The following is a 72089-nucleotide window of genomic DNA, read 5'->3' as shown; positions in this document are numbered from 1 at the left end:
TAGGCCATTCAGCCCAACAAGGCCACACCAATCCTCTAAAGAGCATTCACCCAAACCCTATCCCTGCAACTCTGCAGCTCCCATGGCAGACCCATCTAACCTGTATATCCCTGGACACTTAACATGGCCAATCGTCCTAGCCTGCACATCTTTTGACTGTGAGAGGAAAGCACCACCCAGAGGAAACCCAGGCAGACACAGGGAGAATGTGCAAACTCCATACAGGCAGTCGCCTGAGGCAGGTCCCTGGCTGTGTAAGGCAGCAGTGCTAACCACTGAGCCACTGTGCTGCTCTGGTGAAGGGTTGCTTTTCAGATTGGAGGCCTGTCACCAGCGGTGTTCCACAGGGATAAGTTTACTTACAGATTACTTACATAGTAACCAGCGGTGTTCCACAGGGATAAGTTCTTGGTCCTGTCTTGTTCGTCTTTACATTAATGATGAGGATGAACATACAAAAGACATGGTTAGTAGGTTTGCAGAAAACACTAAAATTGGTAGCATAGTAGTCAGTGAAGAAGGTTTTCTAAGATTACAAAGGGACTTTTATCAAATGGGCTGAAAAATAGCAGATGGAGTTTGTATAAATGCGAGGTATTCTATTTTGGCACAACAAACAAGGGTAGGGTCTATACAATTGATGGTAGGGCCTTGGGTAGCATGGTACCACAGAGGGACTCAAGGGTTCAGATACATAATTCTTTGAAGTTTGAATCACATATAGACAAGATGGTTAAAAAGGCATTAAGCATGCTTGCCTTCATTGCTCAGTCATTTGAGTATTGGAGTTGGGAAATCATATGGAGGTTGTACAGGACATTGGTGAAGCCTCTTCATGAGTACTGTGTCTAATTCTGGTTGCCCTGTTATAGGAAGAATATTATTAAACTGGAGAGGATTCAGAAAAGATTTAACAGGATGTTGCTGGGAATGGAAGGTTCTAGTTATAGAGTAAAGCTGGATAGGCTGGGACGTTCTTCACTAAGCACAAGCAACCTTATAGAAGATTATAAAAAAATGAGGGATGTACATAGAGTTAATGGTAGTTGCCTTTTCGGTAGGATGGAGAATTTCAAGACCAGAGAGTACATTTCTAAGGTGAGAGGAGAGAGATTAAAAAATTACACAGAGGGTGGATCGTGTGTGAAATGAACGTCCAGAGGAAGTGGTAGATATGAGTACAATTACAACATTTAAAAGGCTTTTGGATCAGTATAAGAATAGGAAATATTTGAAGGGGTGTTTGCCAGGAGCAGACAAGTGTGATGCGTTTAGTTTGTGATTATGTTCAGCATGGACTGGTTGGACCGAAGGGTCTGATTCTGCGCTGTATGACTCTCCAACACTATGACTCTTAACGTGAGCAAGTGCTCACTGGCATTATCTCTGAGCAGCTTTCGGTCTAAATTTGGGGTTACGTCCTCCTACTCTGAAGTCTCCCACTAGAGAAGATAGTTCCTCCCTTATTATAAAATCAAATCCTATTAATCAGAAATAACTCAGTAAGACTTAATCTTCTCACAGTAAAACCCTGCCGTTAATAACAGTTAAGTTCCTGCAAAAACTTTACAAGCAGCATTCATGTTTTAGAGTGGGAACCAAAAATGTCAGTTCAAACCATCCAAAAGCTTAATATGTACAGTACACAGCAGAAGATAAAGTAATGTTTTTAACAAATATGAAGATGCTTTTTCTGGAGAAACAGTGTAACAAAATAAGAAGTGTATAAAATTTGTCAAAGACGGCTCACTGCATTATAAACCATTTCACTAATGTGGGCCATGCACAATAGGACAGCTGATGCATGCACAGTGTACACTGTCCAGGCCTCGAAATGGTTCCGTGTCAATATTATAGCTTAGTTTTATTTAGGTGACCTTTAATTTTTTTCTACATCTCCAGCATGTTTTTTATTGCTGCTGGGAATAGCAGGTAAATGAATTTTGAACCTGCAATGGGTGAAATGGGTAAGGAATGCATTGCTCAGAGAAGCAAATTTACAAATACCAAGGACCTGAAAAGCAGCACTCTACTGTATTCAGGGAAATGCAAGTAAAATGAGTGAGATTTGTTCTCATAATCTAACACTTGTCTCCCCTGCTATTAGTATATTGAAACTGTACAGCACCCTCTCGAAGACCAATGTATCCTTCCTGAGTTGCTGTACTCCCAATGGGACCCATCCAGAGCGCTGCCATTTGGTTTATCCATGACCATTCCCAGCTTTCTGATCCTGCCTGTGCCAACTTAGTTGATACCATCAGCAAAGTTCAATAGATGGCTCTGGACTCATTTCCCCAAGTCAGGTACAAATGCAGGGAACCAGCGAGTCAAAACCACGAAAGGATGTCAATATCTGAGCTTGTTGATTGTCTGGCAGCCACTGCAGCTCACATTCCTAACAGACATGGATCCTGCCACAAGATAACATAACATGGTAAAATGTGGTGTATCCACATAAATATCTACACACTTGCATATTCTTACTACTGAGTGGAAAGTGCATTAGGCTCTCACCCAGTTCTTTGTTACCTGTATACTTGGCTATTCCAATGCTTTGCCAGTTGACTTCCCACCCACAGCTTCAATAAATGCTATCCATTTTTTAACCCATCCACCGCTCTATAGAACATAGAACCTAGAACAATACAGCACAGAACAGGCCCTTCGGCCCACGATGTTGTGCCAAACATTTGTCCTAGCTTAAGCACCCATCCATGTACCTATCCAATTGCCGCTTAAAGGTCACCAAAGATTCTGACTCTGCCACTCCCACAGGCAGCGCATTCCATGCCCCACCACTCTCTGGGTAAAGAACCTACCCCTGACATCCCCCCTATACCTTCCACTCTTCACCTTAAACTTATGTCCCCTTGTAACACTCTGTTGTACCCGGGGACAAAGTTTCTGACTGTCTACTCTATCTATTCCCCTGATCATCTTAAAAACCTCTATCAAGTCACCCCTCATCCTTCGCCTTTCCAATGAGAAAAGGCCTAGCACTCTCAACCTATCCTCGTATGACCTATTCTCCATTCCAGGCAACATCCTGGTAAATCTTCTCTGCACTCTCTCCAAAGCTTCCACATCTTTCCTAAAGTGAGGCGACCAGAACTGCACACAGTACTCCAAATGTGGCCTTACCAAGGTCCTGTACAGCTACAACATCACTTCACGACTCTTGAATTCAATCCCTCTGCTAATGAATGCTAATACACCATAGGCCTTCTTACAAGCTCTATCCACCTGAGTGGCAACTTTCAAAGATCTTGACCTGTTGATGGCTTGATTTAAATTTGCATCCTTGTTTGTCAACCCTTCCTTGTCCTCAGCTCTCCACATAACCTCCTCTGGCTCGATAACTCCCTGGCTCCCCTCTAAACGTATCCATACCATTCTCTTTAATCACTCCCTGTGGTAGTACATTCCACATTCTCACTGCTCTCCCAGTATAAAATTTCCTTCTACTTTCCTATTGAGTTCTTCATGACTATCTTGCATCATTGGCTTCTGGCTTTGCTCTTTCTTCTTGTTAAATGTTAACACTACCAAAACCTTTCATACTTTTAAAGACCTCCATTAGGCCATCTCTCTCAGGCTTCTCTTTCTGTAGTGAAGAGAACTAGGGTGGCACGGTGGCTCAGTGGTTAGCATTGCTGCCTCACAGCACCAAGGACCTGGGTTCAATTCCAGCCTCGGGTGACTGTCTTTATAGGGCGGCGCAGTGGCTCAGTGGTTAGCACTGCTGCCTCACAGGGTCCCAGGTTTGATTCCAGCCTTGGGTGACTATCTGTGTGGAGTTTTCACATTCGCCCTGTGTCTGTGTGGGTTTCCTCCCACAGTCCAAAGATATGCAGATCAGGTGAATTGGCCATGCTAAATTGCCCACAGTGTTAGGTGCAGTAGTCAGAGGGAAATGGGTCTGGGTGGGTTACTCTTCGGAGGGTTGGTGTGGAATTGTTTGGCCGAATGGCCTGTTTGCACACTGTAGGAATTCTAATGTAATCTAATCCCAAAGGGTGTAAAAAATGGAAAGGCAAAAGTCATTGCCATAGTCTCAGAGGATCACAGGGCTATTCTCTCACTAGAAATGGAGAGAGAGAGAGACAACTGGTAGCGGTTTAACCTGAGGGTCACCATAACTCAGGCAAGGGGCGAGGTTGAGAAGGAGAGTCCTTCATGGGCTCTTGTGTTGGTAGTGTCCCTACCTCTTATCTAGGTGGCCCGAGTTCAAGTCCATACCTGCCACAGACGTGCGTCACACCTTCCCTGAACAGGTTAATGAAAAGGGGCCTACCCTGTGGGATGTCCTGGAGTTGAGGTGACTGACCTCCAACAGGCACGACCATCTTCCTATGAGCCAGGTATGACTTCAACCACTGGAGAGTTTGCTCCTGATACCCGTTGATTCCAATTCTGCTAGGGCTCCTTGATGCTACACGTGCTTGAATGCAGCCTTGATGTCAAAGGCTGTCACTCTCACCTCCCCTCCCCTCTGGAATTCAGCTCATTTGTCCATGTTTGAACCAAGGCTGTAATGAGGTCAGGAGCTGAGTGGCCCTGGCAGAACCCAAACTGGGAGTCACTGAGCAGGTTATTGCTCAGCAGGTGCTGCCTAATAGCCCTACTGACGACACCTCCATCACTTTATTGATGTTCAAGTGTAAACTGATTGTGTGGTAATTGGCTGTGTTGAACTTGTCCTGCTTTTAATGTACGGGACATACCTGGAGTGAATCAAAGTTGCTGACGACTGGTATCTGTGATGCTGAGACCACTGGAAGAAGGCAAGATAGACCATCCCAGCACTTCTGGCTGAAGGGTGCTATAAATGCTTCAGCCTTATCTTTTACACTGATGTGGCGGGCTCTTCCATTGTTGAGGATGGGGATATTTGTGGAGTCTCCTCCTCCAGCGAGTTGTTTAATTGTCCCCCACCATAAATGTCCAGATGTGGCAGGACTGCAGAGTTTAGATCTGATCCATTGCTTATGGGATCACTTAGCTCTACTTATCACTTGCTGGTTATGGTGTTTGGCTTGTAAGTAGTCCTGTTTGGTGGCTTCACCAGGTTGACATCTCATCTTCAGGTATGCCTGGTGCTGCTCCCGGCAGATTCTCCTGCATTCTCCATTGAACCAGGGTTGATCCCCTGTCTTGATGGTAATGGTTGAGTGGGAGATATGCCAAGCCATGAAGTTGCAGATTGTGCTGGAGTACAATTCTGCTGCTGTTGATGGTCCTCAGCACCTCAAGGATGCCCAGTCTTGAGTTGCTATATGTATTCAGAGTCTAGCTGAAAATGTGTTGCTGGAAAAGCGCAGCAGGTCAGGCAGCATCCAGGATAAGGATGCCCGAAACGTCGATTCTCCTGTTCCCTGGATGCTGCCTGACCTGCTGCGCTTTTCCAGCAACACATTTTCAGCTCTGATCTCCAGCATCTGCAGACCTCACTTTCTCCTCAAAGTATTCAGAGTCTATCCCATTTTGCACGGTGATAGTGCCATACAACACAATGGAGGATATTCTCAACGTAAAGGCAAGACTTTATCTCCACAAGGACTGTGTAATGGTCACACTTATTGATACTGTCATGGACACTTGAATCTGGAACCAACAGATTGGTAAGAATGAAGTTAAATATGTTTTTTCCCTCTTGTTGGTTCCCTCAGCACCTACTACAGATCGAGTCTAACAGCAATGTCCTTTAGGACCTGACCAGCTCAATCAGTAGTGCTGCTGCTGAGCCACTCTTGGTGGTGGACATTGAAAACCCCCACCCAGAGTATATTTTGAGCCCTTGCCACACTCAATGCTTCCCCCAAGTGTTGTTCAAATTGGAGGAATACTGACTCATTTATTGAGTCTGACATCAGTGATGGGAAAGTTGTTGGAAGTGAATCTGAAAGTTAAGTTTTACATGTAATTGGAGAGACAAGGATTGATTAAAAATAGTCAGCACAGTTTTGAGCAAGGAAAATCATGTCTCACCACCTTGATTAGGGTTCTTAATGACATAACCAAAACGATTGATGAAGGCAGAATGGTAGACTTGGACTTTACTTGGACTTTAGTAAAGCCTTTGACAAGGTTCTACATGGTAGACTAATTAGTAAAGTTAGATCACATGGGATTCAGGGTGAGGTTTCCAATTGGATACAATATTGGCTTGAAGTTAGGAAGCAGTGGGTGATGGTGGAAGGTTAGTTTTCAAACTGGAAGCCTGTGATTAGCGATTGGGCCTGGGTCCACTTTTGTTTGTCATTTATATAAATGATTTGGAGGAGAATGTAAGAGGCAAGGTTAGTAAGTTTGTGGATGACACCAAATTTGGTGGCACCGTGGACAGTGAAGAAGGATATCTAAGCTTATAAAGAGATCTTGATCAATTGAGTCAATGGGCTGAGGAGTAGCAAATGGAGTTTAATTTGGATAAATTTTGAGGTAATATTTTTTGGTAAAACAATCAAGGGCAGGACTTATACAGTTAATGGTAGGGCTCTGGGGTGTGTGCTAGAACAAATAGACCTACGAGTTCAGATACTTAATTCTTTGAGGTTTGCATCACAGGTTCCTGAAGAAGGGCTTATGCCCGAAACGTCGATTCTCCTGTTCCCTGGATGCTGCCTGACCTGCTGCGCTTTTCCAGCAACACATTTTCAGCTCACAGGTAGACAGGGTGGTTAAGAAGGTAGTTAGCACACTTGCCTTCATTGCTCAGACCCTTGAGTATAGGAGTTGGGAAGTCATGTTGAGGTTATACAAGACGTTGGTAAGACTCCCCTTCTGGAGTACTGTGTTCAGTTCTGGTCGCTCAGTTATAGAAAGGATATTATTAAATTGGGGAGGGTTCAGAAAAAGATTTACCAGGATGTTGCTGGGACTGGAGGGTTTGAGTCACAAAAATAGACTGAGACTTTTTTCACGAGAGTGTAGGAGGTTGAGGGGTGACCTTACAGAGGTTTATAAAATCATGAGGTGTATAAGGTGAATAGCAAAGGTCTTTTCCCTATGGTCGGGGAGTTCAAAACTAAGGGGCATATTTTTAAGGTGAGAGGAGAAAGATTTTAAAAAGGACATGAGGAGCAACCTTTTTTACACGAGAGTGGATTGTTTGTGGAATGAACTGCCAGAGGGACTGGTCGATGCAGGCTCAGTTACAATGTTTAAAAGACATTTGGATAAGTACATGAATATGAAAGTTTTGGAGGGATATGGGCCAAGCGCAGAAAGTTGGGACTAGTTTCATTTGGTACCATGGTCGATGTGGACTGGTTGGACTGAAGGGTCTGTTTCCAAGCTATATGACTTCCATTAGCCGAGGGTGGATGATACCTGGTGATTAGCAGGAAGTTTCCTTGCCCAGGTTTAGCCTGAAGCCATGAGACTCCATGGGGTCTGGAGTCAATGTTGAGGACAACTCCCTCTCAACTTTAGAATAGAATCCCGAAAGTGTAGAAACAGCACATTTGACCCAATAAATCCGCACCTAGACCCTTTCCCCCACCTGATCCCTGTAACCCTGCATTTCCCATCGCTAATGCACCAATCTAGACACCCCTGAACACTATGCGTAATTTAGCATGGCCACACCACCTAGTTAGCACTTCTTTGGACTGTGTATATCACTGTTCTACCATGTTGAATCCCTACAGTGCAGAAAGAGGCTATTTGGCTCATTGAGTTTGCACCAACCCTTTGACAAACATCCCACCCAGACTTACACCCCCCCCTATCCCTGTAATCCTGCATTTCCCATGGTGACCCACTAGCTTTCACATCCCTACTGACTACATGGCTATTTAGCATTTCCAATCCACCTAACCTGCATATCCTTGGACAGTGGGAGAAATCAGAGCACCCAACAGAAACCCATGCAGGCAGAGGGAGAACATTTAAATTCCACACAGACAGTTGCCCGAGGGTGGGATTGAACTTGGGTCCTTGGCATTGTGAGGCAATAGTGCTAACCACTGAACCATTGTGCTACCCTCAGGTTGGGTCTCTTCTGCTGGTGGGAGAGGACATATCCAGGCATGGTGATGGTAGTGCCTGGGAAGTTGTCTGTAAGGTATGATCCTGTGAGTATGACAATGTTACTCTGTGAATCAGCTCTCCAGATTTTGGCACAAGTAAGGAGGACTTTGCATTCTAAACCTTACAATGATCACTGTCTCCCAAATATTCTCCCACTGGCACTGAACCTACCTGGCATCATTTCCTTGTTTGCAGATGATATGAAATCTGAAAGTTAAGACATTGACAAAAGGACATAGACAAGTTGGTGGGGTGGACAGATAGGTGGTAGATGAAGTTCAATGCATGAAAAGTGAGGTGATATATTTTGGTAGAAAGAACATGGACAGATAATGTAAAGTAGGGATGCAATACTCAGGGGAATAGGGGTCAGAAGGATCTGGGTATATATGTATAAAGATTACTAAAGGTGGCAGGAGAACCAGATACAGGATTTAATAAAGGATATGTGGTCCTTGGCTTTGCTAAAAGGGGAATAGAGTACAAGAACAAAGAGATGATGTTGAACTTGTACAAGACATTTGTTAGACTTCAGCCGGAGTATTGTGTACAGTTATAAGAAGTATGTGAATACATTGACGAGAGTGAAGAACAGACTTATGGGAGAAGGATTCTGGGGATGAGAAACTTCAGTTGTTCTCCCTGGAAAGAAAAAGGCTAAGAGGTGATTTGATACAAGTTTTCAAGATCATGAGGCATGTGAATCAAGTAGATAGAAATAAACTTTCCATTTGCTAAAGAATTGGGAACAAGATGGCGCAGCTTTAAAGTAATTTGCAAAGGTAGAAAATATAGAGTTACAGAGACATAGAGATATACAGCATGGAAACAGACCCTTCGGTCCAACTCATCCATGCCGACCAGGTATCCTAAATAAATCTAGTCCCATTTGTTAGAATTTGGCCTATATCCCTCTAAACACTTCCAATTCATATATCTATCCAGACACTTTTTGAATGCTGTAATTGTATCAGCCTTCATCATTTCTTCTGGAGCTCATTCCATACAGGCACCATCCTCTGCCTGAAAAAGTTGTCTGTTAGGTCCTTTTTAAATCTTTCCCTTCTTACCTTAAACCTCTGCACTCTAGTTTTGGACCCCCCACCTTGGGGAAAAGAGCTTAGCAATGCACCCTATCTATGCCACTCATGATTTTATAAACTTCTATAAGGCCACCCCTCAGCCTGTAACGCTCCAGGGAAAATAGCCCCGGCCTATCCAGTCTCTCCTTTTGGCCAAACCCTCAATTCTTGGCACTATCCTTGTAAATCTTTTCTGAACCCTTTCAAGTTTCACAACATCCTTCCTATAGCAGTGTGAAGTAAGAAAAATCTTTTTCACACAATAAGTCGGTCAGATCGGGAAGACACTGCCTGGAAATGTGAAGGGGGCAGGCTCAATCAAGGCATTGGAGTATTATTTGATTAGAAGCAATTTGTTGGGTTAAGGGAGGAGACTCTCAAGGGAGACTCTTAAGTCATAGTGCTTGTTGGATAGTGGGGCAGAAGCGATGGACCGAATAGCTTCTTCTGTACTGGAATAATTCTGCGACTCTAAGAATGTAAAACTGGAGTGGGTTTGATGCTGAATATGGAACTGGACTCTGACTGATACAGAATTTGGAACTGGAGTCAGATTGATGCAGAATGTGGAACTGGAATAGGTTTGAATGCATCATCCACCATCATAAACATTCACTCCCTCCACTACTGGTGTGTAGTGTGTACTATATACCCGATGCACTCGCCAAAACTCCTCCCACAGCATCTTCCAAGCCTATTCCATTTAAAAAGTCAAGGGCAGAAGATACATGAGAACACCGCCGCCTGCAGATTGCCCTTGAAACCACACATCTTCCCAATTTGCTACTTTATCACCGTTCCTCCAGTGATGCTGGGTCAAAGTCCTGGAGCTCTATTCTGAACCAACACTCGGGCTGCGTTTAACAAATGCGTTGCATCAGTTCATTAAGATGATTCATCGCCATCCTCTCGGGGGCAGTTAGGGATGGATGAAAAATGCTGGTCTGACCACTGAAGCCCATATCCCACAGCAGAATAAAACAAAACTTCCTGAACAGTGAGATATGCTCATGTATGATATGCCACTGATTGTAAACATTGCACTTCTGAATATTGGAACGTGTTGAGAAGCCTTTATCTTTTCAGGGTTGAGAATTTCGTTCGTTCCTGCAGCTTGAGACAGATGGAATTCACAATGTTGCCAGTCGTAGTGACTGCCCACTTTTTAACACTGCTGCCAAGTGTAGTCGAATTTGAAGAGGGCTGAGGTTTCCCTGAGGGAGTCTGAAGTATAGACCTCTGTCAGTCGATTCCCATTGTCACTAAAATTGTTAACAAGCTTCATTTATCCCGGTATATAACAACTGACAATTGACAATGTGTGGATGTTTGCACAATATTCAGCACCATTCACAACTCTTCAGATACCAAAGCAGTACATGTTCAAATGTAATAGGGTCTGGACAAGTTCCAGGCTTAGACTGACAAGTGGTAATTAACATGTGTGCCACACAAATGCCAGGCAATGACCATCTCCAATAAGAGACCATCTAACCACCACCCCTTGACATTCAAGGATGTTACCGTCGCTGTATCCCCCACTGACAACATCCTAGGGGTTATCGCTAACCAGAAACTCAACTGGATTCACCACACAAACAGAATGGCTACAAGAGCAGGTCAGAGGCTAGGAATACTGTTGCAAGCAAATCACCTGCTGACTCTCCAAAGCCTATCCACCATCTACAAGGCACAAGTCAGGAGTGTGATGGAATACTCCCCACTTTCCTGGATGGGGGAAGCTCAAACAACACTTAAGAAACGTAACACCATCCAAGTCAAAGCAGCCTGCTTGATTGGCACCATGCCACAAATATTCACTCCCTTCCACCATCCAGGTTTTGAAGTAGCAGCATGTGCTACCTACAAGATGCACTGCTGAAATTCACCAAAGATCCTCAGGCAGCACCTTCCACACCCACGATCACTTCCATCGAGAAGGAGAAGGGCAGCAGATGTTTGGGAACACCTCCACCTGCAAGTTCCCCTCAAAGCCACTGACCATCCTGACTTGGAAATATATCGCCGCACCTTCATTGTCACGGTATCAAAACCCTGGAACTCTCTCCCTAATGGCATTGTGGATCAACCCACACCACGTGGACTGCAGCGGTTTAAGAAAGCAGCTTGTCACCATCTTCGCAAGAGCTGTATCAATCTGGTTAACATTAGCTCCACATTCTAAATCAAGCTAATTCCATTTCCACATCCTGTACCTCGCCATCTTCAATTCCACATTCTGCACCAATCTGACCCATATTTTTGCAAAATTCCCACTCCAGTTTCACATTCTGTAGCAAACCCACTCCGGTTCCAAATAATGTGTTCGGCAGATTCCAGCTCCACATTCTGTATTAAATTCCACTCCAGTTCCAAATAATGTGTCAGACAGATTCCAGTTCCACATTCTGCACAAAACAGACTCCAGTTACACATGCAGGGGGAGTTGAGGGACCTGTCAGTTGTGTGAGCTCGGTGGAAGATGTGGCTCTGACACTTTCTGCAGCCTCAGTCTAACCCTGATCCAGTACTCTCGAGCAGCCCCTGGATGCTCTCCTGGACCTTGTAGCTATCTCCTCACCCCGGGGACCGAATTCAGTGAATCACATCAGGAACACTTTTTTCTGAAATTGTTGGCAACTCCCCACAGGTCTGTGGACAGCTTTCTAATTTATCACAGTAACAAGTAAAATGAATAGTTATTAATCATGTACAGAACACTGCTTTGTTTTTTGAATTTAAACATTGAAAAGGTGGCTTGCTTGAGTAGGACTATTATTTATCTTATGAATTCAGTTAAAAACCTAGGAGGCATCGTACAGAAATTGCTTCTTGCTGTATTTCATGGGATTCTATTTCTGACAGTGTTAGATCAGGTATAATCTTCGCTAAGTATTGACTGGTTTGATGTGAAATATGGAAGGTTATAACCAAATGAAGGTTTATTGTACCTTATTAGTATCATTAGATGTCTGTAAGGGAATAACCTGAGGCAGAGGCAGGTCAGTTTTGAAGTGTTTTAGATTGAGGCATTACACGCTATAACAGTCTTATTCTGACCCTTTCGGCTTATATTAGGAGCTCATGGTTTTGGGGATGATGCTTTAACATGGGCAGGGAACTAACGCACTGACAGGGAAAAGAGAGTTGGAGTAAATGGATACATTTTGGATTGGCAAACCCATGGGATCAGTCGGATCAGTGGTGGTGCCTTAAATCCTTTACAACCCATAGTAAACGGGGCCGTCTGTATTGTAGCCAAACTTACTGATGATATAAAGATACAGGTGGAAGCACCTGCACAGGGATCTACATGGGTTGAGGGAGTGGGATGGATTATGATCTGGGAAAATGTGAGGTTGTCCACTCAGAAGGAAGAATAAAAAAAAGACTTATTTAAATCGAGAGAGAGAGAGAGAGACGGCAGAATGCAATACAGATGGATCAGCGTCTGAATCATAAGAGAGTTCTAAGTGCAGCAAATAATTGTCAGAGCAGATGTGATGCTGGGCTTTACTGCAGTGGAGGTTGGAGTGTAAAAGTAGGGAATTCTTGCTCCAAAAGTAGGCAGCATAATTAGATCCCACCCAGAGCACTGTCTATGGAGCAATATTTAAGGAGCACTGTCCTCACATTTCAAGACAGTTCAGTGAAAGTTCACTGAGGTTGATTCCTGGGGTAAAGGGATTGTCTTATGAGGAAAGCTACTGCGGGTTGGGGTTTAGAAAAAAGATCTTGTTGAAACAGAAATGATTCTAAGGGCATAGATGCTGTGACTGTCTCTCGTCTTGTTGGGGAATCTATTACTAGGAACCCCAGTTTCAGAATTAAAGGGCTTTCTTTTGAGATGGAGGTGAGGATGAACTCCAAACCTCCAGATTAACACTGCAGGCCAGAACTTTGAATATACTCAAGACTGAGTTCGACATATTTGATCAACAAGGGAATAGATAGATAAAATGAGTTGTGCCCACAGCTAGATCACAGTGGTTCAGTCGTTGGCACTGCTGCCTCACAGCGCTGGGGACCTGGGTAATTCCACCCTCAGGTAATTGTGTCTGTGAAGTTTGCACATTCTCCGGTGTGTACGTGGATTTCTTCCTACAGTGCAGGCTAGGTGACAGAGGGCCAGGGAGTGGGTGTGGGTGCGATGCTCTTCAGAGTGTCAATGTGGATTTGATGGACTAACTGGCCTGCTCCCATACTTGTAGGGATTTTATGAAACATGATCTTACTGAATTGTGGATAAGCCTCCAGGGCCCAAAAATAGCCTGTTTCTGTTCCTATTTCTTATATTTTAATGTGCATCATTCTAACTCTCTCTGCCCAGGTCAGCTGGCTTCAGACTGCACTTGTCCCTGCATGGGCTGACCATTAATATTTGGCAGTGACATAGGTGGGAGCACGCATTCTGAAAGAAGGCAGCAGGTTCTTGTTCCTGCTAGCACCCCCACCCTCCCCCAGACTGGTTTCACAGCTATCCCAGTGACCTGATACTGAGTGCCTGCAACCCCCTTCCATATATGATGGATGACAAAATTCAAATCACTACAGCAAAGCGCGGAGCATCAAAGGCACTTCTCCTACTAAGGTAAAATAATGGCCAAACATTGTCCAACGTCCATGGGGAGGCCATGGCCTAGTGGTATCATTGCTGGGCTGTTAATCCAGAAACTCAGGTCATGTCCCACCATGGCAGATGGTAGAATTTGAGTTCAATAAAAATCTGTAATCAATAGTATTCATAAAATCATTGCCAATTGTCAGGAAAGCCCATCTGTTTCCCTAATGTCCTTTAGGGAAGGAAACTGCTGTCCTTACCTGGTCTGGACTACATGACCTAGAAAAATGCAATTGACTTTTAACTGGTCTCTGGGATGAAGTAATAAATATTGGTCTGTCCAACAACATCCTTCATCCCATGAATGAAAAGAACTGTAATTTGCAGTTGCAAGCTAAGCTCGGGTGTGATCCACAATGACTATCACCTCTGTACAGAAAACAGTTTTTGCATTGTAGTCTGTCCCTACACATGCATTGCACACATAATGTTTAAAGTCACAACCACCTGATGAAGGAGCAGCGTTCAGAAAGCTGGTGCTTCCAATTAAACCTGTTGGACTATAACCTGGTGTTGTGTGATTTTTAACAATGTTTAAAGTGTTTGGGGCATCTAGTGATATAACTTGAATTGTTATTGCTTTTTCATCTGGTGTCCATCCATTCCGACAGTGATCTTGTCTTTATATGGAATGTCATTGGTGTATTAAGTGTTGGCCCGCCAGGACTAATGTTCATTCGGTTCAAGGTGTGATTGTTGAAATCACATCCTCCCCATCAGCGGTCTCTCCAGTTGCACAAAAGTCTGTTCTTACAATGACATACCTGGTCGTTCTTTTCCACGGTGTACAATGGAAATGACAGCTTCTTTACACAGGTCCCAAGTTGCTGAGGGGGGAGATTTTATTAAGACCATTAAATGTTTGCATTCTGACTTGCTCTCCAACTTACAGTGCTGATTTGGCACCTTTATCAAAGTGAAATTTGGCTTTCTGTCATTTCACTTTGATTTTGTCACCCACTCCTGTATCAGTTCTGGATTTTGAGTTTTAGCTATTGGCGGAGTACGCCATGTCCACCTCTGTGCTGGATTTTTCTGCTCTTAATGATTCCCCTTTGGCAGTCTTTACTGCTGCCTCAGCTTTTCACTTTGACTGGGGTAGTGTAGAGATGATGTGTGATGCTGAAGTTTCCAAGCATTTATAAAATACCTGAATTCTCCATTTGTGAATTGAGGGGCATTGTCACTCATCACAATGTCTGGATTGCTGTAATGACTGAAGTCTGCTTTCAGTCATTGATGTTTTTCAATCCCAGCATGGTAAATTGATGGTGACAGTTCCTGTGAGAATGAAAGGATTAACTTCATCCTTCTTCCATAGTTTGTCTGGAACATCATGAGTCATGAGTGCCTTAGCTTAGGTTTTTTTAACTTGATGTTCACTGCACTGGCAGATGAAGTCTTTGGTCTTATTGCTGAAGATAGAACATTGTAATCTCTTCCTCAGATGAGACTTAATTTCTTGATGATTCACACAGAATGTGCTCAGCATTTTGTTTCTTGTCTCCATTTCAATACTGACTCTATTTTCTTTGTTCAAGATTGGGCTATTGCTTAATGTCAGAATGCCAAATACACTCTTAACGCCACCAGCTGAGTCTTTGACGGTTCGATCCTGACCACTTTACTTTCTGTAGCGCTTGGGAGTTTCCACTTGTTGTTAATTTACTCGACTCGAGCAGGACATCAGTTTGTCGGATTCAGAGTCTCTGTTGACTCGATAACTTCAAGACTGTATCATTGCTGTTGCTGGAAAATTTCACACTCTATGGCACAATGGCTCAGTGGTTAGCACTACTACCTCGCAGCACCAGGGACCTGGGTTAGATTAGATTACTTACAGTGTGGAAACAGGCCCTTCGGCCCAACAAGTCCATACCGCCCCACCGAAGCGCAACCCACCCATACCCCTACATCTACCCCTTACCTAACACTACGGGCAATTTAGCATGGCCAATTCACCTGACCTGCACATCTTTGGACTGTGGGAGGAATCCGGAGCACCCGGAGGAAACCCATGCAGCCACGGGGAGAATGTGCAAACTCCACACAGTCAGTCGCCTCAGGCGGGAATTGAACCCAGGTCTCTGGCGCTGTGAGGCAGCAGTGCTAACCACTGTGCCACTGTGCCACCGTGCCGCCCTCGGGTGACTGTCTGTATGGAGCTTGCACATTCTCCTTGTGTTTGTGTGGGTTTCCTCTGGGTGCTCCGGTTTCCTCCCACCAGGTTAGGCGGACTGGTCATGCTAAATTGTCCCACAGTGTGTAGGCTAGATGGATTAGCCATGGTAAAATGCAGAGTTATAGGGTGGGGTCTTGGTTCTTGGTGGCATGCTCTTCAGAGGGTTGGCAGACTTGATGGACTGAATGGCCTCTTCCTGCACTATAGGAATGCTATGATTCTGTTCTAGTGTCATCAACTTCCTTGAAAAGGAGTGCTGCTCTTGACAGCATCCATCTCCCCTTCCCGTGTTTGTAATTCCCTTCCGGTTATTGCCTCCGTAAACAAAGTGCCTTTCCACACAGAAGCTTTGGATTGAAGCAGATTCAGAGAGATGCTTTTAAGTAGCTTGTGGTCAGACCCCACTGTCACTTTAATTCTTTTAAATTATAAGCCTGTTTTTCCTAATCAACCTGCTTCAGAGATGTTATTACTCACCTCTGAAGCCAGTGGGACTTAAACCTGGACCTCCTGATCCAAGGGTAGGGATACTACCAACTGCATCTTAAGAGAGGTACTGATTAAAATGTTCACTAACAAAGACATTTTGCAGGCATTCGTTCTCAAGCTGTGCATTCAGTTTGGTTAATGCAAGTGAAACTGTTGTCTATCTCACTGCAGGGCGACTTCCTCACTGACATGACAGGACCTCAGGACTGGAGTTGTCATCACTAGTTTTTTGATGTGAGTGAAAGCTGCCTTCTGTTCAAATTCCATGCCACATCTTTATCTGTAGCTTGTGGAGAGGTACACACTCTGGTGTTAAACTGGGCAGGAAATGAACTAATCCCTTGCAACTCCAACGGACTGTTACACTGCCATCACACCTGATGGTTGCTGCATCTCAGCTACAGCTCAGATGTCATCAGCATCAGGTTAAAATGCTTTCAACTGTCACGACATAACCGTGGACTTGATGTCAGTCACATTGTTTAACCTTGTTTAGCTTCAGGTTAATATGGCAAGCTCTCTCTCGGGTCTGATCATGGTCTGTAATGGTTTCTTCCATTATATCTCCACTAGTAGATCATCCATGATCACTTCCACTCTGGAGAAGGTCACTGACTATCTCATATTGTTGGTGTTGATAATTTTCCAGAGCAATGGGAGCGTCAAACAGAATGGGCTGTACCTTCTGAGTACTGTCCAGAATATAGCTGCAGTTTGCATCCATCACTCCTCCTGGAAGGGTGTCAGATCTGGCAGGGACACTGTCACGGCCTTCCCTGTTTTGGGAAGCACCTTCAACTCCAGAGGTACTGTGACTGAGGTCATTCACATTAGGGCATGCCTTCACTTGCAAGAAAGAGACAAACATGTCAGTGACCGTGTTGCAATGAGTTTGGGTGAAATGCCTACCGTAGCTGAATAGCTGGAGCGACGGGCTTGGATGGTCTGTGAAACACTGGTGGGCAAGAGCTAATTGGAAAGTATGTGAGAGTTAGGCCTAGACTGCAGGAGTGTCAGTGGACCTGAACTTCCCAATGATCTTCAGAAACTGTTACTCAGATGAAACAAGGAGAAGAAAGGATTAATAAATCCCCTAAGGCATTCAGGAGGGTCATCCTGATCAGGAGAGCGGTTAGAATGTGACACTCGCTGATGTGTGGACGAGTTGAGGTACTTCGTTTTGAAGCAGGACTGAATAATTACAGGTGACAGCTGAATATTAGGCTCAAGTCTTGTTAGAGATTACAGCAGAGTAAGTGATGGTAATGTGGAACAGTAGCAATGAGAGAGGCTGTTGGAGCAGGGAGAGAGGTTAGGGGAGCAGGGAGAGGGGCTGGTGGAGCAGGGAGAGAGGCTGTTGGAGCAGGGAGAGAGGTTAGGGGAGCAGGGAGAGGGGCTGGGGGAGCAGGGAGAGAGGTTAGGGGAGCAGGGGGAGGGGCTGGGGGAGCAGGGAGAGAGGTTAGGGGAGCAGGGAGAGGGACTGGGGGAGCAGGGGGAGAAGTTAGGGGAGCAGGGAGAGGGGCTGGGGGAGCAGGGAGAGGAGCTGGTGGAGCAGGGAGAGGAGCTGGTGGAGCAGGGAGAGGAGCTGGTGGAGCAGGGAGAGAGGCTGGGGGAGCAGGGAGAGAGGCTGGGGGAGCAGGGAGAGGGGCTGGGGGAGCAGGGAGAGAGGCTGGGAGAGCAGGGAGAGGGGCTGTGGGAGCAGGGAGAGAGGCTGGTGGAGCAGGGAGAGGGGCTGGGGGAGCAGGGAGAGAGGTTAGGGGAGCAGGGAGAGGGGCTGGGGGAGCAGGGAGAGAGGCTGGGGGAGCAGGGAGAGGGGCTGGTGGAACAGGGAGTGGGGCTGGGGGAGCAGAGAGAGAGGCTGGGGGAGCAGGGAGAGGGGCTGGGGGAGCAGGGAGAGAGGTTAGGGGAGCAGGGAGAGAGGCTGGGGAGCAGGGAGAGAGGCTGATGGAGCAGGGAGAGGGGCTGGGGGAACAGGGAGAGAGGCTGGGGAGCAGGGAGAGAGGTTAGGGGAGCAGGGAGAGAGGCTGGGGGAGCAGGGAGAGAGGGTGGGGGAGCAGGGAGAGAGAGGCTGGGGGAGCAGGGAGAGAGGCTGTGGGAGCAGGGAGAGAGGCTGTGGGAGCAGGGAGAGAGGTTAGGGGAGCAGGGAGAGAGAAGCTGGGGGAACAGGGAGTGAGGCTGTGGGAGCAGGGAGAGAGAGGCTGGGGGAGCAGGGAGAGGGGCTGGGGGAGCAGGGAGAGAGGTTAGGGGAGCAGGGAGAGAGAAGCTGGGGGAACAGGGAGTGAGGCTGTGGGAGCAGGGAGAGAGGCTGGGGGAGCAGGGAGAGAGAGGCTGGGGGAGCAGGGAGAGAGGCTGGGGGAGCAGGGAGAGAGAGGCTGGGGGAACAGGGAGAGAGGCTGTGGGAGCAGGAGAGGGTCAGGGGGAGCAGGGAGAGAGATTAGGGGAGCAGGGAGAGGGGCTGGTGGAGCAGGGAGAGGGGCTGATGGAGCAGGGAGAGGGGCTGGGGGAACAGGGAGAGAGGCTGTGGGAGCAGGGAGAGAGGCTGGGGGAGCAGGGAGAGAGGCTGTGGGAGCAGGGAGAGAGGTTAGGGGAGCAGGGAGAGAGAGGCTGGGGGAACAGGGAGAGAGAGGCTGTGGGAGCAGGGAGAGAGGCTGGGGGAGCAGGGAGAGAGAGGCTGGGGGAGCAGGGAGAGAGAGGCTGGGGGAACAGGGAGAGAGGCTGTGGGAGCAGGGAGAGAGGCTGGGAGAGCAGGGAGAGAGGCTGGGGGAGCAGGGAGAGAGGCTGGGGGAGCAGGGAGAGGGGCTGTGGGAGCAGGGAGAGAGGCTGGGGGAGCAGGGGGAGAGGCTGGTGGAGCAGGGAGAGGGGCTGGTGGAACAGGGAGAGGGGCTGGTGGAACAGGGAGAGGGGCTGGAGGAACAGGAAGAGGGGCTGGGGTGTTGTGTGATGGGGCGGCGGATCAGGGAGAGACAGTGGTGTGTGAGGGGCTGGTGGAGAAGAGGGAGAGGCAAGTGGCGAAGGGAGCAGGAAATGTAATTGGGAGCTGTATTGAGTGACCTTGATCGCTTATGCGAGTATGAAACTCTGGGCAAGGTTCCTGGAGCCCAACTCCAAGAGGTGACCTCCTGGACCACATGCTGCTATTCCCTTCCCAGGATTTGTCCTGTGTGTTTTCTGGTTTCTGCTACAATCAGGTCTTTTCTTCTCCTGCATGGCCCATGCTTACTGGGGTGCTTCCTTCCTCCCTGTTTCACAGTTCAGGTGGTGCTCTGTCTAGGCAATTCCTATAAAACCAGCAGCCATGTGTGTGTATTGAGTGCAGCTCTCTGGTAAGAGGGACACAAGATTTGGAACATTAGCTGGCTGTGTGTGTCTCCCCTCCGCTTATCGATCCTGTAAACAGCAAAAAGAGTTGGCCTCAGAGAAAAGAGTATGATGTTTCCTGGAGTTTACCGAAAACCGGTGTGTGTGTGTGTGTGTGACTGATTGTGAGAGAGTGAGTGTGTGTGTGCACGTGCGCGTGCCTGATTGTGAGAGATAGAGTGAGTGTGTGTGACTGATTGTGAGAGAGAGAGAGTGAGTGAGTGAGTGTGTGTGCACGCGCACGTGTGCATGTGTGTGTGTTTGTATATACGTGTGTGTGTATGCCCATTGTGAATCGCTGTTACAGTGGGTCAGGGTAAGAGGCTTCATACACTGTATCCCAACTGGCTGTAAAATGTTTCTGATTTCACTTCTGAATGGCAGGACTTGTGAACAGTAGATAGATGACACTGTGGCTCCCGTCAAAGATGTGGCAGGTGGAGCTGATTTTTGTGATGGTCAACTAGGACAAGACCAGCCAAAGAAAGACACAAATAAATCCAATCAGGAATTCAGGGGAAACACTGTGATCTGGAGAGTGGTCAGAATGAGAAATTCACTGCCATATGGGGTATCTGAGGCGTATTGAAATGGTACAGAATCCATATGTAAGGAGAACAATAGCGAGTTCTGTATAGATTAAAGTGGGAAGCTGGTTCATGTGGAGTATTGTTGTGGCTGAATGACCTGCTTTGGTTGTATTCTTGAAAATACCAAGAGTACCTTCACATACCCTGCTGATGTATGGTAGAACCTTTTGACCATTCAGTCCCTTGTCCCTATTCCAAAATTCAATTAAGATCGTGATTGGTTTGGATCTCAGTTCCATCCTCTGCCTTCATTTTGCAGTCTTTAATACCCAGGCCTAACAAAAATGCATCAATCCCTGTTTTGACATTTTCACTTGACCCCGCCCCCAGCCTCGATCATGTTTTTGGAGGGAGAGGGTTCCACAGATTTCCCCTCCCCTTGGTGTGAGGTAGGCCTGGCTGAGATCACCCCTGGCCATCCCTAGTCCTAACTTTAAGGTTATATTCCCCTTGTTCAGGACATGCTTGGCAGAGGAAAGAGTGTCCATCCATCTTTTCTCTCTAAGTCTATCTGGTTTAATAGCAGCCCAGTTTTTCAGATGAGCTGTTTCTCAGGCTGGGATGAGTTCGCTCAGTTGGCTGGATGGCTGGTTTGCGATGCAGAGTGACACCTCCAGTTCTTTCTCTCTCTCTAATGAGACTGTAGTATTATGGTGAGTTTACCTTTACAACGGCTCTGAGCCTTAAATGCTCTGATTATTTTCCAGCAGCCGCAACCTTTCTTATCCAGAGTCTGAAGCTCACAGGTTCAAGTGCACCTTCAGAGACTTGGGCACCTAATCCTGTCTGGTGGCTTAATGGTTAGCAGTGCTGCCTCACAGCACCAGAGACCTGGGTTTGATTCCACCCTCAGGTGCCTGTCTGTCTGTGTGGGTTTCCTCTGGGTCCTCTGGTTTCCTCCCACAGTCCAAAGATGTAAAGGCTAGTTGGTTTAATCATGGTAAATGCAGGGTTGCAGGGACAGTGTCGGGTGCTGGTTCTGGGTGGGATGCTCTGTGGAGTGTCAGAGGAGACTCGATGGGCTGAATGGACTCTTTCTGCACTGTAAACATTCCGTGCATCAATGACACAGCAGTACTGAGGGAAAGCTACTCTGTCAGAAATGCAAAACCTGGGCTATGTCCATCAGTTAAGATGTGTGCAAATGAACCCAGGAAACTGTTCAAGAAAAATCAGGGTATGATCCTGGGGTCCTTGCCAATAATCAAACCTCGAGTGACATCAGTTGTGGGAATGTTTCGTCCTGCCTTATCTCTGTTCATCTACAAGATTGTGGAATGCCGTGGAGGTGTGAAAGGAGCTGGATTAACAACAAGGAAAAGCAAAGAGGTAACTTGCATCTTAACAGCAGCTTGCATGACCTCAGACCATCTCAAAGGGCCTCGCAGATAATGATGTACGTTTTGAAGGGTAATCACTGTTACTCCATGAAAAACACAGCAGTCAATTTTCACTCAGCAAGCTCCCGCGAATCAGCATGGAGCTGGATGATCAGGAATGGAGCTGAGAGAGAAACGAATGTTGGTGAAAACGCTAAAGAGAATGTCCCTGCACTTCAGTAACAGTGAGGCGGGGACATTTATGTGGTTTAAGGCCACATTATTGTTTTTCTGCTCTGCCTTCTTCATTTACAAAACCTTGAACAAACTACCACAAATGTACAGCAGTGGCTGGCTTGTCTCTCTCTCTCTCTCTCTCTGTGAGCTTGTCGGCCTCCTAACCTGGAAATGACAAAGTGGATAAAGGTTTAAACATGAATCACATTGAAATCTCCCCAAGGTGCTGCCTTACATAGTGCTCCAGCCCTACGCCATTTATTAATGACACAGGGCTCTCATATCTTTGGCAGTAAGAGCACCACCTCAGGCCTGTGAGTGAATAGTGTTTAGGATGATAATGCGGTGCTGATTTTGTGGCATAATTTGACCCCCATACCCTACCCTCCAGCCAACATCCTGCCTTAATGTTACACAACTGATGATAATGCTGTACTACATTAAATGCGTGCCATACCTCATTCCACCCTCTCTATGATTTAAAGTAATCATAAACTACTTATTCTTTAGTTGTGTCATTTTATTCCCTTCTGGTTGCTAGTTGGTTTGTTGTCATTTTAGAGCCTTCCCACGGTGATTACCATTCCAGTTATAATTTGGAGATGCCGGTGTTGGACTGGGGTGTACAAAGCTAAAAATCACGCAACACCAGGTTATAGTCCAATAGGTTTAATTGGAAGCACTAGCTTTTGGAGTGCTCTCCTTCATCAGATGGTGAAGGAGCAGCACTTTGAAAGCTAGTGCTTCCAATTAAACATGCTGGACTATAACCTGGTGTTGCATGATTTTTAACATTGTACATTCCAGTTATGGGTTGTGTTCTGGCTTATCCTGCTGTCCTGTCACAGAGTCATAGAGTCATACAGCACGGAAACAGACCGTTCGGTCCAACCAGTCCATGCTGACCATAATCCCAAACTAAACTTGTCCCACCGGTCTGCTGCTGGCCCATATCCCTCCAAACCTTTCCTATTCATGTACTTATCCAAATGCCTTTTAAACATTGTAATTGTACCCACATCCACCACTTCCTCAGAAAGTTCATTCCACACATGAACCACCTTCTGAGTAAAAAGAATTTGCCCCTCATGTCTTTTTTAAAATCTCTCTCCTCTCACCTTAAAAATGTATCCCCTGGTCTTGAAATCCCCCACCCTGGGGAAAAGATACCTACCATTAACTCTATCTATGCCCCTCATTATTTTATAAACTTCTATAAGGTTGCCTCTGAACCTCCTATGCTCTAGTGTCTCTGACAATGAAAGTCTTGTGTTGAAAGAAATTGCTTCGAACCAAGGATGACCTGTGGGCAGAAAGCATGGCAGGAAGAATGAAGTGAGGCAAGCCCAGAGCTGGAAAAACTGTTGGGAGATGGAGGAGGATAAGGGCTCCTCAAAACCACTCGTCCAGGGTCTTTAGAGACCAATTCTTTTATTTTAATTTAAGAGAGCACCAGTCGATAAGCATCACCACAAAGATTGTCCCAAAAATCCGTCACGTTTACAGCTGCAAGTCGGGCAAGGACTGCATTACCTGTGCCTGTCAAGTCGAAAGAATTGTCTTCAAAGTACAGAATTGTTCCCAGTGAGCTACATTCTTCCTAGATTATTCAGATCTCCAGTCAATCTTGCTTAGGCAATCTGCCATTTTGTGAATTAAGTCATCCCACAACCTACCAGCAGCATCAGGTTTTCACTATTGTCAACTTGAGTCTGGTATCCTCAGCTGTCCTTCCATATGGCAATCTGATGTCATAGTTGAATAGTTATTCTTAAGAATTAAGACTGATGCACGGTTTCCCACGTAACTTCACAGAGTTCATCTGTGAATATGTCAGACTATATCACCTCAATAATAGGACAATCACTGTTGGAACTATGCATACTTTGAAAATGAATACAGTTCAATGGTTGAAACTTTCAGTGTTCAATGCATATCCAGTATTTAATACATTTACAGTGTTCATTGCATTACGAGTGTTCAACATATTGATGGTGTTCATTACGTTGATAGGACTCACTACATTGTCAGAGTTCTCTAGGTTTCCAGTGTTCAGTGCAAAGGTGAAAGACTGCAAATGCTGGAAATATGAAATTGAAAACAGAAAATCCATAATACTGAGCAGATAAAGCAACACTCATGAAGAAAAGTATCTCTGGGGATAAAACCTTACAATCCTGAGACATCAAGTTTGATTTTTCTCTCCACAACCCATCACATTATTCCCCTTCCAGTAACCAATGTAATTCCCTGTTGAAACTCTCGACTGAACCTGCCACACTACACTCTGAGACAGTGCATTCTGGACCCCAACCACTTAGAGACATAGAGTCACAGAAATGTACAGCACGGAAACAGACCCTTCGGTCCAACTCATCCATGCGGACCAGATATCCTAAAATAATCTAGTCTCATTTGCCAGCACTTGGCCCATAATCCCTCTAAACCCTTCCTATTTATGTCCCCATCCAGATGCCTTTTAAATCTTGTAAGTGTAGTAGCCTCCACCACTTCCTCTGGCAGCTCATTCCATACACGCTCCTCCCTCTGTGTGAGAAAGTTGCCCTTCAGGTCGCTTTTAAATTTTTACCCTCTCACCCTAAACATATGCCTTCTAGTTCTGGACTCCCCCACCCCAGTGAAAATACCTTGTCTATTTACCCTATCCATGCCCCTTATGACTTTATAAACCTCTATAAGGTCATCCCTCAATCTTCGATGCTCCAGGGAAAACAGCCCCAGCCTGTTCAGCCTCTCCCTATAGCTCAAATCCTCCAACCCTTGTAACATCCTTGTGAATCTTTACTGAACCCTTTCAAGTTTCAAAACATCCTTCCGATAGGAAGGAGACCAGAATTGCACGCAATATTCCAACAGTGGCCTAACCAATGTCCTGTACAGCCGCAACATGCCCTCCCAATCCTATACTCATTACTCTGACCAATAAAGGAAAGCATATCAAATGCCTTCTTCACTATCCTATCCAGCTGCGACTCCACTTTCAAGGAACTATGAACCTGCACTCCAAAGTCTCTTTGTTCAGCACTTACTACATGAAAAAGATTTTCCTTGTCTCACTTTTGCTTCTTTAACAAATTACTGCAACCTCTTGTTCTTAGCCATAACACAAGTGAGAAAACATTATACCTATTCACCCTGTCCAGACTTCTCATGATTTCAAATATTTCCATCAGAGCTCCTCTCCAGCTTTGCTTCGCCAAGAGGAATGTTCTACAGTTACTGCCAGGATGAGTCTGGTTTACAGTTCTGATCTCATGTAACAGTGAGACCTAAAAATAATGTGCTTGTCCCTGTTGGTGAGCTATTCATGTTATTATACTGATAAGTGATTGCAGATCACTGTCTCTAAGGTGATGTGAAGCCTCCAGGTCAGTTCATGTGTCTATGATGTACTTGGCGCTGATGTACTTGAACAGTGTAACCATTCTGTCTGCCTCTTTTACTATCACTTATGGCATTACTGCTGTAATGTGCCCCAATCCTTATACTACTTTGTAAAACAAATAATAAACTAATAAACAAATTAACCAGGTTAATCAAAGAACCAGCCCTTAAAGGGGCACTGTTCCAAAGACAAAAGCAAATTTCAAAGAAAACTTATCAAATTGAATTAAAATAATTGCTTCTAGGGAAGAGTGATCTACTGCAGACCTCTGTGGTGGTCTCCATCTGAGGAAAGCTTCATGTGTAACAGTGCACTCCACCTGCTTCCTCTGCAGTGATTCCTTGGGTGTGACATGGCCATGGGAGAGAGGCAGGTAGTCAAGTCGAATGACCCTCACCATAGCTACCTTTAATGGCTGACTTGACCAAGCCAGGAGCAGACACACAAGGAGGTTCTCTGATCTGCCCACACCCTGTTCCATCTGAACATCAGCAGTGGGGCACAATAGCGAGAAATTAAGAAACAGTCCCTTTAAACAATACAATGATGTTGTAATCTACTGCAAAAGTGCACACAGAATGTGGACTCCCTGAGGCTATCAAAAAATACAGGCAGCCTCAGAATCCATGAACCAATTTGCCCTTCCTTCGCATAGATCTTCTGTGTACAACATCCTCTGATCCAAATCTCTGATGGTAAAGGGACCATAATCTTTATGCCTAGCAACCTTGTTGGTGGAAGAATCCTGTTTTCCAAGTATCTGTGAGAAACTATAAAAGACAGAGAGATGATATAAGGGGGAAGAGAGTTGAGACTGAGCTTTGGTCGGGAACAAAATCAGAAATTGCTGGAAAATCTCATCGGGTCTGGCAGCATCTGTGGAGAGAAAGCAGAGCTAACATTTCAGATCCAGTGACCTTTCTTCAGAATCTGAAATGTTAACCCTGCTTCCTCTCTCCAGATGCTGTCAGACCTGATAAGATCTTCCAGCGATTTCTGATTTTGTTTCTGATTTCCAACATCAACAGTTCTTTGGTTTTTTTAAAAAGTTTGGGACGCATGTCAGGTGAGGCTGGAATGAAGGTGAGAAATGTCTGTAATTATGAAGAGCCTATACTGAGGGTCTATACTATCGCATGCTCTGACAGTCATTGTTTCACATTTACATTCCTATTTCATAAGGGAACAACTTTCAATATCAGTTCAACAGTTTCATGTCTTGCGTTGTTACTTCGGCATGTTGCTAAGCATGGTAATGTACCATTATGGCATCTCCTGTCCACCATAGGGTCATACTGCACGGAAACAGACCCTACGGTCCAACCAGTCCATGCCAGCCATAATCCCAAACTAACCTAGTCCCACCTGTCTGCGCTTTGCCCATATCCCTCCAAACCTTTCCTATTCATGGACTAATCCAAATGTCTTTTAAATGCTGTAACTGTACCCACATCCATCATTTCCTTTGGCAGTTCATCACACACATGAACCACTCTCTGTGTAAAAAAGTTGCCCCTCATGCCCTTTTGAAATCTTTCTCCTGTCATCTTAAAACTATGCCATCTAGTTTCGAACTTGCCCACTGTAGGGAAAAGACCCTTGTAATTCACCTTGAGGTCACCCCTCAAACTCCTAGGCTCCAGTGAGAAAAGGTCCCAGCCTATCCAGCCTATTTTTGTAACTCAAACCCTCTATTCCCAGCAACATCCTGGTAAATCGTTTCTCAACCCTCTCCAGTTTTATAATATCCTTTCTGTAACAGGGCAACTAGAACTGCACACAGTGCTCCAGAAGAGGCCTCACCAATGTCTTGTAAAACCTCAACATGACATCCCCAACTCCTATACTCAAAGGTCTGAGCAATGAAAGCCTTCTGAACCACCCTATCTACATGCGACACAAATTTCAAAGAATTATGTACCTGAACCACTAGGTCTCCCCGCTCTACAACACTATCCAGGGTCCTGCCATTAATAGTATAAGCCCTGTCCTTGTTTGTATTAGCAAAATGCAATACTTCACATTTATTGAAATTAAAATCCATCCTCTATGCAGCATTCCCTTTCAGCACTCTTTGTATTCTCAGTTCTCATAGTGAAAGTGTGTCACGAGGTTGCTCTTAACTTCTGTCATGTAAAGGTTGTCAGGTGTACAGTAACATACATGTACAATGATGCCGTAGAACCTAACCCACCCTTATTCCATTATTTCCTATGATGTAAAAGCCCCTGATTGTCACAATAAAGGCAACTTAAAGAATTTATGTGTGTGTATTGACCCTCTTTCCCTTAATTGCATTATTTCTTTTGAAAAATAAACAAATTGGAAAATAAAATTCTTTTGCTATATGTTGGAATTTTGCTGAGATGTATCCCTCATGAATAGGGAGAATCCCTGGTGATAACTGTGATCTCAGAGAGATGGACTATACCGAGGTGGACAGTGCATGTGCAAAACAACCAGGAGATTCTAAAAAGCGTCGTGGTGCAGTTCTCTTGGCCCTGAAAGTATTTGTTTAAGTACAACTGAAAAAACATTGTTTTTGCATGTTGTAATCTTTTGGCAAATCATGTTTGAATTTAAAAGTGGAAAAGTTATTAGATTAAACTCTTTTCTGATTGCTCTCCCGTCTTTCATACTTTGCTGTCTAGATCATCACAGACACCGAGTTTAATTTACCCAGATCCCCTGTACTCATTAATCGGCATTGAATCCAACAATTATTCGACTTTAAAATTCACACCCTTGAGCTAGATTTGACTATTTGCTTTTGTATTAGTCAAGTGTCATTATCTGCCTGATCTACAATCCTATGAAGCATCTTAAGACATTTTATTCCATCAAAAATGCTATATAAGTGCAAGCTTGTGGTGCATAAGAGCTCTCAATAAATCAATGAACCACTGGCTATTACTCAGTAAACTTCTTGCAATGGTGACAACAGTGTTGTGTGGCCTTGTATTATCCATCAAGATCATGAACTACCATCGAAAGTAATTCAGACATTTCTGAATATGAACAAAATTCAACTATCCCCTCCAGAATATAGAACAAAGATTATATATTAAATACTAAACACTGAAAAATTAGAACATTTAGCCCTTGAACCTATTCCACCATTCACTTAACTCACTTACAGTTACTTGCTAAATACAGCATAGAAACAGGCCAAGCAAACTACCTAGTGTTTACTAGCAATGATGCTCCATGCAAGCCTCCTCCCAACCTTCTTCATTTCACTCTGTCAGTATTCCCTTCTATTTCTTCTCTCTTTATCTTTTCTCATGTCCTTATCCAATCTTCCCCAATTCTCCCTGAATGGGAGTTCCATATTCTAACCGTAGCCTGGGTAAAGAGGTTTCTTATTGCTAGTGTCTTAAGTTTATGATTTCTGCGTCCTCACAAATGGAAACATTTCTTCTACTTCTAGTCTGTCAAATCCTTTCGTAATTTTAAAGGCCTGGATTAGATCACCTCTCAGCTTTTCTCTTTCTCTCTCCCTGAATGTAATGAGCCCCCAGCCTATTCAGCATTTTATATAAGTCCACTCAGTGCTGCTGAGACCGTGACTAATCCTAATTGAAGTTAACCTTCCCCACCGTGAGTTCTGTGAAATCTATTGCACTTTTTAAAGGAGTGATTTCCAGATTTCTGCTATTCTTCCATCATTAGGCTTGAACTATCATGGGGGATTTGGAAAGGGGTCAGATTGTTATTCAAGGCTATAAGGATGTTATCACCAGTCCTCTTTCTTTGACTGGACCTAAGGGCTTATTGGTTTACAGAGTAGAGGAACAATCACCACTGCACCTTAACAGGAAGAGGCTGTTAACTGAGCAAAACGTACCTTATTGCACGATAACAAATGGGTAAAAGTTGCACGTGCTAATTCGACGTTTAGTCATCTAATATGTTGAACTGAGTATTTCTGAAAAAAGACACTTTCTGTCAAAGAATGTTGTGTGCAGTTTTGGGCTCCTCACCTGAGGAAGGGTGCCCTGACCGAAGAAGGAGTGTAGCAAAGATCTATCAAATAAATTCCTGGATGGTGGGAGGAGAAATTGAGTTAGGATTGCATTCACTTGAGAAGAATGAGGGAGAATCTCATAGAAATCTATAAGATTCTAACAGGACAAGGCAGGTTAGATGCAGGAAGGAAATCCTGAGTAGTGAGGGAGACCAGAGCCAGGGGAAGTAACAATGTAGGGAGGGACAGTGCGGAGGTCCTTGCAGAATCAATGTCAGAAGTTAAGGAGTAGGATCTCCCGGGCAGTAATCTCAGATATACTCACAGCTTCACCATTTAGGCAAAGACAGACAGGGGAGGTGAATGCATGGCCTGTGGGCTGGTGGAATCAATTTTGGGAAAGGCGGAAGCTGTTCAGCAGAAATGGAACCAGTCCCTGGGCTGAGAGAGTGAATCGTGTAGTGGGGATAGATTTAAACTTGGAGAGCGTGGTACTAGAAAAGCACAGCAAGTCAGGCAGCATCCGAGGAGCAGGAGAATCGACGTTTCATCAGGGCTTATGCCCGAAATGTCAATTCTCCTGCTCCTCGGATGTTGCCTGACCTGCTGCGCTTTCCCAGCACCACACTCTCAACACTGATCTCTAGCATCTGCAGTCCTCACTTTCTCCTAATAGATTTAAACTTGTAAGGCCTGGTTTGGGGGGGGAGGGGGGAGGTTACAGTTAGGTTGGCTAATGGGCTTAGTTTTGGAAATGCTGCAGAGGGCCAAAGAGAGAAGACGGGGAATGGAAATAAAGAAGTGAGGGAAGGCTTGAGTGTTGACAGTGAACAAAGTGGTCACCTTCCAATGGTCAAGAAAGACAAAATGGCAGGGTTAAATTGTGTGTATGTAAGTGCACACAGTATTGTGAACAAAACTGGGGAACTGAAAGCAGAAAGAGGATATGACAGTAACATTGATAGTAACATGGCTTAAGCCAGAACAGGAATGAATATGTCACCCAGCTCCCACCTCACCCACTTCACCAACCCCTCACTGTCCATTTCACCTACCTCCCTCAACACCCATCTCAACCAACTCCCACCTCACCACCTCCCAGCTCCCACCCATCTCACCTGCCTCACCAACCTGCCACCTCAACCAACTCCCACCTCACCCACATCACCTCTCACCTCACTCATATCAACAATTCCCACCTCACCTTCACCTTCCACTTCACCCCCCACCTCCCCTCCTCCCCCCCCCCAATCACCCACCTCCCACATCACTCACCTCACCAGCTCCCACCTCATCCGGGTGAGGTGAGAGCAGCTCAGAGCAGGGTTCCTTCGTGCCATTCCATCATGTATACCTTGCTAATAAATTTGATTAAAGTATTTGCCAGGGTTCCAATCAGGTATTTGGGGTGGTGTAGATTGGTTGGATTGAATCAGGAGGGTAGGCAGTTTGAGTTGGGGGCAGTTGTAATGCAATCAGTTTGGGGTGGAAGGGATTTAGTTAATCAGCCGGGGCTAATCATAGCAGGAAATCATAAAATCCGTATAGTGTGGAAACCGATCCTTTGGTCCAACAAATCCACAATAACCCTCCAAAGAGTAACCAACCCTGATCCATTCCCCTAATGCACCAAACTTACATATCCCTGAACACTGTGGAGAATTTAGCATGGCCAATTCACCTGACCTGCACATCTTTGGATTATGGGAGGAAACCGGAGCACCCGGGGGAAACCCACACAGACAAAGGGAGAATGTGCAGACTCCACACAGATAGTCGTCCAAGCTTGGAATTGAACCCGTAAGGCAGCAGTGCTAACCACTGAATAGTCAGGTTGGGGCAGTCAGGTAGTTGAGAGTGGTGGTTGGCTGATGGGAGAATTGTGTGGTTGGGGGTGTGGGTCAGGCAGAACAGTTTGATCGATACAGCGTAATGTACAAGTAAGAACGCTGATTATGTTGGGTCAAATGTCAAAGGTCCGAGGGTCATGGGGTGTTGTTAGATTGGATTATTGTTGTGGTTCTGTTCACCGAGCTGGAAGTTTTTGTTGCAAACGTTTCGTCCACTGGCTAGGCAACATCATCAGTGCTTGGGAGCCTCCTGCGAAGCGCTTCTTTGATGTTTCCTCCGGTGTTTATAGTGGTCTGTCCCTGCCGCTTCCGGTTGTCAGTTTCAGCTGTCCGCTGTAGTGGTTGGTATATAGCGACAGCACTGATGATGCCGCCTAGCCAGGGGACGAAACGTTTGCAACAAAAACTTCCAGCTCGGCGAACAGAACCACAACAACGAGCACCCGAGCTACAAATCTTCGCACAAACTTTGAAGATTGGATTATGAATGTAGTCAGGAGATCAGAGGATTGGGTGGGATGGGGGTGGGAGTGGGTGGAGGGGGTTGGTGGGGGGATGGTGAGGGTGGGGAGGGAATATTTCCTCGATAGTTTTCTTAGATGTTGGCATAAGTTTTAATCTGTCTAACATCTCCTGGCTGACTAACCCGATGTGCAATTTGGAGCTGTGCGAGTTCTCCAATTCTATTTCAGAGAAAGAAACATTAACAAAAGGTCCTGGAGAGCAGGGGAACTATCCATTGGAAGTTTAACTTCCTGACCAATTCCCTCGTAGGTCCAAGGATCAGGAATTCCACGGGATTTTCAATCAAATGTCCAATCAGTACAGTCCAGAGTCAGAGCATTTGGATTCATGTTTCCTCCTATGGGAAGAGCAAATCTACTGATCTTCAATGTTTTCAAGAAGAAAACCAGTATTTTACATCAGTATTTACTGTGGAAAAGGACATGGAAGATATAGAATGGAGGGAAATAGATGGTGACATCTTGCAAAATGTCCAGATTACAGAGGAGGAAGTGCTGGATGTCTTGGAACAGTTAAAGGTGGATAAATCCCCAGGACCAGATCAGGTGTACCCTAGAACTCTGTGGGAGACTAGGGAAATGATTGCTGGGCCCCTTGTTGAGATATTTGTATCATTGATAGCCACAGGTGAGGTGCAGGAAGACTGGAGGTTGGCTAACGTGGTGCCACTGTTTAAGAAAGATGGTAAGGACAAGCCAGGGAACTATAGACCAGTGAGCCTGTTGCAAGTTGTTGGAAGGAATCCTGAGGGACAGGATGTACACGTATTTGGAAAGACAAGAACTGATTAGGGATAGTCAACATGGCTCTGTGCATGGGAAATCATGTCTCACAAACTTGATTGAGTTTTTTGAAGAAGTAACAAAGAGGATTGATGAGGGCAGAGCAGTAGATGTGACCTATATGGACTTCAGTAAGGCATTTGACAAGGTTCCCCATGGGTGATCAGTTAGCAAGATTGAATCTTATGGAATACAGGGAGAACTAGCCATTTGCATACAGAACTGGCTCAAAGGTAGAAGACAGAGGGTGGTGGTGGAGGGTTGTTTTTCAGACTGGAGGCCTGTGATCAGTGGAGTGCCACAAGGATCGGTGCTGGGTCCACTAGTTTTTATCAATTATATAAATGATTTGGATGTGAGCATAAGAGGTACAGTTAGTAAGTTTGCAGATGACGCCAAAATTGGAGGTGTAGTGGACAGCGAAGAGGGTTACCTCAGATTACAACAGGATCTTGACCAGATGGGCCAATGGGCTGAGACGTGGCAGATAGAGTTTAATTCAGATAAATGCGAGATGCTGCATTTTGGGAAAGCAAATCTTAGCAGGACTTATACACTTAATGGTAAGGTCCTAGGGAGTGTTGCTGAACAAAGAGACCTTGGAGTGCAGGTTCATAGCTCCTTAAAAGTGGAGTCGCAGGTAGATAGGATAGTGAAGGAGGCATTTGGTATGCTTTCCTTTATTGGTCAGAGTATTGAGTACAGGAGTTGGGAGGACATTGGTTAGGCCACTTTTGGAATATTGCGTGCAATTCTGGTTCCCTTCCTATCGGAAAGGTGTTGTGAAACTTGAAAGGATTCAGAAAAGGTTTATAAGGATATTGCCAGGGTTGGAGGATTTGAGCTATAGGGAGAGGCTGAACAGTCTGGGGCTGTTTTCCCTGGAGCATCAGAGGCTGAGGGGTGACCTTGTAGAAGTTTATAAAATCATGGGGGGCATGGATAGGATAAATAGACAAAGTCTTTTCCCTGGGGTGGGGAGTCCAGAACTAGAGGGCATAGGTTTAGGGTGAGAGAGGAAAGATATAAAAGAGACCTACGGGACAAATTTTTCACACAGAGGATGGTACGTGTATGGAATGAGCTGCCAGAGGAAGTGGTGGAGGTTGGTACAATTGCAACATTTAAGAGGCATTTGGATGGGTATATGAATAGGAAGGGTTTGGAGGGATATGTGGCGGGTGCTGGCAGGAGTGACTAGATTGGGTTGGGATATCTGGTGGGCATGGACGGGTTGGACCAAAGGGTCTGTTTCCGTGCTATACATCTCTGATTCTATGACTCTATGAATTAGATACACGTGTTAGGACTAAAGGGATCACAGGATATGGGGAGAAAGTGGGGACTCAGTTGGATGATCAACCATGATCATGTTGAATGGTAGAGCAGGCTTGATGGGCTGAATGCCCTACTCCAATTCCTGTTTTCTATGATTCTGTATAAGATAGTCACCAAGAATTCAGAAACCCAAAGGATATTGAAAACGTGGGACTCACTATGACAGGAAAGTGGTTATAGTAAATAGCATTGGTGGTGTCAAGCTAGCAAAGCGTGTGAGGGGGAAGGGAACTCAGAATTATGGTGATAGATTTGAAGGAGGAGAGATGGGAGTCGGTTTGAATGGAGGATAAATCAGTCACTGGATAGACCAACAGGCCTGATTCTGTGTCATATGCCCTTGTACATGTGATCCTGTTTCTATTTGTGTTTAAATTGTGCAGAAAATTAACTTTGCGTTGATTTTTGAATGTTTCAAAGTAAATTTACAATGGGGTTATATGGGATTTAAATTTCTTTCTTCTCAGCTACTGTACAAATTTCAGAATTGATGAATATGTCAAGTGTAACTGCACGACGCTTGTAAACCCATGTCCACAGTGTCTCAGAACTTTTATGAGCCAAGCTGGTGTCATAAATGATACCATTTTCCCACCTGTTCCTCGGCTGCCTATGTTTTATGAACAGCTTTGTTCGTTACCTCAACATCTTTTAATTTCCTCCTAGCCTCTGGCCTCACAGGTAGGAACAGAGGAGAACACTCAGCTGCTCAAGACATCTCTGTAGCTCAACTGCATCATGCCTGATCTAGCTCTTAACTCTGCCTTCCTGGGCCTAACGCACAGTGAATAGTTGAGGATTCTGGAATTGTATTCATTAGAGTTTAGAAGGTTGAGGGAGACCTAATAGAAACTTACAAGATAATGCATGGGACGTTAAATGTCTTCAAGGAAGAGATTGATAAATTCTTGATCTTGCAAGGAATAAAGGGATATGGGGGAGAATGTGGGTAAGTGGAGTTGAAATGCCCATCAGCCATGATTAAAGGGTGGAGTGGACTTGAGGGGCCGAATGACCTTACTTCCGCTCCTATATCTTATGGTCTTATGGTCTTAGCTGCCTTAGCTTGCTTAACTCTGAGTATCCTCGCATGACAAACATCTACCTCTAGCCGCAGTGGGGGGAGCGGAGAGGTCCTGATTTCCTGTTCCTTTTCCTGTTCAGCCCCAGTAATCACTCAATCATAAAAGCCTAAAAGAACTACGGATGCTTTAAATAAGAAACAAAAACAGAAGATCCCAGAAAAGCTCAGCAGGTCTGGCAGCATCTGTGAAGAGAAATCAGAGTTAATGTTTCAGGTCTGATGACCCTTCCTCAGAACTGATGGTAGCTAAGAAAATGTTAGTTTATATGCAATCATCAAATCATGATTAGACTAGACCCTCTACAGTGTGGAAACAGGCCCTTCAGCCCAACAAGTCCACACCAACCCTCCGAAGAGTAACCCACCCTGACTCACTTCCTCTGACTAATGCACCTAACACTATGGGCAATTTAGCATGGCCAATTCACCTGACCTGCACATCTTTGGACTGTGGGAGGAAACCGGAGCACCCGGAGGAAACCCACGCAGACACGGGGAGAATGTGCAAACTCCATACAGACAGTCACCCGAGGCTGGAATCGAACCTGGGACCCTGGTGCTGTGAGGCAGCAGTGCTAACCACTGAGCCAAAATCATGGCTGATTTAGGCCCAGACTCCAGTTTACTTCACTCCTTATCCTTTGATCTTCTGATGTAAAACAGGCAGTGCTGGAGAAACTCAGCAGGTTTGGCTGAACTTGGAGAGACTGATACAGGATAAACGTTTCGAGGTTGATATGTCTCTTCTTCAGAATTGAAAGGGGCTGGAAAATGGTGTTCGCTGTGTTGTAGACAGAGAACACTTCCCATTAACTTAGTGTGTTCAGGAATCATTCAGGAATTTTGAATGTTCAGCAAGAGGAAGTACTTGATTCTCCTGCTCCTCGGATGCTGCCCAGCCTGCTGTGTTTTTCCAGCACCACATTTTTCAACTAAAACACAAATGACCCAAGCATTTTAATACCACTGTCCGGGATCATGCTGTGTACAAATTGACTGTTAACTTGCTAACATTAAAGCAGTAACTAACTTATGAAAGTGCAGTGTGAAAAGCACTTACTGAGACCACGAGTGTAAGTACAACTAATTAATTAACGCTTGGATTTAATTTTCCTAGTCAGTATATTGGAATGAAAAATTTTAGACGTAACTTGTCTTGAATCCTATGGGGTAATCAAGAGTTAAGTTTTTCAGATCCATTCAGTTATAGTTGGTGCTATGGTGAAAGCTATATTGATGATACACATAGCAAACAATGTTAATTAAACAAGGGGTGATTTATTATCACACAATCCAACTTGAAAGCAAGAAAGTGAACATTTGGACAAATTAAATTTACCAGTTGCCAATAACTTCAAAGACACGTTTGTACAACTGATTATTGGTTCCATCTGAAATATAACAAAAATCTTGTATGGACCGAGATGTTTAAGAAAAGTAGCTGTCTCAGAGAGATCTGATCATTGGTAGATTCAGAGAAACAACTTTATCTGGGTCAGGCCAAGGGCAAAATATTAACATTAGAGCTAGGTCTCCCAGGAAGAAACCAGGAGACATTCTTTCACACAGAAGGTACTAGAAAACTGGATGTCCCTGCAACAGAAGGCAGTGAATGCTGCACGATGGTTGAAGTTTTCAGGATGATAATTGATAGACTTAGAGTCATAGAGATGTACAGCATGGAAACAGACTCTTTGGTCCAACCCGTCCATGCCGACCAGATATCCCAACCCAATCTAGTCCCACCTGCCAGCACCCGGCCCATATCCCTCCAAACCCATCCTATTCATATACCCATCCAAATGCCTCTTAAATGTTGCAATTGTACCAGCCTCCACCATGTCCTCTGGCAGCTCATTCCATACACGTACCACCCTCTGTGTGAAAACGTTGCCCCTTAGGTCTCTTTTATATCTTTCCCCTCTCACCCTAAACCTATGCCCTCTAGTTCTGGACTCCCCGACCCCAGGGAAAAGATTTTGTCTATTTACCCTATCCATGCCCCTCATCATTTTGTAAACCTCTATAAGGTCACCCCTCAGCCTCTGACGGTCCAGGTAAAATAGCCCCAGACTGTTCAGCCTCTCTCTGTGGCTCAAATCCTCCAACCCTGGCAACATCCTTGTAAATCTTTTCGGAAACCTTTCAAGTTTCACAACATCTTTCTGATAGGAAGGAAACCAGAATTGCACGCAATATTCCAACCAATATTGCGACCTAACCAATGTCCTGTACAGCCGTAACATGACCTCCCAACTCCTGTACTCAATACTCTGACCAATAAAGGAAAGCATACCAAACACCTTCTTCACTATCCTAACTACCTACGACTCCACTTTCAAGGAGCTATGAACCTGCACTCCAAGGTCTCTTTGTTCAGCAACACTCCCCAGGAACTTACCATTAAGTGTATAAGTCCTGCTAAGATTTGCTTTCCCAAAATGCAGCACCTCGCATTTATTTGAATTAAACTCCATCTGCCACTTCTCAGCCCATTGACCCATCTGGTCCAGATCCTGTTGTAATCTGAGGTAACCCTCTTCGCTGTCCACTACACCTCCAATTTTGGTGTCATCTGCAAACTTACTAACTGTACCACTTATGCTCGCATCCAAATCATTTATGTAAATGACAAAAGTAGTGGACCCAGCACCGATCCTTGTGGCACTCCACTGGTCACAGGCCTCCAGTCTGAAAAACAATCCTCCACCACCACCCTCTGTCTTCTACCTTTGAGCCAGTTCTGTATCCAAATGGCTAGTTCTCCCTGTATTCAATGAGATCTAACCTTGCTAATCAATCTCCCATGGGGAACCTTGTCGAATGCCTTACTGAAGTCCATATTAATCACATCTACTGCTCTGCCCTCATCAATCTTCTTTGTTACTTCTTCAAAAAACTCAATCAAGTTTGTGAGACATGATTTCCCAAGCACATGTTGACTATCCTGAATCAGTCCTTGCCTTTCCAAATACGTGTACATCCTGTCCCTCAGGATTCCCTTCAACAACTTGCCCACCCCTGAGGTAAGGCTCACCAGTCTATAGTTCCCTGGCTTGTCTTTAGCGCCCTTCTTAAACAGTGGCACCACGTTTGCCAACCTCCAGTCTTCCGGCACCTCACCTGTGGCTATCAATGATACAAATATCTGAGCAAGAGGCCCAGCAATCACTTCTCTAGCTTCCCACAGAGTTCTCGGGGACACCTGATCAGGTCCTGGGGATTTATCCACCTTTAACTATTCCAAGACATCCAGCACTTTCTCCTCTGTCATCTTGTCATTTTGCAAGATGTCACCATCTATTTCCCTACAGTCTATATCTTCCATATCCTTTTCCACAGTAAATACTGATGCAAAATATTCATTTAGTATCTCCCCCATTTTCTGTGGCTCCACACAAAGGCCTCCTTGCTAATCTTTGAAGGGCCCTATTGTCTACCTAGTTATCCTTTTGTTGTTAATATATTTGTAAAGATCCTTTGGATTCTCCTTAATTCTATTTGCCAAAGCTATCTCAAGTGCCCATTTTGCTCTCCTGATTTCCCTCTTAAGTATACTCCTACTTTCTTTATACTCTTCTAAGGATTCACTCGATCGATCCTGTCTATACCTGACATATTCTTCCTTCTTTTTCTTAATCAAACCCTCAATTTCTTTAGTCATTCAGCATTCCCTATACCTACCAGCCTTCCCTTTCACCCTGACAGGAATATACTTTCTCTGGATTCTTGTCATCTCATTTCTGAAGGCTTCCCATTTTCCAGCCGTCCCTTTACCTGCGAACATCTGCCTCCAATCAGCTTTCGAAAGTTCTTACCTAATACCGTCAAAATTGGCCTTTCTCCAATTTAGAACTTCAACTTTTAGATCTGGTCTATCCTTTTCCATCACTATTTTAAAACGAATGGAATTATGGTCGTTGGTCCCAAAGTGCTCCCCCACTGACACCTCTGTCACCTGCCCTGCCTTATTTCCCAAGAGTAGGTCAAGTTTTGCACCTTCTCTCGTAGGTACATCCACATACTGAATCAGAAAATTGTCTTGTACGCATTTAAGAAATTCCCTTCCATCTAAACCTTTAACACTATGGCAGTCCCAGTTGATGTTTGGAAAGTTAAAATCCCCTACCATAACTACCCTATTATTCTTACAGATAGCTGAGATCTCCTTGCAAGTTTGTTTCTCAATTTCCCTCTGACTATTGGGGGGGGTCTATAATACAATCCCAATAAGGTGATCATCCCTTTCTTATTTCTCAGTTCCACCCAAATAACGTCCCTGGATGTATTTCCGGGAACATCCTCCCTCCCTAAGCTATCCCTTATCAAAAATGCCACTCTCCCTCCTCTCTTGCCTCCCTCTCTATCCTTCCTGTAGCATTTGTATCCTGGAACATTAAGCTGCCAGTCCTGCCCATCCCTGAGCAATGTTTCCGTAATTTCTATGATATCCTAGTCCCATGTTCCTAACCATGCCCTGAGTTCATCTGCCTTCCCTGTTAGACCCCTTGCATTGAAATAAATGCAGTTTAATTTATTAGCCCTACCTTGTCCCTGCCTGCCCAGGGAAACAACACACCATTCTGCTTTTTCTCCGCTGGCCACAGAAACGTCTGTCTGTACCTCGGACTACAGAATCCCCTAACACAATTGATCTCTTGGATGCTGACGTACCCCTCGTTGCATTAGAGCCAGTCTCTATACCAGAAACTTGTTCGTGCTACGTTCCCCTGAGAATTCATCACCCCCTCCATTTTCCAAAACAGCATACCTGTTTGAAATGCGGATAGCACCACCAGCCTACCTCTCTTACCTTTCCTGGAGTTAACCCATCTATGTGACTGTATCTGAGACTTTCCCTCCTTCCTATAACTGCCATCCATCACATACTGTTGCTATTGCAAATTCCTCATCGCTTCTATCTGTCTCTCCAACCGATCTACTTGATCTGATAAGATTCGTATCCAACAGCATTTATGGCAGACATAATCTGCAGTAACCCTTAAACTCTCTTTAAACTCCCACATCTGACAAGAAGTACATATCACTGCAAAGGCCATTTTTGCTCCCTCACAATCTACAGACCCAGAAAATAACACCGTCTTATTCCTCTACAAACACTGCCCCAGGTTAAATTAATATCTATGGCTTATATTTTAAGTTTAATCAAGAGACTTATCTCCAAAAACATATAATCAAGAAAGAACCCACTGTACTCACTACTGCAGCCTTTCTCTGGGACAGACTTAAAACAACAATTAACTTATCGGATTCTGTACTGTGAACTTGGCCCAACAGTTCCTCCAAGATTAGTTGTGAATTTCACTGTTTGTTAATTTTCCCAGATGCACTCCGATGTCCAGCGATACACGAATTCAAACAGCAAAGGCAGTAACTGTGCAGGTTCTCTCTTCTGATGGATAAGAGGACCAAAGGACAGTAAGCCATTTTGTTTCCATCCAAACACTTCCATCTTAGTCCTGCTGACTAGAGAGCAACACAAGCTTGAGGAATAACATCTCACTTTCCACTTATTGAGACTCAATAGTGAATTCCACAACTTCACAGCATGACCTCTGACCCTCCATTGTTCTTGCATCTTCCAAACCCTTTCCCTTGTTCCCTCCTAAACCGAGACCCCCACCCACACCATAAGCAAACGCACATGCACACACATTCATATACACATACATATGTATACACACACATGCACACACACATACACACACACAAAAAGCAGGCCTATTCTCTCCCTTTCAGACCTTCATTGATGCTCTTTTTACATCTCTATCTTGTTTTCAATGTCATTAGTAACCCCTTTGTCTTTTCCTCTGAGCAGCCTCACAATTTGTTCCACTTTCCCCTCCTCCACCACAGGCTGAATCTGAAAGAGCTAACTGTTGATTACCCCGCAGGACGCAATGAAGTTTTGTCTGAAATGTGTCGTTCCCGTGGAATGTTAAATCCAAACATTAATAAATTAACTGTACTTCCATTCATGTGGATTTGTGGCAGAATTGGATCAGAAGACCTGCTTGGCCCATCAGGAACATTTATGTATCTGCGCCGTGAGCTTCTCAATCCAACACCCACAGCACGTGCCAGCTGCCAATGCCAACAACACAGTCCATGTACATCCAAAAAATTGCCTTGTTGGAAGGTGGACTTGGGAGGGTGGGGGGGGGGTGCCAGTCCTCAGTCCAGTCAAGCAGGGTTGGCAGATTGCTGTCAGTCAGGGGTTCCCACTACTGTCAGTCACAGATACACAGTCTAGCAGCTTGGCCATAGTCAGTCATCCACCCTGCCTGGTAACAATGATGGAATATAATCTGACCACAGTCTAGGGGCCCAGGCAATGTAGGGCGAGCAGCACCAGTTCCAGAGAACTGTGTATCATCAATTGCAAGCACAACACTCAGGGGTCAGCACTCAGGGGTCAGCACTCAGATGTGTCCAGGAGCTGCTCATTCAAGTCAGTCACAGGTTTGGGGAAGTGGGGTCCTGAGGATGTGACCGTGCATTGATTGTTGAGGAGGGTACAAAGGGGACAATAGGAGATCATTGCTGAAAAGGGTTGATAAATCATGGCTGGGGTGAGGGAGAAGGCAGGGGCATGTGTAAAGATGGCAAGAATGATGATGACAGAGGCAGTCTCAAGGTGGATAGAAGCCTAGGTGGATCAGAAGGTATGGTAAGTCATGGGAAGCTAATGGCATTGAACACCCGCATAGCCTTCACATAGGGAGGGTAGAAGAGTAAAGCAGACATTATTAAGATGTAATGTGAGAGTGCAGGGAGCAATTAGAGGCAATGTTCAATGTGGTGGGACTTAACATTGGGGGAATGGGTGGAATGGGGGAATGGCTGTTGGGGTAGAGCGAGGTTAAAGGGGTCATGGAGGCTGCGGGGGTGTGTGGATGGGAGTGAGTATATCTGGTGACCAGGTGAGGCCCGGTTTTGATGGTGTCCACTGCGTTCATTACCATCATGTCTGGATGCGAAATGGCTGGAATAGTGCCTAAGATAAAGAGAGGCAGTGCCAGGTTTTTGAAGGGCAAAAGCATAGGTCTGCTGGATGTTTGAGTATTGAATGGGCAAATAGTGAAGCAAGTGTTACAAAACCTTAGCTACCTTTCATTTCTTCATCCGTTTTCAATGCTTGGGTGTAGACTCTAGTCAAAGGTGATTTTGCAGCATGCCATCAGTCTGTGAAAATTGAACATTGGCATCTCAATGATGCTCAAGTTGGTGGAGATGACTTAAAACAAGGGGCGACTGCTGGGCAAAGGTGACCCGTCACTTTTGGAACTTCCAGGGCTTCTGTACACTGTTGCAGCATATGTTATATCAATACAATTCTCATGAATTCAGAGCAAAGTGAAGCAGTTGAGGTTGGGAAAGGGGTCAGAGTGCAGCAGGCACTTCTTTTATTGAATGTAATATCATTGTCACTCAACTTGCGCAGTGGCTTCACTGAGTTGGTGCACATTTCTGCGACCAGGGCTGGGGTGGAACAGACAAGTAGGGCTGCTGAAGATGTGGCATGGAGCAATCTGCGGGCGTTTGGACAAAGTGTGCCACACCATTCCGATATACTGTGCCCTGCACAATTGCAGCAGGCAATGAGAAGGCGAGGGAATAGGAGAATGTTTCCAAGGAGATGGATGAGGACATTGAGCTGGAGGAAGATCTCCTTGTGAGTAACAGAACTCCCTTACATTGGACATTAAAAGGTAGACAGGGCATAATTGACACCGTAGATACAGCTAGATGCAGAAGACCATCATGGACTGTTGCTGTCAATGTCACTGGTTCTAGTGCCAGCATGTGGTTTGCATTGTGGGGGTAAACTGCAGCCTCAATCGGTTTTATTGTTGTTCACTTTTACAGAACTTACATTTGGAATTGAACGAATTAATGATTTTGAATGAATGAATGATTTTGCATGATTATATTGTCACAAATATCTCGGAAGATGCAGTGAAAAGTGTTTTGTCACCACAATCCATTTTGAGTTCCAAAAAGAATAAAAAGGAATTACTTAAATCTTCTGTTAAAACTGGGTCTCAACATGGCTGCAGGACTTCTGTAAAGTGTTCTGGGCCTCAAGGAGTCCCTTCTCCAGTTACAGCAATGACGACACCTCCAGCTCTGCTGTTGCCACCACCTCACTAAAACTGCCAACAATTCAGGCTCTGGGCCTACCACAACGCTCCGGGCACCACAACCACTCAAGATTCCAGACTTAGGCCCTATCACAGTGAAAGGCCCCTGCTCGGGCACTACCAATGCTGAGAGTCCAGGCTCCTGGCCTACCATAGCACAGGGTCCCCGCTCCAGGTACCACCACCACCTAAGAGTCTAGGCTCCAGGCCTACCACAACCAGGAACCCCTGCTCCAGGCACTGCTGCCATGAGTCCCAATCCACGCCAACCACACTGCAGCCACCGCCCCGCTGACACCGCTCCAACCTCATGCCAATCCACGCCAACCACACTGCAGCCACCACCCCACTGACACCGCTCCAACCTCATGCCAATCCACGCCAACCACACTGCAGCCACCACCCCACTGACACCGCTCCAACCTCATGCCAATCCACGCCAACCACACTGCAGCCACCGCCCCGCCAATGAGGGGAGTACCAGATTGTGCAGGGGCACACCATCCTTTCAAAGATGGCAGGTACAAAGGGGCCAAGTCCTGAATATCCACTGAGCAGTGAGTCACTGTGGGAATGGTGCTTGGTGAGATGGGGCTAGAATTTGACAAGCAGGATGCCATAGAGCCGGAATGGATAATGAAGCACATTTGGTAAGATACAGGAAGAATTCTCACAAGACCGTGCGCTGGAAAGCCCTGTTAAAAACTCAAAACGATTTAGCCAGATTGAACCCTGTGTCAGTGTAACAGTAGTTAGATTCGGTGTTGCACGGGTAGATGTGGAGGTGAATGATGGTGCAAGTGGAAAGATATGGGAATGACTAAATTGCTATTTTATAAACATAACTGCAGGTTGGCCAAAGCTGACTGATTATTCAAGAATGTTTAATATTAAGGGAGGATATTCATAAGAGAACAAGGAGGCGGACTTTAATTATTACATTAGCGAGAGTGAATCTTAGATTGGAAAATCAAGACGTACTAATTAGCTCATTAGTGAGAGTGAATCTTAGATTGGAAAATCAAGGTGTGAAATCAGTTTGATTGGAGCTAAGAAATTGGAAGGTGCAGTAAACATTGGTAGGAGTTGTTAAATAGGCCAACAAGCAGTAGGGCTAATGTAAGACAAGATATAAATCAGGAAATTAGAGGTATGTGGACAATGGTGAAACAATAATACAGGAAGAATCCATTCCACATATATATTAGGCAAAAAAATTCTAATGTTATGGAGGACAAATTCTTGAATGGTTTTCTCGAACAGGGTGTATAGGAAACATTCTGTTTTTATTTAATATTGTGCAATGAGGAAGAACTAATGAATAATCTCATTGTGAAGGAGCCTTTAGAGAGGAGTAATCCTAGTTTGATGAAATTTTACTTTAAGTTTGAAAGTGATGAAATTCAATCTGAAGCTACAGTCTTACATCAAAACAAAGAAAAGTGCAACAATATGAATGAGAAGTTGTCTATGGCTGATTATAGAACTACGTTAAAAAGTGTGGTAGAAAACAGGAAATAATGTACATGGTCTGCAACAAATTTACATTACAAAAATCCAACATAAAAAGTGATCCAACCATTGATAACAAGAGAAATTAAAGATTGTATTAGATCAAAAGAGAAAACATACAAAGTTGTCCAAAACGTAGTAAACATGAGGATTGGGATCAATTTAGAAATTAGCAAATGAGGACCAAGAAATAGCTAAAGAAAGGGAAAATGGAATATTAGAATAGAAAATAGAAAAAGTAAACTAGTAAAAAAGCATATAAAGGGCTGTAAAAAAATCTGTAAGAAAAAAATGATCAAAGACAAATGCAGGATCATTATAGACAGAGACAGGAGAATTTATAATGGAGAAAATGGCAGAGAAATTAAAGAAATAACTCATATTTTTCTTCATAGAGGAACAAAAAACCCATCAAGAAATACCAGCGAAACAATGGATTAGTGAGAATGAGGAACTGAAAAAAATGTGTAAAAAATAGCATTGAGACTGAAAGTTTATAGATCTCCTGGATGTGATGATCTACATCCCAGAATATGAAGTGGAGGTAGAAATGATAGATGCACTCATGGTCATCTTTAATAGATTCTGGAATATTTCCTGAGAACTGGAGGATAGCAAATGTAACCCCCGTATTAATAAAAGGAGAGTGAGACACCTGTTAGCTTGACATCAACAGTGGGGAAAATGCTAAAATTTATTCTAAAGGATGTGATCATGGAACTTTCAGGAAATAATAGTAGGAATGAGCAGGGTCGAACATGGATTAATGAAAGGGAAATAGTGTTTAACAAGTATTTGCAGTTTTGTTTGATGAGGTAACTATGAGAACAGTTTGAAGGAACCAATGACTGTGATGCAGTTAGATTTTCAGAAGGCATTCAATAAGGTCCCATACAAGAATTTAGTAAACAAACTCAGAGTACAAGGGATCAACCATAATTGATTTGAATGATCAAGGGCGAAATGACCTACTGCAGCTCCAATTTCTTATGTTTCTATCATACATTGCAAGGGTCCACAAAGGTTGTCTGTCATTACCTCTCAAGGACAACTAGGAACAAGAAATAAACATGCCATTCAAAACATAGAAACTTAGAAAGTGGGAGCAGGAGGAGGCCATTCAGTCCCTGGAGCCTCCTTCACATTACCAGCAACATCCTTCACAGCTGCCCCCACCCTGAATCCCTCATCTTGTCTGAAGGATTAAAACAAAAGATCTGGGAGAGAGTTTTGGCTTCCGGCTGGATTATATCTTAATTTAAATAACACTAATGAGAAAAGAAAATAAGAGCAGGGCAAAATAAAGTTGCGCAATCAAAACAGATGACGGTCAAGAAATGGTTTGCTATTGCAGGATTTTAATTCTTGTTTTTGTTTTTTTATGCAGGTGAGTTTGCATTGACCTGAATGACTCTGGAACATCACACCATGGCCCTGAATTATTCAATGGACAATATGGATCCTGTGTTCCCAGGCCTTCACCTCCTCTTTGAGTTGAAGCCTCTCTTCATCCCGCTGTATGTGGTGCTGGTGATTGTGGCTTGTTCTGGTAACCTCCTCCTTGTGGCTAACATCTCCGTCACCAAGAAGCTTCACACGACCACGAATTTTCTCATTGGCAACCTGGCAGCCTCCGACCTGGTAATGTGCATCTTCTGTGTTCCAATTACTGCGTCCTACGCATTCGAAACCAAAGGGTGGCTTTTCGGGATCTTCATGTGCTACTTCATCACCCTCATGCAATCCACCACCGTCTATGTGTCTGTCTTGTCCCTCACTGCCATAGCTGTGGACAGGTATGTGGTGGTGGCATACCCAATCCACCAAAGAATCAGACCACGGTACTGTGTCTATATCGTTGCCTTTATCTGGTTGGTCTCCATTGGTGTTTCAATGCCATCATACTTGCACACCAACTACTTTGCCCTCAAACATGCTGGGTACAACATGCTTATCTGCGAGGAGAACTGGACTAACTTGGAAGAGCAAAGGCTGGTCTATTCCTGTGTCATGCTGCTGCTCTCCTACATGCTCCCACTCAGCGCCGTCTCCATTTCCTACTGTGCCATATCTCACCACTTAAAGAAAAGCAAGGTGCCCGGTGAGGCCTCCTACAACCAGGAGAAGTGGTCAAGGAGGAGGAGGAGGAGGCGGACTTTCTGGATGCTAGCCATTTCTGCCCTGTCCTTTGCCCTGTGCTGGTTGCCTCTGCAGACGGTCAATCTGATACGGGACATTGACATCAACATCATAGACAAGAGCTACGTTAATGTGATCCAAGTCTCCTGCCATTTGGTTGCCATGAGCTCCGCCTGTTACAACCCCTTCATCTACGCCTCCCTCCACAACAAGTTCCGAGTTCAGCTGAGAAACCTCCTGTTCTCCAACAAGAGGCAGACAACCAGTAGCACAGTAAGCCAAACCTCCCGCTCGAGATATACTATCACCTCTCTAGATGCACCCACTGCCATCAATTTAAAGGACAAGCCCTGTTTGAGATAAAGCACCTTACTTCTCTTGGATGAAATGCCCCTCTGCTCCATTGAATCTATCAAGGCACAATAGCTAAAGGCCCAAAAGATGGGCCTGCCCACACACCCCCCACCCCATTGCTCCATCACTCGATAAGCCCAACTGTACTCCTTTGGAGAAAGTATGGCATTTTGCATAGATCTCTGATTAGATCCAACCCAACGCAATGCCTCCCCCCAAGGCACCCAAACGGAGCCGAAGTCACCAGGTTGGAACCACTGGACTGAACTCGGAAATTAGCAACGCAAAGAATCAATTTAAATAACTGCTGCTCGTTGTGAGACAAAGAGGCTGCACCCTTCCATGTCGGGAACCAGTTGACGCTTCAGTTGTTTCCCAGAGTGTGTTCCCTCCAAAGTAAAATGTTGACTCTCCGTTGGGCAGCCCAAGAGGCACATGGCGATGGCGACTGAGCGAATGTAACGAGAAGGAAATTGTATAAGAGACAGGAGAAACCATCTGACTTTGCAAAGTGCTGGTTGTGTTTCTCCCAAGGAGAACATTCGCCTCCTTGAGCCCATCCTACTGAACTGTGACCGAGTGTTATCTTAACTCTGTCTGCCTGTTGGTCTCCTGTCTCTCATTAGCCTTGCCTAACAAAAGCCGTAATCTTACTTTGGAAATTTTCAATTGACACCCCCCTTCCCCCCCCCCCCCCCCCCCCCAAAAGCTCAGCAACCTCTCGGGACAAGGGAGATCCAGATTCCCATGACGCTTGTGTGAATAGATGTACCTTGAGTTTATTAGATTAAGTCTGGAAGCTAAGCAAATCAGGCCAAGCTATAGGGCAGTTGATTGACATGCACGGACAGGAGAGTCTAACCCTCTGAATAAAAACTCCCTGACATTTGGGTTTTTGCTGTAGAATAACACAGGAACATGTGGTCAACTTGTGAGTGTTTTGTGATATAACAATATGAATCTAAAACAGAATAATTGTCGCAAGGATAGGTAACAAAGTATGTTGTGAGGAGGACATCGAGGGTTTGCAAATATAGGTTATTTGAGTGGTCAGAAATTTGACAAATTGAGTATAATGTGATAGCGTCCTTTTTGGTTGGAATAAAGTAAAGAAGCACTTAATCTAGATGGTGAGAGGTTGGAGAGCTGTGAGACGCAGAGAGATCTGGGTGTCTTAGTGCATGAATCACAGCAGGTTAGTATGCAGGCAGTAATCAGGAAAGCTACTAAAATGTTATGGTTTATAGCGAGAGGAATTAAATACAAAAGTAGTGACGTTATGCTTCAGTTGTACAGCGCACATACAGTTGGTGAGGGCACATCCGGAGTACTGTGTACAGCGCTTGTTTCCTTATTTATGGAGGGATGTAAATGCTTTGGAAGCAGTTCAGGGAGGGTTTACTGAACTAATACCTGGAACCATTTGTTATATGAAGCAAGTTTGATCAGGCTAGGCTGGAATTTACAAGACTAAGAGGTAGCTTATTCAAAACATAAGATCCTGAGGGTCTTGAAAGGATGACTATAAGGAAAGGATATTTTCTTTGGTATACAGAGCTGGGAGTCAATAAGGTTCTTCATCAAGATTTGTAGCTCAGGTTGTGGATGAGGTAGTTGGTTAACTGGCCGAGCTGCTGTGTTATCGTGCAGCCATACTGGATCATGCAGTTGAGTAGCCAGTTGGTGTTTGTGAAGTGATGGTTCACTCTCCCTCATCTCCGTACACACAGGCTAAGAGGGCCATCAATTCAATTATGATGAAGTTGCTATCCTTGGACAGGCCAACTGGAGACACGCAAGAGAGTTCTTGGAAGCCTTTTGAACCAAAAAGGCAGTCATCAAACACAACGAGTTAGACCCGGTGTACAAACTGCTGCAGAGAAGACCTGGACCCCAACAGACTGGACCCATAGAAAAACCAACAGTGCTTTATGGAAGTCACACTGATGATGTTACCCAGCATGCTGACAAAACATCGGCACGATAACCCAACAGCTCAGTGAGCTAACCAACTACCCCCAGGAGTCAATGTTTTAAAAGAAGGTGTTGCCCATTTTAGTGCAGACAAGGCAAGTTTTGAATCTTTGGAGCTCTCTTGCTTGAAAGGCTGGGGAAATGGAACTTTGCAGATTTTTAAGGAGGAGGTGGAAATGAATGACTATCGGGGATTGTGAAGTAGGCGAAAGTGGGTACTGCGGATGCTGGAGATCAGAGTCAAGATTAGAGTCGTGCTGGAAAAGCACAACAGGTCAGGCAGCAGCCCAGGAGCAGGAAAATCGACATTTCGGGCAAAAGCCCTTCATCAGGAATGAGTCTGGGAGCCTCCAGGGTGGAGAGATAAATGGGAGGGGGTGGGGCTGGGGAGAAGGTAGCTAAGAGTGCAGTAGGTGGATGGGATTGGGGATGGAGGTGATAGGTCAGAGGGGAGGGTGGAGCACCTTGGAACACTTCAACCCCAGGGCATCAATGTGGACTTCACCAGTTTCCTCATTTCCCCTCCCCCCACCTTACCCCAGTTTCAACCTTCCAGCTCAGCACTGGTCTCATGACCTGTCCTACCTGCCAAACTCCCTTCCCACTCATCCACTCCACCGTCCCCTCTGACCTATCACCTCCATCCTCACCCCCATTCACCTATTGTACTCTTTGCTACCTTCTCCCTAGCCCCACCACCACCACCCCCTCCCCCCTGTTTATCTCTCCACTCTGGAGGGTCACTGCCTCTATTCCTGATGAAGGGCTTTTGCCCGAAACGTCGATTTTCCTGCTTCTCAGATGCTGCCTGACCTGCTGTGCTTTTCCAGCACCATTCTGATCTAGACTCTGGTTTCTAGCATCTGCAGTCCTCACTTTTGCCTGGGTTGGGATATCTGGTCGGCATGGATGGGTTGGACCTAAGGATCTATTTCCGTGCTGTACATCTCTATGACTCTAAATGACATTTGTGAGTGTGCAGGTGAAACTTTGAATAACGTGGAAGGCTCCTTTGGGGCCTTAAACAAATCAGCCACAATCCTACTAAAAGACTGAGGAGCCAAGCAGCTTACTCCATTGTTAATGTATTTGTTTGTATATTTGTAACAGGGACTCCAAAAGTCCCAGGCTTGTTGTTGGATCATGTACCAGACCTCCACCTCCAGAGCTGAAAGGATACTGTTCAACCCCAATGGAAAAATGGAGCTGTATTTGAAACAAAATGTTTTGAGAGAAGATCTTCCTGTTTATCAGAGATCAAAGTATCCAACACGGGGGTTGAAGATTGATAATGAATCTTCCTTATCAGGGGCAGGATGAACAGACTTAGTGACAGATGAGTGGGCTGCTCAGTAATTGGAGGCAGGAGGGCATGTGGTAAAAGTTATGTCCACAGTTATATGTCCAACCTCACCCAGGCTGCTAACTCTGAAGGCAAAATGAAATCTCGACCTTGAGAATGAAAGCTAATGTTGACCCTGAGGGATCGATCCTTTTGTCAATGTAACCTGTGATTAGATCACATGTCTTGCATCCAAGTGATAAGACCTGAGGACAAAGCTACACTTTAGTAAACAACTTGAGTGCTGTGACCTACAGAAGCGAGGCTCCAGCTAGGACCTGTCTGTACAAGTTCATCGATGAGCTCACTCCTGCAGCTCAGGATGATTATTGATAATTGCTGTCGCATTTACTTTGCATTACATGTACAATAAAAAAAATCTAATGTTCTGTCAAACCAGGAATTGTTCTGTGTATCTTTTCACAATTGGAGGAGAAACTAAAGTAGCAAATTCAATTGTTGGGTCAAAATGATGCTTTCTTTTATCTGCAACTGATAGAGGTCTTTAAATTTCTGAAGGCATTTGACAGGGTAGATAGAGGGAGAAGAGTTCAAAACTAAGATCTGCAGATATAAGGTAATCACAATAAGGAATGAGGAATTCAGGTGGTAAGAATGTGGGATTCATTGCTGTATTGTGAGCTTTAGGAAAAAGCAGAGAGAGTCATAGAGATGTACAGCATTGAAGCAGACCTTTTGGTCCAACCCGTCCATGCTGACCATATATCCCGACCCAATCTAGTCCCACCTGCCAGCACCCGGCCCATATCCCTCCAAACCCTTCTTATTCATATACCCATCCAAATGCCTCTTAAATGTTGCAATTGTACAGCCTCCACCACATCCTCTGGTAGCTCATTCCATACACGTACCACCCTCTGCGTGAAAACGTTGCCCCTTAGGTCCCTTTTATATCTTTCCTCTCTCACCCTAAACCTATGCCCTCTAGTTCTGGACTCCCTGACCCTAGGGAAGAGATTTTGTCTATTTATCCTATCCATGCCCCTCATCATTTTGTAAACCTCTATATGGTCACCCCTCAGCCTCCGACGCTCCAGGTAAAACAGCCCCAGACTGTTCAGCCTCTCTCTGTGGCTCAAATCCTCCAACCCTGTAAACATCCTTGTAAATCTTTTCTGAACCCTTTCAAGTTTCACAACATCTTTCCGATAGGAAGGAGACCAGAATTGCACAAAATATTCCAACAGTGGCCTAACCAATGTCCTGTACAGCCGCAACATGACCTCCCAACTCTTGTACTCAATACTCTGACCAATAAAGGAAAGCATACCAAACGCCTTCTTCACTATCCTACCTACCTACGACTCCACTTTCAAGGAGCTATGAACCTGCACTCCAAGGTCTCTTTGTTCAGCAACACTCCCTAGGAACTTACCATTAAGTATATAAGTTCTGCCAAGATTTGCTTTCCCAAAATGCAGCACCGCGCATTTATCTGAATTAAACTCCATCTGCCACTTCTCAGCCCATTGGCCCATCTGGTCCAGATCCAGTTGTAATCTGAGGTAACCCTCTTCGCTGTCTACTACACCTCCAATTTTGGTGTCATCTGCAAACTTACTAACTGTACCACTTATGCTCACATCCAAATCATTTATGTAAATGACAAAAAGTAGAGAGCCCAGCACCGAACCTTGTGGCACTCCACTGGTCACAGGCCTCCAGTCTGAAAAACAACCCTCCACCACCACCCTCTGTCTTCTACCTTTGAGCCAGTTCTGTATCCAAATGGTTAGTTCTCCCTGTATTCCATGAGATCTAACCTTGCTAATCAGTCTCCCATGGGGAACCTTGTCGAATGTCTTACTGAAGTCCATATAGATCACATCTACTGCTCTGCCCTCATCAATCCTCTTTGTTACTTCTTCAAAAAACTCAATCAAGTTTATGAGACATGATTTCCCATGCACAAAGCCATGTTGACTATCCCTAATCAGTCCTTGCCTTTCCAAATACATGTACATCCTGTTCCTCAGGATTCCCTCCAACAACTTGCCCACCACTGAGGTCAGGCTCACTGGTCTATAGTTCCCTGGCTTGTCTTAACCGCCCTTCTTAAACAGTGGCACTACGTTTGCCAATCTCCAGTTTTCTGGCACCTCACCTGTGACTATCAATGATAGAAATATCTCAGCAAGAGGCCCAGCAATCACTTCTCTAGCTTCCCACAGAGTTCTCGGGTACACCTGATCAGAACCTGGGGATTTATCCACCTTTAACCATTTCAAGACATCCAGCACTTCCTCCTCTGTAATATGGACATTTTGCAAGATGTCACCATCTATTTCCCTACAGTCTATATCTTCCATATCCTTTTCCACAGTAAATACTGATGCAAAATATTCATTTAGTATCTCCCCCATTTTCTGTGGCTCCACACAAAGGCCTCCTTGCTGATCTTTGAGGGGCCCTATTCTCTCCCTAGTTACCCTTTTGTCCTTAATATATTTGTAAAAACCCTTTGGATTCTCCTTAATTCCATTTGCCAACGCTAACTCATGTCCCCTTTTTGCCCTCCTGATTTCCCTCTTAAGTATACTCCTACTTTATACTCTTCTAAGGATTCACTCGATCCATCCAATCTATACCTGAAATATTCTTCCTTCTTTTTCTTAATCCAACCCTCAATTTCTTTAGTCATCCAGCATTCCCTATACCTACCAGACTTCCCTCTCACCCTGACAGAAATATACTTTCTCTGGATTCTCGTTATCTCATTTCTGAAGGTTTCCCATTTTCCAGCCGTCCCTTTACCTGCGAACATCTGCCTCCAATCAGCTTTCGAACGTTCTTACCTAATACCGTCAAAACTGGCCTTTCTCCAATTTTGAACTTCAACTTTTATATCTGGTCTATCCTTTTCCATCACTATTTTAAAACGAATAGAATTATGGTCACTGGCCCCAAAGTGCTCCCCCACTGACACCTCAGTCACCTGCCCTACCTTATTTCCCAAGAGTAGGTCAAGTTTTGCACCTTTTCTAGTAGGTATATCCATATATCAAATCAGAAAAAAATTCTTGTACACTCGTAACAAATTCCTCTCCATCTAAACCTTTAACACTATGGCAGTCCCAGTCGATGTTTGGAAAGTTAAAATCCCCTACCATAACTACCCTATTATTCTTACAGATAGCTGAGATCTCCTTACAAGTTTGTTTCTCAATTTCCCTCTGACTATTAGGGGGTCTATAATACAAGCTGGAAATGTGTTGCTGGAAAAGCGCAGCAGGTCAGGCAGCATCTAGGGAACAGGAGAATCGACGTTTCGGGTATTAGCCCTTCATTAGCCCTTCATTCCTGAAGAAGGGCTAATGCCCGAAACGTCGATTCTCCTGTTCCCTAGATGCTGCCTGACCTGCTGCGCTTTTCCAGCAACACATTTCCAGCTCTGATCTCCAGCATCTGCAGACCTCACTTTCTCCCCGGTCTATAATACAATCCCAATAAGGTGATCATCCCTTTCTTATTTCTCAGTTCCACCCAAATAACTTCCCTGGATGTATTTCCGGGAATATCCTCCCTCAGCACAGCTGTAATACTGTCCCTTATCAAAAATACCACTCCCCCTCCTCTCTTGCCTCCCTTTCTATCCTTTCTGTAGCATTTGTATCCTGGAACATTAAGCTGCCAGTCCTGCCCATCCCTGAGCCATTTTTCTGTAATTGCTATGATATCCCAGTCCCATGTTTCTAACCATGCCCTGAATTCATCTGCCTTCCCTGTTCGGCCCCTTGCATTGATATAAATGCACTTTAATTTATTAGTCCTACCTTGTCCCTGCCTGCCCTGAATGTTTGACTCACTTCTGTTCTCAGCTGTACCCATCTCAGATTGATCACTTTCCTCACTATCTCCCTGGGTCCCACCCCCCCCGCCCCCCCCCCCCCCACCTTACTAGTTTAAATCCTCCCAAGCAGTTCTAGCAAATTTCCCTGCCAGTATATTAGCCCCCTTCCAATATAGGTGCAATCCGTCCTTCTTGTACAGGTCACATCTACCCCAAAAGAGATTCCAAGAATCCAAAAATGTGAATCCGTATCCCATACACCAGCTCCTCAGCCATGTATTCATCTGCTCCATCCTCCTATTCCTGCCCTCACTAGCTCGTAGCACTGGGAGTAATCCGGATATTACTACCCTTGAGGACCTCCTTTTTAAATTTCTGCCTAACTCCCTGTAATCTCCCTTCAGAATCTCAACCTTTTCCCTTCCAATATCGTTGGTTCCAATGTGGACAATGACCTCCTGCTGGCCCCTCTCCCCCGTGAGAACATTCTGCACCCTCTCTGAGGCATCCTTGATCCTGGCACCAGGGAAACAACACACCATTCAGCTTTATCTCTGCTGGCCACAGAAACGTCTGTCTGTACCTCGGACTGCAGAAACCCCTAACACAATTGATCTCTTGGAAGCCGAAGTACCCCTCGTTGCATTAGAGCCAGTCTCAATACCAGAAACTTGGCTGTTCGTACTACGTTCCCCTGAGAATCCACCAACCCCCTACATTTTCCAAAACAGCATACCTGTTTGAAATGGGGATAGCACCACCAACCTGGAGTTAACCCATCTATGTGACTTTCCCCCCTTCCTATAACTGCCATCCATCACATACTTTTACTGTTGCAAATTCCTTATCGGTTCTATCTGTCTCTCCAACCAATCAACTCGATCTGAAAAGATTCGCATCCAACAGCATTTATAACAAATATAATCCGCAGTAACCGTTAAACTCTCTTTAAACTCCCACATCTGACAAGAAGTACATATCACTGCAAAGGCCATTTTTGCTCCCTCACAATCTACAGACCCAGAAAATAACACTGGCTTATTCCTCTACAAACACTGCCCCGGGTTAAATTAATAGCTTTGGCTTATATTTTAAGTTTAGTCAAGAGACTTATTTCCAAAAACATATAATCAAGGAAGAACCCACTGTACTCACTGATACAGCCTCTCTCTTGGACAGACTTAAAACAACAATTAACTTATCTGATTCTGTGTTGTGAACTTCGCCCAACAGTTCCTCCAAGATTAGTTGTGAAATTCACTGATTAAAGTATTTGAAGGAGAAATAGATAGAAAGATATCTTGGTGAGGGGAATTGAAGTAGAGCATGGAACTGAGACACCAGCATAGGCTTCATGTTTGGTTTCTGTGCTGCAGTGTCTTGGTAATTCTAAATGAATGCCATGCATTTCTTCAATAATTTTTGAAATAAATGTTCTGTCATCGGAGGTGAGGGATAATGGATCTGGGAGCTGTTTCAAGCACTTTCAAGTCATTTCATCGAGGGAACCATCAGAAAGAGTGCAGCCATCCTCAGTGAGAGCTGGTCATACTGGAGCTCCATGTTGAACTTTAACAGATGAGTCAGACCATTATGCATCATTCGGTCCTCCTGGTTACTCAGACTCCTGACCAACATTACTGTCTTCCCCAGATATAATAATATTTTAATTTCACTATCCTGTGTCTCCTTGGAATGAGATTACAGATGCCAGGGTGGTCTTTGCTTTCTACTTCCACATCTGCCATTGACTTAAGTTAGACAGTTCCTCAGACACATGATGCTCCACAGCGGTGGATACTCAGATTTCCCATTCCCCCCCCAAACACAGATGTACAAACAGAGGATCAGCTGTCTCAGTGGCTCAGTGGTTAGCACTGCTGCCTCACAGCAGCAGTGTCCAGGTTCGATTCCAGCCTCTGGTGACTGTCTGTGTGGAGTTTGCACATTCTCCCCGTGTCTGCATGGGTTTCCTCCGGGTGCTCCAGTTTCCTCCCACAGTCCAAAGATGTGCAGGTTAGGTGAATTGGCCATGCTAAATTGCCCGTAGTGTTAGGTGGATTAGTCAGAGGGAAATGGGTCTGGGTGGGCTACTCTGCGGAAGTTCGGTGTGGACTGGTTGGCTGAAGGGCCTGTTCCCACACTGTGGGGAATCTAATGTAAAAAAAAAAATGTGGGAGTACGTGTGCCTCCTTGGGTTTTTAAGCACAAGGTCATAGTTGAAATCTGCAGCCTCCTGGAATTAGGCTGCATTGCTCAGTGGAGCAGGAAAGGGAGCATGCATTTCCAGTGGCCAACAAGGTACCAGTCTCTGCAATACCCATCCCTCCCCCTGCCGACTGGGCTTCTTTCCCACGTGCCCTCTTCTCTGTGAGATTTAAAATCTGGTGAGGAGTGAAGGACTCCAGTTGAAGTGGGTGTTAGAAGGAGGTGATAGATGACGCTGGGTGAGTGTGTTGGCCATGGGGATGCAAGGACGTGACCTGGAGGAAGAAACAGTGGGGGAGCAGTGAGCAGTGTTGTTCTGAGGAGCCCTGTGCAGGACAACATCTAGCAGTATTATACCCTTTCCTGCCCTCCTGAAATTTCTTGGTGCACTTTCTGAGTTGGAGGGCCCACACATCTTCTCTGATGCTCTAGGTAACTCCTTTCCATGGGGAAACTCAACTCACCATAGTCCCTCAGATTACACAGCAGGACCTCCATGAAAAAGCAAGAGACCCAAGGAGTTATTAAAAGGGTCCCCCTCCATTCCTAAAGGTCCGAAAGGTCCATGCTCTTCAGTCCACGTACCAGTACCTTTAATTAGAAATCCTTCCTTTGATGCAGAATGGATATGCCCGAGTGATTGGCGGATGGGGATGAAGATGGCCTCCTCAGGCTGAACCCTCTTGTGATACTTCTGGGCATTTGTAAAGGTGGTCCTGAAATAATGTTCTTCACTCCGAATCCTCCAAAACCACCCATAGGATAGGTCCCATGTTGGTGCAAAATGCACGTGGTTAGTTGGAGGGATGGGTCAAATTCGCTTCCCTCATTCTGCACTTTGCTGTGTAAAAGAGCCTCAGCAAGGTCTGCCCCTGAGGAAGGCACTTTCCTGACTCACAAATAGTCCTACTGTTCCAGCTCAGTTGGTTGGTTTGTGAAGCAGTGTGTTGCCAACAGCGTGGGTTCGATTCCCATCAGCGGCTGAGTTTAACATGAAGGACGCTCCTTCTCAACACGTTCCCTTTGCCTGAGGCGTGGTGGCTCTCAGATTAAACCAGTTATCCATCTTTAATGAGAGAGCAGCCCTCTGGGGCAATGGTGACTTTACCTTGACCTCCCCTCTTAGCCCACCTTCAATCAAAGGCTGGGAACTCTAAGTATCATGTCTCAACACACAACCCAGGTAGGACATTGGAGTGCTTATAATATGAAAGGAATAAGAGAGGGAATTTCACTGCAGAAACCATCAGAGTAGCGCTGATAGCAGGCACTGAGCATTACAATAGATTGAACCTGAGAGCTATTTTAAATCTAAATGCTGAATATGGAAATGAGAAATATATTTCTGCCACTTTAGCAATAGGAGCTACCTAGAAGAAATGTCTATCAAGAACTGTGGTGATTAAATGCTGTCACAATGAACTGAATCACTGTAAAGGCCAGCTAAGATGAGATAAGAGTCAGAGTTTATGAAACACTGTGCAGAGCACAGGCAATTTACTTGACGCCGGAGTGCATCAGTACAACGTGATAAGCAATGTCAGATGCTGCGGATTGTACTGTTGGGTTGGTGAGGGTTACGGAGTTTCTCTGCCACACTCTGTGGGGACCAAGGTGAATTTTCACAAAGGGTGTAGCTTCTCTTAACTATGCTGCTCATCTCAGAACTCGTACCAAGTCCCGTTCACCCATTACGCTTCACCTTGCTGAACCATATTAACTCCTGGCCCATCAATGCTTTGAATTAAAGTTCTCACTTGCAAGACCCTTTGTGGCTTCATCTGCCCATCTCCAAACCTCCTTTATCATAACCCTTTGAGATCTCAGTACTCCCCCAATGCTGGCCAGTTGCACATCATGTAGTTTCTATCACTTCATCCTTGGCAATCATACCTTCTGTTCCCTAAGTATTAAAGTTTATCTTCTCTAACTCTGTCCACCTCTCAGCCCTCCTTAATGTTGATGCTCTTTGACCAAGCTTTGGTCACCCTTTCCAAATATTGTGTTAGGTGGATCGGGATCGGATGCAGAGACGAGAGTGTGGTGCTGGAAAAGCACATCAGGTCAGGCAGCATCCAAGTAGCAGGAGAGTTGACATTTCAGGCAAAAGGACTTTTGCCCAAAACGTCGACTCTCCTGCTCCTTGGTTGCTGCCTGACCTGCTGTGCTTTTCCAGCAACACACTCTCGTCTCTGATCTCCAGCACCTGAAGTCCTCACTTTCGCCTGGGATCAGTTGCATACTATTGTGATGCTTCTTGGCAGATATAAAGGTTATAATTAAATATAAGTTGTTTTTCACTTGAAAAGTTTCATAAAAGATTTACAAGGATGTTGCCAGTGTTGGAGGATTTGGATTAAAGGGAGAAACTGACTAGGCTGGGATAATTTTCCCTGTAGCTTCGGAGGCTGAGGGGTGACCTGATAGAAGTTAATAAAGTCATGAGGGGCATGGAGAGGGTGAATAGCCAAGGTCCATTCCCCAGTATAGGATAGAGGAGTCCAAAACTGGAGGGCATATGTTTAAGGTGAGAGGGGAAAGATTTAAAAGGGACCTAAGGGGCAACTTTCTCACACAGAGGGTGGTACATGTATGGAATGAGTTTCCAGAGGAGGTGGTAGAGGCTGGTACAATTACAACATTTAAAAGGCATCTGGATAGGTATATGAATAGGAAGGGTTAGAGAGATATGGGCCAAATGCTAGCAAAGGGGACTAGATTGGTGGGCGGCACGGTGGCACAGTGGTTAGCACTGCTGCCTCGCAGCGCCAGAGACCCGGGCTCAATTCCCGCCTCAGGCGACTGACTGTGTGGAGTTTGCACATTCTCCCCGTGTCTGCGTGGGTTTCCTCCGGGTGCTCCGGTTTCCTCCCACAGTCCAAAGATGTGCAGGTCGGGTGAATTGGCCATGTTAAATTGTCCGTAGTGTTGGGTAAGGGGTAAATGTATGGGTATGGGTGGGTTGCGCTTCGGCGGGTCGGTGTGGACTTGTTGGGCCGAAGGGCCTGTTTCCACACTGTAAAGTAATCTAATCTAATCTAATTAATGTCGGATATCTGTTTGGCATGGACAAGTTGGATCGTAGGGTCTATTTCCATGTTGTACAGCTCTATGACTCTATAAAACTACCCATAAGATGGGTCCATGTTCGTGCAAAATGGTCTGTTGGAGGGAAAGAACTTGATGGGCCAGATGGACTTCTTATGCACTTCTCTCATTCTGCACTTTGCCAAGGAAGACAACGGAATTCCCTATTAATAGACGACAGAACAGTCAGGTCATGCAGCATAACTGAAAGTCGATGCTTTTACACTACTTTTGCTGCTCTTCACCCCATGGTCTTGCAAATGATTCCTCCTCCAAGAATGAATCCCACTCCCTTTTGAAAGCTACTGTTGAACCTGTTGGTTTCACCATTCAGAGCATGGCTCCCAGGTCAGATTGTTGCCAGTCTAAAGCACAGCTTGTTCTCATGCCCCAGCACAGTTTCACTTGATTCTGAATGTCCTTTATTGTCACGTGTATTCCAGTACTGAAGTACAGGGAGTTCGATGAAAAGTTTTTACAATGGCTGCCTTTAATGGCGCCATCTTAGGTACAAATAACTTGGTACAAATCTTGGATACGAAGGAGGAAAAAAAGGAAAAGTGGTAGCATTACTTACAGCGTCTAAAAAATGAGTTAGAAGTGAGATAGTTATAACATAGTTAAAGAATTTCAAATAGCACATGGTCTGACCGCCTGTAGCAGATCCCTGTCCAATAACAAACCTGCTCCATTCCAAGTCTCCAGCCTGTCCGCACCAGCACTCAGCTGCACCAAGGTAAGTTCACTGCCCCGGGATCGTTTCCCCCTCGCACTGCTCCGGGACTTGGGTTTCCCCTCACACTGAATCCCAGCACGCTGCTCCAGGACTACAAGAGAAAGGAAAAGATCAGGTAGAACAGTGAAGCTCCAGCAGGAGTATCTTACTCTGCTGCCAAAAATGTTAGGTCACAGGAAAACAGTGTGATTACTTTGAAAGTTTTCTTTAACAAACAGAGCCATTTACAGATAAACTATGTGCAAAGCTGATCCGCAGTTAACTTTGTAAGGCTGTCTTAATTTGGCTGTTCGTAGCAATTTGTCATGTCACCCATACTCTGTAGCCGCCTTTTCCATTGTGTAACATTTTATTTACTCTGATTGCCATGACATACTTGTTTATATGTTGCCATCTCCTACAAATTGATTTAATCTAACCCAGAACACGGTAGATGCAAGCTGCCGTAAGTCTGTGCAAATTTTCTCAAAAATAAATATTTGCCACATCACAGCTCTTTCAAGTCAGCATCTTCTTATTTTATTAGATTGCGGTGCCACAGAGAATAATCCTCACTCTCATGAATAAACAAGAATACTGGTTAAACCTGCTGAATAAGTGAGAACATTGTGTTGTTACACAGTGATTAATCCTTCCTTTGACAGGAAACTCAGCACAGTCTTATTGCATCGCCAAGCCAAATAGCAACATCACACAACTAAATGTGACAATGATAGAGTGTTGAACAGGAACTGTATACTGGTACACAGCGAGTAATCCTTGGAATCATAGAAAAGTGTTGCATGGGGTGGGGGGGATCTGTTTGACCCATCATGCTCCTGTTGGCTTTTTGGTAGAATTCTGCAGTGAGGCCCATTCCCATACTCGTTCCTCACAGTTCGGGAATGTTTATCCACTTCAAGTGTTGAGCCGATTCTGTCTTGGAAGTCATAGGTCTCTTTCCATTGTGTAGTCCAGATCACAATAGGTGTCTGCAAAAAAGAAAGTTTTTCCGTGTGGCTCTTGCTTCTTTGGTCAGTCATAGAGTTGAAGAGTCACGTAGCGCAGAAACAGACCCTTTGATTCACCCAGTCCATGCCAAACATAATCTCAAATTGAACTAGTCCCACCTGCTTGGCCCATATCCCTTCAAACCATTCCTAGTCATGTACTTATTCAAGTATCTTTTAAACATTGTAATTGTACCCACATCCACCACTTCCTCAGGAAGTTCATTCCACACGTGAACCACACTCAGTGTAAACAAAATTCCCCTCACGTCTTTTTAAAATCTCTCTCCGCTTACCTGGAAAATGTGTCACTTAGGTTTGAAATCCCCCAGCCTAGCTAAAAGGCAATTGCCATTAACTCTACCTACACCCCTCATTATCTTTTAAACTTCTATAAGGTTGCCTCTCAGCCTCCTAAACACCAGTGAAAAAAGTCTCAGCTTATCCAGGCTTTCTTTATAACTCAAACCTTTCATACCCAGCAACTTCCTGGTAAATCTCTTCTGAGCCCTCTCCAGCTTAATAATATCCTTTCTATAACTGGGCAACTAGAACTGGACACAGTATTCCCAAAAAGGCTTCACCAATGTCCTGTACAACCTCTACATGACATCTCGACTCTTATACTCAAAGGGCTGAGCAATGAAGGCAAGCATGTCAAATGCCTTTTTAACCACCCTTTCTATATGTGATGCGAACTTCAATGAATTATGTATCTGAATTCCTACATCCCACTATTCTACAACACTATGCAAGATTCTACTATTAATTGGGCGAAAGTGAGGACTGCGGAAGCTGGAGATTAGAGTTGAGAGTGTGGTGCTGGAAAAGCGCAGCAGGTCAGGCAGCATCCGAGGAGCAGGAGACTCGACGTTTCAGGCAAAAGCCCTTCATCAGGGCTTTGTGTTGTTGTACCAAAATGCAATGCCTCACATTTATCCAGATTGAACTCCATCTGCCATTTTTTAGCCCATTGACCCATTTGATCAAGATCAAGAGGGTGGCACGGTGGCACAGTGGTTAGCACTGCTGCCTCACAGCGCCAGAGACCCAGGTTCAATTCCTGCCTCGGGTGACTGTCTGTGTGGAGTTTGCACATTCTCCCCGTGTCTGCGTGGGTTTCCTCCGGGTGCTCCGGTTTCCTCCCACAGTCCAAAAATGTGCAGGTTAGGTGAATTGGCCGTGCTAAATTGCCCGTAGTGTTAGGTGAAGGGGTAAATGTAGGTGAATGGGTCTGGGTGGGTGCGCTTCGGCGGGTCAGTGTGGACTTGTTGGGCCGAAGGGCCTGTTTGCACACTGTAAGTAATCTAATCTATTCGTAGAAAATCTTGATTGCTGTCTGCTGTCAGTTTTGGTGACCCTTAAATTTGCGATAGGAACAAATTACTGTAGGTGCTGGAATCTGTAGTGAAAATGCAAAATGCTGAAAATCACAGCAGGTCAGGCAGCATCCGTGGAGAAGCAGCAAATTAACATTTCAAGTCTAGATGACTCTTCATTAGAGCTCTTCAGTGAAGCTTTGTTGAAGAGTCATTTAGACTCAAAACTGTAGCTGGCTGTCTCTCCACAGATGCTGCCCTACCTGCTGTGATTTCCAGCTTAAGTTTGCAATGGCTGGTTTCAGACCGTTCTAAAGCTGGGACATTCTGTCAAAATGCTGATGATTTTTAACTCCCTTCACACAGAGAGAGCTACAGAATACTGTTGTGCAAAGGGACCTTGATACCCTAATAACTGAGTCACAAAATGTTACATTGTAGGGACAGCAAGTAACTGAGAAGGAAACTGGAATAATGACCTATGTTACAAGGGAGTAAGGTATAAAATGATGGGTATGAAATGCTACAGCTGGACTGAACGTTGTTGAGTCCACATTAAGAGCGCTACTTAAAGGTTGTTTTGCTATAATGTGCGTTTCATTAACGTGAATTCACTATAATGCAATTGACGAATGGGGCACTGTTTCTAAAGTGCGAACTTTTAAAATGTGTGTGGGCTGTAACATGATTACATCGCCGACACTTTAAGAGCTGTATCTAAATCACAATTTTTTTGATAATGCAGGGTTAGACATGAACGCCACCATCAAGTTATCGAAAATCACCTGGACAGTTTTGGTTTCATTTAAAAGAAGGATATGCTTGCAGAGTGGTGTGCTCAGTTGATTGATTGATGGGATAAAGAGATTAACCTTATGAAGAAAGGTTATGCTGATTGGGCCTACATTCATTGGAGCTTAGAAGAATATGATTTGATCTTCAGAAAACATAAGATTCAGCAGGGGATTGACAGCATAGATGACCCCTTGTATGGGATACTACAGTATGTTTCCTAAAATAAGGGGATCTCCATTTAAAACAGTGATGAGGAGGAGTATCTTCTCCCAGGGTCATTGTTCGGAATTCTCTTCCCAATACACCATTTAAGACTGGGTCATTGAATAGATTTAAGGATTTGTGATTGCCAAGGGAGCTAAGGATTGTGGGATACAGAAAGGAAAGTGGAGTTAAGGTGAGGGGTTTCAGTGAATGTGGAGAGAGTGAGGAAACTGGGATTCTGAGTCATGGAAATCCTCATTAGATCATAGTTTCTATATGTAGAGGAGTGGTGAAAACAGCAGAGAGGGAATTGGTGGATTGGAGCCAATGTGACAGGGACAGAATCTGTGATTTGGAATTGAACTCCCTTTCTCCTGAGCTTGTGGCTCCTTAAGAAGCTTTCACCTGTTCTCTCCGGTTGCCTGGTTACCAATGGAAGTGATAAACTGAGGTCTTTGTCACCCCACTCTTGGGCCACCAACTCCTGGGGATCTTTATCACTGTTGCACAGCAGTCTTGCAATTAGCAGCCTAAGTGTAATACTCACCCCAGTGTGGAGGACCCCTCATTACGAAAATTCCACTACTTACAAATTATTCATTTGTTAGCATCCAGTGGGTTGATAACCATATTTTGTCTTTTATCTTGATGTTACGTTTGGGATGTTAGAACGTAAATGTTCTCCATCTTTGCACACAATCTATTTTGTCAATAACCGGAGCATGCTTAATTAAGTTTTATTTATTATAAACCACCTTTCTTAGTTGACTAAAGAAATCTGGCTTGTTTCTAATATCAAACCAGATACAGCCTTAACCCTATAAAAGTGGCTGTAGCACTTTTCTTCCTTTTCCATTTTGACCTTCAGTTTCTCCTTCAATTATTGTCAGGATAAAAGTGTCGAGTCTTTGTTGTCAATGTCCACACTCACCTATCGTTTTCTTTTCTCCTCAATTGATAAGCCCTTCAATTCCTGAACTTCTACTCTTGACCCAACCTCCCTGATCTAACCTCCGATACAAAGCTGATTCTGAGCATCTTCTACCACAACCCTCATGGCGAACGTTGTCATCTCCCTCTCATGCTCTTCCTTCACAATCCAACTCTGGGACTGACAGACTGCAGCACTCCACACTACTGATGGTGCAAGACATTGTCCCAGCTTTGTTTTGCACTTCCAGACACCACTTAAGTTGCTGGTAATATCTCTTGCTGTACCTAAACTAACCTGACTTTCACTCTTGCGTGCAACTTAGATGTTTATTATTGAGTCCTTCAGAGCGCCCAGTCTTGACTTTTCCATTGTCATGTAGAGCCATTAACATTGATCTTTGCCTGGTTGATGTTCAGTCCAACATTGTCACTGCGTCTTTTGAGTAGACCTGCCATAGTCTCTCCCTCTTCCTTCTTTCTGGCTGTCCATGTGGTGTGATCTACATATGTGAAGACTCCATATGCCATGACCTCCTATGAAGCAGCCACAGTCTTTGGTATCTCTTCCTGCACCATTGTTGCTATCTTCTTTCCTGCTGAATTAAACTGCATGGATGACTCAAGTCAGGGATCCCATCTGTTTTCATTTTATACCAGCCTTTTGAACTTGGCTGCAACTTCCTGAGATATATATTGGTGCATTCCAGGTCTCCCTGTTCCTGCACCCTCTTTATGTCTCCCATTTGCATTCTTCTGAACAAAATGTATCACTTCCCAGTTCTCCTCCGTTATTTCACTTGTTCTCCTGTAGTCTTTTACTATCCTCCTTACTGTTTATTACATTTCTGAGCTTTATGTTGTCTGAAAACTTGAACACCACTGGGAGAGAGATTTTTTTAAGGTGAGAGAAGAAAGGTTTGAAAAGGACAGGCAATTTTCTTTACACGGAGAGTGGGTCGTGTGTGGAATGAACTGCCAGAGAAAGTGGTGGATGCAGGAACAACAGTTACAAATTTTAAAAGACATTTGGATAAGCTCATGAGCAGGAAAGGGCTTGGAGGGATGTGATTTGAACTCCCCAAGTCTAGGAGAAGACCCTTGTCGGTCACTTTAACTATGGCCTTCACGATTTTATAAACGTCAAGAAAATCACCACTCATCTTCCGATGTTCCAGTGAAAAAAAGTCTCAGTCTTTCCAGTCTATTTTTATAGTGTAAACCCTCCACTCTCAGCACCATCCTGGTAAATCTTTTCCCTCTCCAGTGGACTGGTTGGATCAAAGGGTCTGTTTCCATACAGTATGACTTGATGATTCCAAGCCCTGCATACCCAAATTCAGGCCATTAACGAACATGATAGACAGCAATGTTTACTACTTGGAACATCACAGCATAGTCTTCTGTTCCTGAGCCAATGCTGTATCTATGCCATGTTATGAGCGTTCATTTTGTTCACTAAGTTTTGAATTGCGATGTTGTTCTGCACACTGGTACGCACGTGTATTATTTTGACTGTTTAAAACCTGTCTAAAACACAGAATATTAAGTCCCAGCAATGACAACCTTTCAATAGTCATGCAGTGACTGGCAGGGAGTTTGAGATGACCAAGTTGCATTGTTAAGTGCAAGCTCAGTCTTCCTCACTGGTAAAAATCTAACAGACTTTAACTCTGATTGATGGTTGACAATGGAGCTGACATGAGCCACTTCACTCAGGAAGCAATTAACCATGTGGAGCTTGGGTTGATTAGAGTGATTCAGAGCTGATACAACACTCTGCCAATGGACCTCACAATTGAGGAGATTTCACACAGAACTGTTATGATGTAGAAAGAGGCTATTAGAGCTTTTGTGTTTGTACAACCTTTCAAGAGTTAATGGGCACTTAAGCACTCCCCGTGGCAGGAGTGCAGTACGCTGTGTCACACTGTAGTTATTTTAAGCAACTCGTTCAGGCATGTGATGACATACCTGTGGTGGGATGTGAACTTGGAACCTCTGGCCCAAAGGCAGGGATGTTACCACTGCACCACAAAAGACTGTGTGTGCTGCATTGTAACAGGATAGAAATAGTTGCTGAGCCAAAGTATGCAGTTACAGCACCCTACCTCGACTGGATTTTTTTCACCCCTTGCCCAGTCCCTTCCCGCTTATATTTGCTACTCCTCCAACGCAGTTATGTCAGTTTTAGAATTTCCGGTTTCCAGGGCCCAGCCACCTCTCTTTACCACAAACGTACAAATCCTTTATACGTCCATTCCCCCTTCAGATGGTCTCAGGTCTCTCCACTTCTTCCTGGAGCAAAGGCCTGAACTATTCCCACCCACCTCCACCTGACCGAGCTCATCCTCACCCTCAACAACCGCTCCTTCAACTCCTCTTCCTTTCTGCAGGTCAGAGGGGTGGCCATGGGTATCCATGTAGGCCCTAGTTATGCCTGTCTCTTTGGGGGGTACATGGGACATTCCTTGTTCCAGTCCTACACCAACTCCACACCCACTACTCTTTCTCCAGTATATCAATAACATCATTGGTGCTGCTTCACTCTCTCGTCCAGAATTGGAAAAGTTTATGAATTGCACTTCCAATTTCCACCATCCTCTGACATTCACCTCTGGTTCATTTCCAACTCCTCCATTTCCTCCCTCAACACCTCTGTTTCCTTTTCTGTTATGGGATAGGCTGGCCACCAACATTCATTACAAACCCACTGACTGCCACAGTTACCTTGATTATACATCCTCATACCCTACTTCCTGCAAACACTCTACTCCATTTGCCTAGTGCCCTCTGTCGGGTCTGTTCCAAGGATGCCAACTTCGACAAGGAAGACTGTGAAACATCCACCTTCCTCCTCAGCCGAGGATTCCCAAGCACCATAGTTGACAGGGCCCTCAGCTGGTTTCGAGCCATCTCCCGCACTCTGACCCTCACCTTTTTTTTAATTCATTTGTGAGACGTGGGCTTCGCTGGCTGGGCTGGCATTTATTGTCATCGTTAGTTGTCCTTGAGAAGGTGGTGGTGAGCTGCCTTCTTGAACTGCGGCATGTCCATGTGCTGTAGGGAAACCTACAAGGCCCTAAGGGACACAATCACAGGATATTGAGTCAGTGACGCTGAAGGGGCATTGATATTTTTCCAAGTAGGGATGGTGAGTGGCTTGGAGGGGAACATGCAGCTGATGGCGTTCCCATGCTCTTGAGTATGGGTTTGGAAGTTGCTGTCAAGGGAGGCTTAGGGAGTTCTTGTAGTGCAACTACTAAATTGTATGCACTACTGCTACTGTGAATGTTGGTAAAGTGAATTGGTATTGAATATTATAGGTGAGGTTCTAATCAAGTTGGCTGCTTCATGTTGGATTATGTTAAGTTTCTTTAGTCTAGTTAGCACTACACTCATCCAGGCAAGTAGGGAATTTTCCATCACACTCCTGACTTGTGCCTTGACCGTGACAGACAGGGTTTGGGGGATTCATTAGAACATAGAAGAATACAGCCCAGTACAGGCCCTTTGGCCCTCGATGTTGCGCCGATCCAAGCCCACCTAACCTACACTAGCCCACTATCCTCCATATGCCTATCCAAAGCCCGCTTAAATGCCCATAAAGAGGGAGAGTCCACCACTGCTACTGGCAGGCCATTCCATGAACTCACGACTCGCTGAGTAAAGAACCTACCCCTAACATCTGTCCTATACCTACCACCCCTTAATTTAAAGCTATGCCCCCTCGTAATAGCTGACTCCATACGTGGAAAAAGATTCTCACGGTCAACCCTATCTAAACCCCTAATCATCTTGTACACCTCTATCAAGTCACCCCTAAACCTTCTTTTCTCCAATGAAAACAACCCCAAGTGCCTCAGCCTTTCCTCATACGATCTTCCTACCATACCAGGCAACATCCTGGTAAACCTCCTCTGCACCCGTTCCAGTGCCTCCACATCCTTCCTATAGTATGGCGACCAAAACTGCACACAATACTCCAGATATGGCCGCACCAGAGTCTTATACAACTGCAACATGATCTCAGGACTCCAGAACTCAATTCCTCTACCAATAAAAGCCAATACGCCATATGCCTTCTTCACCGCACTATTTACCTGGGTGGCAACTTTCAAAGATCTGTGTACATGGACACCAAGATTCCTCTGCTCATCCACACTACCAAGTATCCGACCATTAGCCCAGTATCCCATCTTTTTGTTACTCTTACCAAAGTGAATCACCTCACACTTAGCTACATTGAACTCCATTTGCCACCTTTCTGCCCAGTTCTGCAGCTTATCTATATCCCGCTGTAACCTGCCACATCCTTCCTCACTGTCAACAACTCCTCCGACTTTCGTATCATCCGCAAACTTGCTCACCCAACCTTCTAGCCCCTCCTCCAGGTCATTTATAAAAATGACAAACAGCAATGGTCCCAAAACAGATCCTTGTGGAACACCGCTAGTAACTGCACTCCAAGATGAACCTTTACCATCAACTACTACCCTCTGTCTTCTTCCAGCCAGCCAATTCCTAATCCAAACCTCCAACTCACCCTCAATGCCATTCCTCCGTATTTTTTGAAGTAGCCTACCATGGGGAACCTTATCAAACGCCTTACTAAAATCCATATACACCACATCTACCGCTTTTCCCTCGTCCACCTCCTTAGTCACCTTCTCAAAGAATTCAATAAGGTTTGTGAGGCATGCCCTGCCCTTCACAAAACCATGCTGACTATCCTTGATCACATTATTCCTATCCAGATGTTCATAAATCCTATCCCTTACAATTCTCTCTAAGACTTTGCCCACAACAGAAGTGAGACTCACCGGCCTATAGTTACTAGGGTTATCCCTACTCCCCTTCTTGAACAAGGGAACCACATTTGCTAGCCTCCAGTCTTCTGGCACTACTCCTGTAGACAACGAGGACATAAAAATCAAGGCCAATGGCTCTGCAATCTCCTCCCTTGCTTCCCAGAGAATCCTAGGATAAATGCCATCAGGCCCAGGGGACTTATCTATTTTCACCCTTTCCAGAATTTCCAACACCTCTTCCCTACATACCTCAAAGCCATTCATTCTACTTAATTGTGACTCAGTATTCACATCGGCAACAATGTCCTGTTCCTGAGTGAATACTGACGAAAAGTATTCATTCAGTGTCTCCCCAATCTCTTCAGCCTCCACACGCAACTTCCCACTACTATCCTTGACTGGACCTATTCCTACCCTAGTCATTCTTTTATTCCTGACATACCTATAGAGAGCCTTAGGGTTTTCCCTAATCCTACCAACTAAGCACCTTTCATGTCCCCTCCTTGCTGCTCTTAGCTCTCTCTTCAGCTCCTTCCTGGCTACCTTATTAGACCACAGAATGTTAAAAGGAGATAGTTAGATGGAGGTAGGCACCGCCTAGTCCCTTTTGGAGTGAATATTAATTGTCACTAGCCTTCCTAAGACTGACGATTGAACAGATTTTCCTTCATGCCAGCACAGACTGCTTGAGTATCTGGGAATTGTAAATGGAAATGAATAATTAAATTCTTCAATTCATTGAAAGAGAAACCGTTTGTTCCTCATTGATTGTATGTCAACATATTGTGTTGAATATGGTTATGGTGGAACGACTAATTTTCATTAGTTTTTCCATAAACAGCATTGTGGTCTACCTAGAGCACAAGGGCATGAACTGTAGTGGTTCAAGAAGGCAGCTTATCACCACCTTCTCAATGGCAACTAGGGATGGCTAATAAATACTGGTCTGGCCAGTGGCATCCACGTTCCATGAGTGAACTAAAATAAAAACTGGAAGAAGTCAAACAACTCGGATTGCAAAAGGAAAAAATATCTAAAATTGTATACCGAACAGTCTGCTGTCACATATGGTTTAGAACTGACAAGACTTATATTAGATTCAGTGATGAATAACAGATGAGACTAAGTTTGCAATCTGACTAAGGGGACATCTTGTGAATATATCATAGTATATTTAGAAAAGGTAGAGTCTCAAATCAGGCTTTTAAATATAAGTAAGACGAAAAGGTGAAGAAATAGATTGATCACAATAACCTGGGCTGAATTGATCATGGCTAAACCTACAAGACAAGCAGCAGCAAGCACACAAATCATTACTCAGTAAAATACACACCCTGAAAAGGCAAAACAGCTGCACGTGTCATGGTGCAAGAATTGTCAACAGGTGAGTTCAGAGGCAGGATCGAGTTAATATAACAGGTGACGTAAAGTGTAAGGGGAAGTGGAAATCTAATAAATTGAGGGAGATATTAAATAAAAGTAATAAAAAGGTACTGGAAAAATAATCAGAAGCTTCAAGGAAAATATGCAAGGGATAGGAAATCTAAACATTTTTAAAATCTGTGGAAGGAAATAGAGTTGTAAGGGAAATGCGGACTTATTAAATATAACTCCAGATTAAGTCTGATGAACAATTAGAAAATGGTGAATTAACATTGTTTTGAAGTCGATGATAAAATGAAAGCGAGAAGAGGGAAGCTGAAGATAAGTCACAGGAGGAAATTACTCAATAAAATATTGTTAGAAAATGGTACTGGAGAAAGATAACCAGTTATGACAAAGAAGTCATCAGGACCTTCTGGTCAAAGGTATTCAAAGAAATGGTTAGGGAAGCTGCAGGCATGTTACTACTTGTAGAATTCATTTGATTGTGTTTGACGCAAAAGATTATGAACAAAAGTATAGAATTCTGACAAGAGTTGGCCATAGTTTGGGAGGGAGAATAGAGATGAAGGGAATATAGTGTGGTGTAGGTGACAAATATTGTTTTGTACCTGACTTGAAGTCTCAAGTTTTCAATATCAGTGATGGGGCAGCACAGTGGCTCAGTGGTTAGCACTGCTACTTCACAGCGTCTTGGGGCCTGGGTTCGATTCCACCCTCGGGTGACTCTCTGTGTGGAGTTTGCACATTATCCCTGTGTCTGCGTGGGTTTCCTCCCACAGTCCAAAGATGTGCAGGTTAGTGGGATTGGCCATGGATAGGGTAGGTTGATGGGTCTGGGTGGGATGCTCTTCGGAGAGTCAGTGTGGGCTGGATGGCCTGTTCCCACTTGCACCTGTTAAAAACTTGCACTTGTGAAATGCCATTGATGCAGGAAGAATGTTAGTGAAATGCTTTACTAGTCAAAGTTACACCAGACCATATATGGAGGCATTCAGATGCATTAACAATGAGATTTGGCCAAAGAGGGAGATTTTAAGGACCCAATTTGGGAAGGTGATAGAGGAAGAAGAGTTTAAAGAGGGAATTCTAAAGCCTAAGGCCTATACAGCTGAAGGAATGGGTGTCAAAAGGCGTGTATGAAATTGTGACAATGGGTTACAATAGCCTAACTTGTATTGCTTTGAGTTTAGAAGGCTTATGAGTGTCAGGTGTGGTAGCACTATCGGCTGAGCCAGAGGTTCCTGGGGTCAGATTCTGCTCCAGTGCCATGTACATTGGCATCTCCAGTACTGTACAGAGGGAGTACTGCTCTGTTTCTGATGGTGGTCTTTAGAAGTGATGATGAACCGAGCTGTGGGGTCTGTGAAAGAATCCTAAGCACTCTTATGAAGGAGACAACACTACATATCCCCTTGGAGTCTTGGCTCGTGTTCCTCCTTCAGCCAACATTCACTGAAACAG

The 72089-nt window shown here is 44.8% G+C and overlaps 1 protein-coding gene across 1 annotated transcript; it reads left to right on the top strand.

Moving 5' to 3' along the window:
- The first annotated feature begins 11636 nt into the window (after positions 1-11636).
- Positions 11637-47721, top strand: prlh2r (prolactin releasing hormone 2 receptor). The gene is made up of 2 exons (XM_043698478.2): positions 11637-11769; positions 45931-47721. Exon 2 carries the CDS (start codon positions 45951-45953, stop codon positions 47043-47045), a length of 1095 nt encoding a protein of 364 aa, XP_043554413.1. The 5' UTR covers positions 11637-11769; positions 45931-45950; the 3' UTR covers positions 47046-47721.
- The last annotated feature ends 24368 nt before the right edge of the window (positions 47722-72089 follow it).

This window comes from Chiloscyllium plagiosum, unplaced genomic scaffold (genome assembly GCF_037043375.1).
Source record: "Chiloscyllium plagiosum isolate Xiang-an unplaced genomic scaffold, Cpla_swu_hap1 HiC_scaffold_8, whole genome shotgun sequence".
Taxonomy (NCBI): domain Eukaryota; kingdom Metazoa; phylum Chordata; class Chondrichthyes; order Orectolobiformes; family Hemiscylliidae; genus Chiloscyllium; species Chiloscyllium plagiosum.
The sequence above is the reverse complement of the archived record's forward strand: the minus strand, read 5'-3'. Positions and strand labels throughout refer to the sequence as shown.

What these genes read in the sequence shown, in the direction of transcription:
- prlh2r (XM_043698478.2), top strand. Translation starts at nt 45,951, where the DNA reads ATGACTCTGGAACATCACACCATGGCCCTGAATTATTCAATGGACAAT.